The 60,948-nt window shown below is 48.4% G+C and overlaps 2 protein-coding genes and 1 pseudogene across 3 annotated transcripts; 2 read left to right on the top strand and 1 right to left on the bottom strand.

Moving 5' to 3' along the window:
* The first annotated feature begins 2,660 nt into the window (after nucleotides 1–2,660).
* LOC123190342 (high mobility group B protein 6) lies at nucleotides 2,661–5,349 on the top strand. The gene is made up of 7 exons (XM_044602968.1): nucleotides 2,661–3,267; nucleotides 3,591–3,746; nucleotides 3,840–4,235; nucleotides 4,321–4,452; nucleotides 4,531–4,635; nucleotides 4,722–4,813; nucleotides 4,929–5,349. The coding sequence occupies exons 1-7, from the start codon at nucleotides 2,725–2,727 to the stop codon at nucleotides 5,137–5,139; spliced, it is 1,635 nt and encodes a 544-aa protein (XP_044458903.1). The 5' UTR covers nucleotides 2,661–2,724; the 3' UTR covers nucleotides 5,140–5,349.
* A 1,064-nt stretch (nucleotides 5,350–6,413) lies between these two features.
* Nucleotides 6,414–9,666, top strand: LOC123190341 (CO(2)-response secreted protease). 2 transcript variants are annotated; one of them, XM_044602966.1, is made up of 8 exons: nucleotides 6,414–6,681; nucleotides 6,790–7,182; nucleotides 7,253–7,784; nucleotides 7,895–8,001; nucleotides 8,115–8,357; nucleotides 8,445–8,559; nucleotides 8,642–8,849; nucleotides 8,948–9,666. In XM_044602966.1, exons 1-8 carry the CDS (start codon nucleotides 6,506–6,508, stop codon nucleotides 9,502–9,504), a joined length of 2,331 nt encoding a protein of 776 aa, XP_044458901.1. In that variant the 5' UTR covers nucleotides 6,414–6,505; the 3' UTR covers nucleotides 9,505–9,666. The 2 variants fall into 2 exon arrangements, with proteins under 2 accessions (XP_044458901.1, XP_044458900.1); XM_044602965.1 differs by having other exon boundaries at nucleotides 6,784–7,182.
* A 2,046-nt stretch (nucleotides 9,667–11,712) lies between these two features.
* Nucleotides 11,713–13,489, bottom strand: LOC123191869 (uncharacterized; annotated as a pseudogene).
* Between the last annotated feature and the right edge of the window lie 47,459 nt (nucleotides 13,490–60,948).

The raw sequence follows: 60,948 nt of genomic DNA, 5'->3' as shown, positions 1-60,948 counted from the left end.
TCGGAGAGGCAACAGGGGGCCCACGAGGTAGGGGGCGCCCCCCACCCTCGTGGCAAGGTGGTGGCCCCCTGGCCTTCATCTTTGGCAGGTATTTTTCTTATTTTCTGAAAAGTGTCTCCGTGAAGTTTCAGGTCATTCCGAGAACGTTTGTTCCTGCACATAAATAACACCATGGTAATTCTACTGAAAAGAGCGCCCGTTCGGGTTAGTTCCATTCAAATCATGCAAGTTAGAGTCCAAAACAAGATCAAAAGTGTTTGGAAAACTAGATACGTTGGAGACGTATCAGCAGGTCGCGTTCATGATCGTACATTCTTTGAAGTACCTAGCTTTCAGTACACGAGCACACAAAGAAGATGGGCTTTGAAGGATTCGCCAAGCCTGCTTGGCCAACAAAGCTTGATTGAAAGGTTCAAAATTTCTGAACCCCATCCCTCCATCTCTCTTTGCCAGACACATTTTTTCCCAGGCTATCCAATGCACCTTTCTTTCACCTTCAGCTGCTCCCCACTAGAATTTTGAAGAGATCGATGTCAAATTCCCGTACATCTTCTTTGTGAGTTGAAAACAGCTTGTAGTGAACGTTGGTGTTGATTGTAGGCCTAATTTTACAAGCACTTCCCTCGCCGCTTTGGACAATCCTTGTCCCTTCCAACCTGGAACTTTACCCTTTCACCGCTCCCTGACATATTGAAAAGATTCATCCTTCGATCTTCCCACAATGGTTGACAAATCCAGATATCTCTCACTCAAAGCTTCTGATTCAATATTGTTTCAGCGTGCTCTTGATCTCTTCATTACAACCTCCGCCAAACAAAATAGATGACTTTTGGAGATTCACCTTCTATCCAGACGCATTTTCATAATCTTGCAGAATCTCCCTTAGAGCCTGGAGGTTACCTTGTGATCCTTCAAGGAAAACCACACTATCATCTGCAAATAAGAGGTGAGTCACATGTAGGCCAGTGCTCCCAAAGCTTACACCATTAATGAGATTTTCCCTTTGGGCCTGTTGAAGCAGAGCTGAGAAACCTTCAACACAAAAAGAAATAAATAAGGGCAGAGCGGGTCACCCGTAGCCCTCTCGGTGGTAAGAAACTTCTGAAAAAACCGCCATTCAGCTTGACAGTAAAACGAGCACTCTGAACGCATCTCATTATCATGTGAATCCATGTTTGGGCAAAACCGAACCACTCCAGAGTTCTCTCAAGGAAAACCCACTCGACCCTATTGTAGGCCTTCATCATATCCAACTTTATGGCACATAGCAGCTTCTTTCCTTTTCTCTTTCTAATAGCATGCACATACTTGTACGCCACGAGCACGTTGTCCGTTATTAATCGCCCCGGCACAAACGCACTTTGTTCTTCAGAGATGAGCACCGGAAGGATTATTTTCAATCTATTTGCCAACACTTTGCAGCTATTTTATAGAGGATTTTACAAAGACTAATAGGCCAAAATTGCGTCAACAACTCCCGGTGAGTTGATTTTCGGGATCATCACAATGATTGTATCATTAAAGTTTTCTGGTGTTGCTGCTCCATCAAGAAAATCATGAACTACTTTGTGAACGTCGTCCCGCACCAATGTCCAGCGATGTTGATAAAACATTGCCGGAAGCCCATCCAGTCCTGGCGTCTTCATTGGCCCCATCTGAAAAAGAGCAGTCTCAATTTCAGAGCCAGTGAGCGGGGCTGTAAGTTTTCCATTTATATCAGCCGAGACCACAACAGGGAATAAGTTTAGGATCCCGTCCGCATGTTTTGACCCTTCTGATGTAAAAAGTTGTTCGTAAAAGCCGGCTGCCATATCACGCATACCCTCGTCCTCTGTACACCTCTCTCCATTCTCTCTACGTAAGGCTCTGACTGTATTCTTACGCCTTCTGGTACGTGTAAACTCAATGTAGACGCCACATGGGATAATATGGACAAAGCCACCTCTTGGTACGTGTATACCCAACGTAGATGCGACATTCTTCGAGAATGGCTCAGGTGGAGCAAGTGCCATTTTGAAAAACTACCGAGGAGAAACAATGTCAGGTGCATATTGGGAGCTTGATCACCTAATGGATGCAGCCACGATGGAGGCTACTGCTCTTTTAAAGGGGTTGCATCTTATTGAAACTCTGGAATGAACTCCTGCAATTATCGGCATCGACTCTTTGCAAATTAACAAAGCCTGCGGCGGTGAAATTGAGGTCATGGGACCAAATGCAGCAATCATGATGGAAAGCTTTCATATTATTCATACCCATGGCACGATTCGTGGCGTACAATCTAGCTAGATTTGCTGTTGATTCTAGTTTCTATTTTGCTTGGGATGGTGATCCTTCCTTTGTTTTTTTTTTGCAAGACATTTGAACGATGCACGTAGTAATTTTTTTTCTTATGCAATAAAGTGCGTCATGAGGGCTTCCTATCAAAAGAAAAAGTAAAAACACCGTGTAAATTTATGGATTTCCTGTGCAATTGACACCTTTTACGCCAATGGTTCTGATATTTCGAATTGGACCAACGGAGTACAGTAGCTTCGAAACGGCGTCCCTCCGTCACCGCTGAGCCGGACACGTCACCTTCCTAAGTTAACGAGCATTCAAAATTCGAAATTTGTGACCGTTAACCCCTTAATCCCTTATAAAACCACGCGGATCAGATCACCGGCCAATCCATCCCCATCACCGAACGCATCCGCATCTCTCTCCTCGGATCGATCCCATCCCATGGCGACCGTGGCGGCAGGGAGCAGGAGGAGCGGCCGGAGCCGCAAGCCCCTCGCGCCGGTGCTCGACAACGACGCCAACATCTCCGCCGGAAGGGCCGACCTCGCCGGAGCCCTAACTCCGCAGCCGCACAAGGCCAGGAGGACGTCGCCCAAGATGCGCAAGGCGGAGGTGGCCCAGACGTCCCCGGTAGCCGACGAGACGATGGGAACGCCTCCCGCCCAGGACCACGCCGCCGACGTCTCCGTTGGGAAGGCAGATGTCGCCACGGCACCCGCCTCGACACAGAAGGTGAAGAGGGCGACATCCAAGCGCGGCCAGGCCAAGGCGGCGGCACCGTCGATGGCCGACGAGCTGACGGAGCTGCAGGGGATGCTAAAGCGGCTGCGGCTGGAGAAGGAGAGGGCGGAGGAGATGGTGCGGGAGCGGGACGAGGTCATCCGGCAGAAGGAGCAGGAGATCGAGACCAAGGGCAAGCAGCAGGAGCGCCTCCAGGCCGAGCTCAGGAAGATGCAGCGCGTCAAGGTGTTCGAGCCCACCATGGTATGAACGTGCATCCCTCGATCCGCTTCACTTTTTTTTTCGTTTCTGTTATCTGTACATGCGTCCTTTTACCCGGTGCTGTAGATTGCATTCTCTGCGATTATTAGTTTGGATTGAGGACGTGGGCATAGCCCAGTGGTTGGGGGGCGCATGATTGTAAACCTAACGACCAGAGTTCGATCTCTGTCAGAGACGAATTTCTGGAATTCTCATGAGGGATGCTTCTTCTATATCAATAAACCGTGGGTGCTAGTGCCCATGGAGTTTTTTTTTTTTTGATTATTAGTTTGGATTGAATTTTTCTGATCTGAATTGGACTGCAGAACCTTCCTCTCGTCCAGTCTCTTCTCGGCAAGGACCAGGAAGGAGATGACAAGGGCAAGAAGAAGAAGAAGAAGAAGGGGAAAGGCAAGGCCGGCAATGAGAGGAAGAAGCCAGCACCGGCGTACATTCTGTGGTGCAAAGACCAGTGGGCGGAGGTGCGAACCTTGAAAAATTGAAACCAAACATCAAATGTTCTCTCTGTCTCCTTGCCTTTCAGGTGTTTGATGAAATGTCCACGGTCTTTTCAGATCAAGAAGAGCCCCGATGCAGACTTCAAGGAGGTGTCGAACGCCCTGGGCGCCAAATGGAAGACCCTGAGCAGCGAGGAGAAGCAGCCGTACGAGGAGAGGTACCGGCAGGAGAAGGAGGCCTACCTGCAGGTGGTTGGCCAGGAGAAGCGCGAGGCCGAGGCGATGAAGCTGCTGGACGAAGAGCAGATGCGCTGGACGGCGAAAGAATTGCTGGAACAGTACCTCAAGTTCAGGCAGGAGGCCGAGGAGGGAGACGGCAACAGCAAGAAGGCAAAGAACAAGATGAAGAAGGAGAAGGATCCCTCCAAGCCGAAGCAGCCCATGTCGGCCTACTTCCTCTACTCGCAGGAGAGGCGTGCCGCGCTGGCTGCCGAGAAGAAAAGTGTCCCTGAGGTATTGGACTGGCTGTTTCTGGTTTCAGTTCCTCTGAAATTAGTTTGTCCGTTGATCTGATAAAAGAATTATGGTGCCCTCGCAGACTGGCAAGATCACTGGGGAAGAGTGGAAGGGCATGACGGAGGCCCAGAAGGCTCCTTACGAGGAGGCTGCGAGGAAGCAGAAGGAGGAACACCAGAAGCAGATGGAGGTGTACAAGCAGAAGAAGCTTGAGGTGTGGAAATTGTTTGGTTGCAGAGCATTAATATTCTATGAAAGAAATGAAGATGTCTAATGTGGTGTACTTCATCAGGAAAATGCGAGCTTAGAGAAGGAAGAAGAGGAGCAGAAGAAAATCCTCAAGCAGGAGGCTCTGCAGCTTCTCAGGAAGAAGGAGAAGGCAGACAACATCATCAAGGTATCTATCCCCAAGTTCCAGATGGAATATCCATCAGCATGCCCGTCATGTAAACTGCTTCATGTGTCGATTTTGTTTTTGATCAGAAAATCAAAGAGAAGCGTCAGAGGAAGAAGCAGCAGCAGAACGCCGACCCGAACAGGCCCAAGAGGCCCGCGTCTTCCTTCCTGCTCTTCAGGTCTGGAACATTTTCTTCTTCTTGACAACATATATATATATATACAAAGTTGTAAGCAGTTCAATTCAACATTGTGGCACGGCTAAACAAAACTGCTGCATATTTTTGATCGCAGCAAGGAGGCGAGGAAGCAGCTGGTGGAGGAGCGCCCCGGGGTGAACAACACGACGCTGAGCGCGCTCATCTCGGTGAAGTGGAAGGATCTGACCGGCGCAGAGAAGAAGGTGTGGAGCGAGAAAGCGGCCCAAGGGATGGCCGCGTACAAGAGGGAGATGGAGGAGTACACCAAAGCTCACACCTCCGCCTCCTCATCACCTGTTGCTTAGGGTGCTGTGTTGTCGCGGTGCCACTAGGTTCAACTGTTACTTGAGTTGAACTATGAACACTCAAGGATTCTAAGTCTCTGAATCCTGACTGGGGAAGTAGTAGCTATATAGACTTGTACTAGTAGTGAAGTGAGGTTATTTTCTGTGTCCTGCATGCATGGTTGTTGCAGCAAACTGCATAATTCAAAATGCTTGGGAAAATTTCGACAATTTCATTGGAGCCAGTTTACATCAGTTGTACAACTGTACAAGAACAAAAGAAGCGTGAACTTGTGACGCTTTTGCTCCCATCCCATGTACCATACTTTGGTGTCATGTACCTGACTTGGGTACCGGCCTACAACACACATAAATCGCATCAAATACCTTGAACATGATCGTTTTGAGCTTTGCATTTTCCATTTGAAGCAAGTGCAAGTGCCACACTGCATTCTCAACTCGCCACGAGATTACATTACACCAGAGTACCCGCAGTTAGTGGCAGTGGCATTGAAAACTGATTTAGGCTTCATCGTAGTTCTTACATCAGAGACTTAGAATTTCTGACAATTTAGGCAAGCCAGCCGCATTAACCCGCAAAAGTGCTGGGTGGATAGAGCGGTGAAGTGCCGCTGCCCGCCTCCACTACTCATTACCGGGGCGGTGGTGGAGAGCAGAGTGTAAAAACTCAACTAGCTTCGCTTGCCTTGCCTTGCCTTGCTGATCACTTCGTAGGTTCTCAAAATATAGTACATATACTTCTATCAAGGCAAGCACGACTCCACTGGCACGTCACTACGCGTCTAGTCTTCTTCTTGCGAATCACTACCCGTCTGCCTAGCCTAGATGTACCACGATCGATAGGATTGGGCAAATACCACATCCCGTCTGCGCTAGTTTTATCGGCATGCACCGAGAAAGTTGTCCTATCCTGTTCCAGCTCTGGCCTGAACCACGCATTGCCACTTCCTTCCAGTCGAGATAAGGTGACCAGTGAGGATATCACACCCAGCGAGCACTACTAGTCGACCTTCCACTCCGGTTAACGCAGGCAGGCAGGCAGGCAGGCAGGCAGGCAGGCGCGCGTGGGAAATCAGAAATGCATGCGCCCTATCTGTACTATACTACCGCTCGGTAATGCACGCGCCGTCACGGCCCACCATCGACCCATCTCCACCGCGCCGCGCCCTCAGTTGGCACCGCATCGGTCGAGCAACTCATGGCCGCCATCCACCTCGCGTGTCCACGTACCGTACGTGCGCCTTGCCTATAAATGGTGCAGCTCATGGCCGGACAGTGCACATTGCAAGGACGCAAGTAGTAGCTTACACAGCGTTCAACTGACAGAACTAACGAGCAGTAGATACATCATAGATAGGGCACGGCCATGTGGTTCCCGCTCTGCTTCGTCGTCGTCGTCGCTCTTCTGGTCGCCCCGGGAGGGTGCCGGGGCGAGAGCGGGAGCCAGGTGTACGTGGTGTACATGGGCGCCGTGCCGCCACGGACCTCGCCTGACTTCCTCCGCCAGAGCCACCTCCGCCTCGTCGGCACCATTCTCAAGAGGTGCGCATGCATGCAGCTCCGCCTCTACGCGCGCTTACAGATTTATTCAGTTAAAAAATGTCAAATATTCAGAAAGTAAATCGCACGGCGTTTGATATCCATCCGCAGGGGGAAGCTGGCGCAGAGCGTAGTGGTGCAGCAGTACAAGCACGGCTTCTCGGGGTTCGCGGCGCGGCTGTCCAAGGACGAGGCCGCCGCGCTGAGGCGCAAGCCCGGCGTGGTCTCCGTGTTCGCCGACCCCGTGTACCAGCTCCACACCACCAGGTCCTGGGACTTCCTGCAGCAGACGGACGTCAAGATCGACTCGGCTAAGCGGCGCTCGCCCAGACCCACGGCGGCGTCGACGTCGGCGCCCACCACCGAGACCATCATCGGCCTCCTCGACTCCGGCATCTGGCCCGAGTCCCCCAGCTTCGACGACGCCGGCTTCGGGCCCGTCCCGACCAAGTGGAAGGGCGTCTGCATGGCCGGGGACGACTTCAACTCCTCCAACTGCAACAAGTGAGTCACACACTGTCGTAAGTCGCGTACGTGACATGTGTCGTCGCACTTGATTAATTTTGCGGTGCAGGAAGCTGATCGGAGCGAGGTACTACGACCTCGGCGAGGTGGACGGCGGCCGGACCCGGAGCAGCAGCGGCTCGCCGCGGGACGCGGCGGGGCACGGGACGCACACGTCGTCCACGGCGGCTGGGAACGCGGTGACCGGCGCCTCGTACTACGGGCTGGCCCAGGGCACCGCCAAGGGGGGATCGGCCGCGTCGAGGGTGGCCATGTACCGCGTCTGCTCGGACGAAGGCTGCGCCGGGTCGGCCATCCTCGCCGGCTTCGACGACGCCATCGGCGACGGCGTCGACATCATCTCGGTCTCGCTCGGCGCGTCGCCCTACTTCTCCCCGGACTTCTCCGAGGACCCCATCGCCATCGGCTCGTTCCACGCCGTGGCGAAGGGCGTCATGGTGGTGTGCTCGGCCGGCAACGCCGGGCCGGAGGCCTCCACGGTGGTGAACGCGGCGCCGTGGATCATGACGGTGGCGGCCACGACCATCGACCGCGACTTCGAGTCGGACGTCCTGCTAGGTGGAAATAGCACCGCTGTCAAGGTACTATGCGTTGCCTTAATTTGCTGCATCCTGACACTTGTTAGTTTCCTAGTTTTTTTAACTCTTTTTTAGGGTATTTAACTCTATTTTTATTGATCGTGTCAATGCAGGGTGGGGCTATAAACTTTTCCAACCTGGACAAATCCCCGAAGTACCCGTTGATCGCAGGAGCATCAGCAAAGTCTAGTTCAGCTTCTAGTACTTCTGACTCCGCAAGGTAACACATATACGAACCAATTCAATAAGCTACAAAGGACCATATGCAATACCCGTGATGTGATTTCATCGTGCTTCTCATGTATTATGCCCTGCTCGAATGTTTTGGTGCAGTCACTGCGAGCCCGGCACCCTGGATGCCAGCAAGATCAAGGGCAAGATCTTGCTGTGCAACCACTCGCAGAGCGACACGTCTAAGATGGTGAAGGTGGACGAGCTCCAGAGCGCCGGGGCGGCGGGGGCCATCCTGGTGAACGACTTCGGGAGGGCGGTCACCACCGCCTACCTCGACTTCCCCGTCACGGAGATCACCTCCGCCGCCGCGGCCGACCTTCACAAGTACATTGCCTCCACCAGGTACGCACTTGTACAATGCACCAATATCTTCCAGTTAAGCTCATTCCCAGTGCACCTGTCAAGCTCACTCTCAATGCATGAAATCAGTGACCCTGTCGCGACGATCACTCCGACGATCACCGTGACGGAGTACAAGCCGGCGCCCGTCGTGGCCTACTTCTCATCCAGGGGCCCGTCGGCGCAAACCGGCAACATCCTCAAGGTTGAGTTCAGCCTAAACCGGCCCTTAGCCAGGTGTTGTGTCGGTGTGTATGCAAACTAACGCATCCATGTGGTATGTGCAGCCGGACGTGGCTGCCCCGGGGGTGAACATCCTTGCGTCGTGGATCCCAACGACGTCACTTCCGGCCGACCAGAAGCAGCCGTCGCAGTTCAACCTCGTCTCCGGGACGTCCATGGCCTGCCCCCACGTCGCCGGGGCCGCGGCCACCGTCAAGGCCTGGAACCCGACATGGAGCCCGGCCGCCATCCGGTCAGCCATCATGACAACAGGTACGTACATAACAAAACAAGCTGACAGATTAATCGTGTCCATGCATACCAGGGGCTCAAAGTCTGAATTTCGACCGTGTCTACCGCGTGGCATGCAGCAACTCAGCTGAACAACGACAAGGCTCCAATGACGACCGACGCAGGGACGGCGGCGACGCCGTTCGACTACGGCGCAGGGCAGGTGAACCCGACCGGCGCGCTGGACCCCGGGCTGGTGTACGACCTCGCGGCGGACGACTACCTGAGCTTCCTCTGCAACTACGGCTACGGCGCGTCCCAGATCAAGCTCATCACCTCCCCTCCGGCCGCCTTCAGCTGCGCCGGCAACGCCAGCAAGGACCTCATCTCCGACCTCAACTACCCGTCGATCGCCGTCACGGGGCTCGGCGCCGGCGCCAGCAGGACAGTGACCCGTGAGGTCACCAACGTCGGAGCGCAGGAAGAAGCCACATATACCGTCGCCGTCAGCGCGCCGGCCGGTCTGGATGTGAAGGTCGCGCCCAGCAAGCTCCAGTTCACCGGCAGCGTGAAGAAGCTGGCTTTCCAGGTCACCTTCTCTGGCAAGAACACAGCGGCCAAGGCCGCCCTCATAGGCTCCATAACATGGTCAGATGGAAAACATACAGTCCATAGCCCATTCGCGGTCAGCAGCTGATGAAATGTGAAATCTATGTACGTACAAGATGGGACTCGTATGTCTCTCGTCTAGGTATACGTACAATGTAGTAGCACCAAGTTGCTGGCATTTTGGTCATGTAGTTTCATCATCAAATCAAATTATAATGGATAAAGCACACTCGGAAGTCGGAACAACAAATCACAATTGTGTAGCATAATCCATAAATGTTTGACAATTTTATACTATTGTGTAACATCTTTATCAAAAAATACAGTTGTGTAACATAACCCATAAATGTGTAACATTGTTTTTTGTTAAAAACAATTAAAATTTCACCAAACACAATGTTAATAAATGCATCATCATGTGATACACATTTATAATGTATATTTGGTGACGATAGTTTCTGCTTTTGTTGCCTTGGCATCATCATGTGATTTGTGGTGCTACAGTCCTTGGCGGCACAGTCAAGCAACTTGCATGGTTGGCTGGTGTGGATTGGGAGCTATCCGGGGCGAGCGGGGGCTGCCCTGAGCAGGCTATCTCTTGTGCGGGTCGTGTTGTAGAGCGCTCCTGTGTCATCTCCTCTTCGTGATGCCAGTGTTGTCCCACAGAGGACATTGAAATGGAGCCATATGATGTTTTAATCCCCCGTGCTAGGGCTAATTTGCCGTCGCTGCCTACCCTGCCCTCTATGTAGTCACTCTCTAATGGTGAAGCCAACTCCATGGTCTTGGCTCCGGTGCTGCAGATTATGCCCGGGATTCAGGTGCTATGTGGGACCCCTTCTTCGCATCTATCCGTGGAGGATCTGGAGGTGGACTCCTTTGTGACCTCGGCTGTGTTTATGGTACCTACACCACCCCCTAGCCAGCACCCGCTTACGAGGAGTGTGATGCTTATGATGCTTTTAGTAACTAATTACCAGATTCCATCAGGCATGTGGCTTCTATGGTTGATGCTGCTGCCACGGCTTGTGTGTTGCCACCTGTTCTCGGGGCCGCTTCATATCTAAGATTTACAATTTTCCTCGTCGGCTTGGATTTTGCTAACCCTGGATCCTTTGGTGCCTCTTGAAGAAGAAAGCAAATCAGGGCACAGTAAGATGGGTGCCACTACCACCCGATCCAACCACATGAAGGAGAAATAAAACAAGAGCAAAATCATGAAGGATAGGAGCGTGGATATTTTCCCGTGCATGGGAGGTCCTGAGCATGGATTAGGCCACTAATTATTTTAGGTTGCCCCTTCAAGCAACTTTTGGCAGAGACGGCATGTGTCATTCATCTAACCTCCCATGCTTGTTCATTTTATCTTAAAAATTTATATCTATTATATCTTTTGAACGAAAGTCCAAATTAAGGCTCACTTGCATATTCGTGTACGTTGCAACGAGTACTTTCAAATAAGGCTAATTTTGAATACATTTAGACACCTTTTAATTTTTTTACCAAGTTTCAGATATTCTTGATAGTCGCAATATTAAGTTTTACAGAGTTTCTCCAAGTTTTACCAAGTTTCATTTGTTTTTTATAAGCTTACTGATTTTAAAACTTGCTAAAGTTTTTAAGACTTGTCAAAAATGTTGGAGTTCCATGTGGTTTTAAGTTTCAGTTCTGAAACTTACTGAGTTTATCGTTCATTTCTATTAAGTTTCAGCGGTTAGGAAAATTTAATAACGTGTCATAACATATTCAAAATTGGTCTTATTTCAAAGCCCTCGTCAAAAGGAACACAAATATTCAAAAATGGTCTTATTTCAAAGCCCTCGTCAAAAGGAACACAAATATTTGAACAAAAAAGATGAAATGAGAAAGTATGGGAGATAGAGGGGGGGGGGGGGGGGGGGGGGGTTGAAGCATGCATGGGAATCTCCAAAGGATAGTTGAGACATCCACAGGATATCCCCTGCACGGGAGAAGTGCTAAATGGAAGGCGTGTTTGGTTACTTGATGAATGTCTCTCAGCCCTTCTAGGTGGTCTACGTGGATTTGGTCTCTTTGTTGATTTGGTTGTGTTGTATGTATATATCTAGCCTGATGTACCAATTAACTATGGTCCTGAATATAATGTTTGTGGGCCTGCTTTTTGAAAAAAATGGTGCCCATCACAGTAATGGAGCGTCTTTACAGTAGCATTAACATAACTCCAAACTCAAATTCAACAAGGGTGTTGGGATATAAAATTAGTAGTAGGAAAATATTTCTTGTTCTTATTCTGCAATGCTAGAGCAACGTAGTGGCTTCAATATAGACCGAAGCTCTGGTGATGCAGCTTCTTCATATTCTTGGGAGCAGGCTCTTTGGGAGGCAGAAGCGCACAGCTGAGAGCTTTGCGAGTCACCAAGGCAGCTTTCAGTAGCTCCATAATCTGTAGCAAAATCAGCAAAGTTAGCGGATCAGAGGCTGGCAAATTTTATGATCGTCGGGCGAAATGGATATATTGATAGAAATACCAACCTGGGGTTTTGTGAGAGCGAGCTCTTTCTCCACAAGGTCCTTTCTCTGAATCTTGGCTTCACTAATGACCCGTAGAGTGCTTGCTAAGGACAGAGGAAGGACATGTAGATCGTTACTAACCATGAAGCTCTGAGGCCCCTGCTTGACATATGGTTCTCCAGTGCCACTTTCTTCTCCCTTTGGTAGTTTTGGGTCCCACTCAAAAAGGCTTGATTTCTTTACATCAGCACGGCAATTCTTATATGTATATACATTTTCTAAACCGTTGTAAACATAATGCTTCTCCCAGCAACGTGCAAGATCCCTGAAACCGCCGATCTTGAAGCACTTGATGCGGCCATCGATATCTTGCTTATAAGGAGATAGTTCTTCAACCTGAAGCATCTTACTAGTGCCGCAACCGAAGAAGGGTGGCAGGTTTGGGGACAGTAGCAAGATCTGGCACCCTGGCCTCAAGAATTCTTCAGCAAATCCACCTATGCTACTGTAAAGATTGTCCACACATCCTTTTGATGTGCACTTCCCATACCTTTTCACTATGGATCCCCAGTGGTATGCTTAGCAATCCCAAGAGAAGATCCACAAAATCGGCACCAGCTTCAGCGTACAACACCGATGAATTGTCCTTGGTCTGAAGAACCTTAATCTTAACATTGTTTAGGGTGTGATCATCATCGTTTTCATGTTGAGGATGCAAGTTCTCAGGGAGCATATATGTGACTGAGTCATCAGGCGCGATGGGAAGATCAAAATAGTGACCGGTTAAAGGGTTCTTCGACGTTAATGATCTCTTGAGCAGGCTAATCATCTGTAGTAATTTCAGAAAAAGTGCAGTAAATTATAAGTTACAGAGTACTGCTAAAAAAATTGTTCGTCAAAAAGAGTAGTGCTCAAAAACAGAGTTGAGATAGACAAACCTTGTCTGAACTAAGCTGGAGAGTCCTCTGCTCAAGACAGGAGAGATCCTGAACTTCAAACTTCTCCAAAATGGATAACATGAGAGACGTTGAGGCCGGTGCCACATGAAAATCATCGGTGACGATGAACTTCACGTCCTCTTTAACAAAAACACCGACATCAGAATCGCCAGCACCAGCAGCTCTAGTGCTACCATCGTTCTCCAGCCTCTCCCCGGCGAGCTGGAACATGGCCTTGCCGCATTTGCAGACAGCGCCGCGGACGGAGCTGAAGGCGCCTTCAGCATGCGCGCAGCAGCTCGTGTCAGCGCAGACATAGACCTCCCTGTGCTTGGTGTCGTCCACTCTGACCTTGAGCTGACAGCACTGCTTCGCCGCTGCGTTGATGGGACTGAGAAGCATCATCTTGCAGGCCTCAGTTCTGAAGAGGCGCGTGGGGAGCCCCTCCACGCTCTTGTAGAGCTCGTCCAGGCACCCGGCCTGGGCCTCCTTGCCGAGGAGGCGAACGATGGTGCCGAGAGGCAGCGTGAGGAAGCCGAAGAGCACGTCGACGAACTCCCTGCCGGACTCCGCGAAGACCACCCTGCTGTTCTCCTCGTCCACGAAAACCTTCACCTCGACCTTCGGTTCTGCTCTCGTCGCCATGGTGGAGGACTGGAGGGTGGTCCGGTGAGGTGCGTGTGTTGCAGAATGTCGTGTTGGGGATATGTTTGTGCGGCCCAAGCGGCAGGAGGTTGCTGAAACCTGAAGCGGCAGATGGATCGCTTGGGCTTCGTGTGCAGAATTGAATTGGTCCTGCAGTTTTCCCACCCCTTCATTTTCCACATTAAGTTAGGGTGTTTAAGATTTGTCCACTACTAGGAGTGGAGTGGATCAGTTACCTTATCAGAGGTTTACTTAATGACTGCTGTAATATGTCAACTTGCAAATTAGCAACACTAAAGGGGCAGCCCGGTGCAAATTAGCAACACTGCCTCGAAAAAAAAACTTGAGGGTCATTTGATTTTTCTTTTCTCAAGGTACTCACAATGCGAGGTTCCTCTCTCCTCACAATGGTACATGAGCTTATTGATCCGGCTACTGGACATTGGGACGAGACATTAATTAGAGATATTTTTTGGGGAGTGGATGCAGATAGAATCCTTCAAATCCCATTGTCAAGTGGAGATATGGAAGATTTCGTTGCTTGGCAATATACAAAGTCACATAATTTTACTGTACGATCAGCCTGCTACATTGAGTGGAACCGTAGGTATGGCAGAAAGTTTGAAGGAAGTAACATACAAGGTGGTTCGGCTGCTAACCCAGTTTGTAGAATAATATGGAAATTGAAAATCCCAGGGAAAGTCAAGGTTCATATGTGGCGAACGCTACATGGTGCTATTCCATGTAAATCTATTCTTGCTAACAAGCATATGAAAATTCATACTGCATGTCCTGTGTGCCAGGTGTATACTGAAGACATTCGGCATGCTTTATTTGAATGTGGCCGAGCGCAGATGATTTGAGAAAATCTAGGTTTATTGGAAAAAGTTGAGAGATCTCTGAATGTTGATAGGGCCGGTTCGGCTGTACTGGAGGAGTTGATTTGTACTTTGATTGATGACCCACTATATCTTGCTCAAATCCCTGCATCGTGTTTGATTGCGGTGGCTACTTGGTTCCTTTGGTGGGAAAGGAGACAGTGTGCAAAAGGAGAAAAGATACCTGAACCTGAATCCGCCCTATCAATACAAGCTCTTACTCTTAACTTTTATCGGGCGGGCACTGTTCAACATCCGGCAAGAGAGGTAATGTGGGCTAAACCACCGCAGGGTACAGTCAAGTTGAATATAGATGCATCATTTGAGTATGAAGGGAGTACTGCTTCCATTGGCGCGATCTTGAGAGATGATGTTGGCCATTTTATTGCAGCTGAGGTCTTCTATATGGGTAAAACAATTGATGCATATACATCAGAAGCTATGACTATGAAGAAGGGTCTGCAACTTGCAGATTCTCTGAGTATTCATAAACTGCTCGTTCACACTGATTATGCAGAATTGGTCAAGGAGATTAATCAAGGAGCAGTTAATTCAGTAGCAGACCCCTATTCTTAATGACTGCTTTGAGATTTGTAATAATTTTGGCCATGTTAGTTTTGAGCATTGTGCGCGTGAATCGAATCGCGTGGCACATGAGCTAGCTAGAAGGGCTAGGGTTGATCCTCCGGGTGTGTGGACGGACAATCCTCCCTCCTTTATCTGTAGCCTTATTTTGGATGATTTGTCGTTATTTGAGATGAAATAAACAAAAAATACTCACAATGCATTGTCACTTAACTCGTTATCTTAAAGCATCTTTATGATCCCCTAAAAGGCGTTAAAGGAATAAAATTTCGGTTTTCCTTCTTTAAACGACACCTAATTGGTCCCACTATCACCGTTAGAGTAGTACTTTTTTTACTCCGGAGCCATCCCGACTGTCAAATATACTCAGCCACCCGCTCGTAGAGTAAAAGTTTTGCCCTCCCACCTATGCCCTCCCCACCTCGTGTTGCATCGTCGACGGCGTTGCCTCCAGCAACGACCCTTTGCCTGCATCGACACCCTGCTGCCTCCGCCGACCTCCTGTCCCACACTGAGACGCTCGCCGGTCATTGTCGTGTCGGAATTAAGCTCTACCGTCACTGCAACCATCGCGTCGATACCGTCGATGGAAGCACACACCAAATCTTCTTTCTCCCAGCGCCTCCATCGATTGCGGACCATCTTGAAGCCCGACCGACCAGTAGCAGCGTGAGCATCAGTTCAACTTTGCCGGACGGCCATGGCACCTCTGCCGTCCTGCAAGTGTTTGGCGGTTTTCCTATGTGAGTTTTTTGTGCTTTTCCATCTCGTTTTTCCTTTTGCCAATTGAATTGTAGCTAGTCTTTCTAGTGTAGACTACAAAGAAGCAGGCTCCCCCCTCCCCCCCGCGTCGCCTCCTCTGAGGTGACTCGGGGGCCAACCCTAGCGTCGCCGCCACGTTTCCCCTTTTCCTCCCCTCCCTCCGCCGCCGCCTGAGGGCCTCCGAGGTGCGGGTGCTCGGCCCCAATGATGGTGGCGGCGGGATCTGGCGCCTCCTCTCCAGTGGAGGGCCTTGGGCTCTGGTGGGCATCGTCCCACGGCTGCGCGGGCGGCGTAGGGGCTGCGGACGCTGGCACAGTGGCGGATCCTCGCAATCCATCATGGCTCCATGTAGAAGATCCGCCCCTGCTCCGATCTGTCCCGATCCGTGCTGGCACCGGTCCTTGGCGGCTGTTTTCGGCGTCCCCTATTGCCGGCCTGGCGGATCTGGCATGCGGGTGAGGTTCCAAGGAAACCACTGGCTGGCGCGGCGGCCTCCCCAAAGTCGACGCCTTTGGTGCCGATCCCCTTCCTGGAGGCTTTGGGGTGGATCCTCTCCCTTCCGCCTCCTCCTTGAGCTACGACGAAAGCTTTTGTTCCCCTGTTCTGGGCGTCGACGGCACCCTGGTGTCGTGTTCCTTCTTGAAGGCGACGGCTGTAAGGGCATTTTATCCCTTAGTTGGTTTTGGTGATTGATGACAATACTTTTGCGGACTAATCATGTGCATCGAATATTTCAGATATATATTGACTAAGGCACAAGATGATTTGGTTCCCCTTGAAGGCTATGGAAGACGATGTTTCTCTTTGTTTCTTTTCGGTGGTATTGAGTCGTAGGGAAGCTGTACTATTAAGAGGGGGTCCGCGTTGGAAAGGGTGGGTGGATACATCACGTACACATCTTCCTTTGTACCTCCTTTTCTTCTAGCCTTTGGAGCATCCTATGTTTTCCTTGTCTATGCAAATATTGCTCGTGCTTGCTGAACTAGGGTGTGCGGTAGTACTGCTCCTTAGAGCGGTAGTACCGCAGGCCCTTGTGGTAGTACCGTCCGCTGGTGCGGTAGTACCGCAAGTGCCCACGGTAGTACCGCTTCATGGCAAGCGGTAGTACTGTGGTCGGAGTCCAGATATTGTCACCCTCTCCCTAGTGGGTGACACCCATCACGGTAGTACCGCGCACTAGGCACGGTAGTACCATGGTATCTGGCTTAGTTCCGCAAGTATGCGGCAGTAAGGGGTGGATGAAAATTTTTTCATCCGCACCTAGCGCGGTAGTACCGTTGCTGGCTTACGGTACTACCATGTCGGGTTTTTGCATCGACTCCAACTCAGCGGAAGTAGCCACGGATGTAATTTATTATATCCGTGCCTTCCCATTTCTGGTTAGTTCCTGCCTTGCGGTAGTACCGCAAGGGGGCGCGGTAGTACCGCGCCAGCAGTACTGTGCCCTCTGCCTTAGTGCATTTTGGGCTGGTCTGGTCTCTGCTGCATGGGCGGTAGTACCGCGGGGCCCTGTGGTAGTTCCGCGTGTCCCTGCGGTAGTACCGCGCCTCTGGTACGGTAGTACCGCGCTGCGCAGGCTGAGTTGGGGGATAACGGTTGGATTTGTTCTTCTACTATATAAGGGGTGTCTTCTTCCTCTAGTTGACTACCTCTTCCATCTCCAAGCTCCATTAATGCTCTAAGCTCCATTTTTGCCCGATCTCTCTCCCTAGCCAATCAAACTTGTTGATTTGCTCGAGATTGGTTGAGAAGGCCTCGATCTACACTTCCACCAAGAGAAATTTGAATCCCCCACCAATCCCTAGCGGATCTTGTTACTCTTGGGTGTTTGAGCACCCTAGACGGTTGAGGTCACCACGGAGCCATAGTCCATTGTGGTGAAGCTTCGTGGTGTTGTTGGGAGCCTCCGATTAAGTTGTGGAGATAGCCCCAACCTTGTTTGTAAAGGTCCGGTCGCCGCCTCCAAGGGCACCAATAGTGGAATCACGACATCTCGCATTGTGTGAGGGCGTGAGGAGAATACGGTCGCCCTAGTGGCTTTTTGGGGAGCATTGTACCTCCACACCGCTCTAATGGAGACGTACTTCCCCTCAAAAGGAAGGAACTCCGGTAACACATCCTCGTCTTCACCGGGTCCACTCTTGGTTATCTCTTACCTTTACTTATGCAAGCTTGTTAGCGTTACTTCTCTTGCTTGCTTGTGTGTTCGTTGTTGTTGCATCATATAGGTTGCTCACCTAGTTGAACATCTAGACACTACTTTGATGCAAAGTTTAATTTGGTAAAGAAAAGCTAAAAATTGTTGGTTGCCTATTCACCCCCCCCTCTACTCAACCATACCGATTCTTTCAATTGGTATCAGAGCCTCGTCTCTTTACTAAGGACTTTACCGTCCGAAGATTATGGTTGATATTATAGACGGTGTGGAGGAACACTCCGGTGTGAATCCGATCTCGTCTACGGGCGATGGGGGAACCTCGGTTTCTCGTGAGGAATTCAATGTGGCCTTGGAGACATTGAAAACCTCCATGACGACCGAGGTTGAAAGCATGTTTACTAAATTCATTGAAGGGCTTAAACTATCCACCGCACCGTTGAAAGTGGGTGATCCCACCGACAAGGTTACGGATGCTAACTCCGACAAGGGGGAAGCTAGTAGTGAAAAGGCTCCTTCTTCTAGTGGTAAAAATGGCACCGACATCTTTGCCCATGTGGAACCACCACTTGTTTATGGTGGACCGATTCCTTCCACTCATTTGAATCATGCCAGTCCTCCCCCTAAGATTGTGAAAAATGAGGACTTTGATGGGTTTATCGCTTTAAGCATCATTTAAATCATGTGAATACTAATCTTTGGAGAATCATTGAAGAAGGTTTCTATCCGCATGACCCAAGAAACTTCACTCCTTGAGAAGCCGCGGATAATCAATTCAATGAGAATGCTCTCTTCATCATCCAAGATGCAATTCCACCCGAAGATCTACCTCATCTTCGGCCATTCGCCTTGGCTAAAGATGCATGGCTTTGTGTTGTCTCTCTCTACCGGGGAAGCGCAAGCATTCAACGCTCCAACTATGAAGTAGTGCAAGATGAAGCCGATGAGTTTGCTATGAAAGAAGATGAAGAACCTCGTGAGCTTTATCGGAGAGTAACCAAACTCGCGGTCTCACTCCGAGATCATGGGAGCAAGGACACGGATGACAATTGGATCAAGCGCAAATTCCTCAAAGCAATGATGCCTTACCACAAGGCCATGTCCTCTGTCATTCGTCAATGGCCCGACTTCCACACCTTGACCTCAAGTGAAGTGTTGGATGAGTTTGTGGCTATGAACATCTTGGAAAAGCCCGCCGACAATGCGGTGCTTCGTTCTCAAAGGGCAAAGAAGCCCAACCTTGCATTGAAGGCCAAGGTTTGTGTTGAAGAAGAAGAATAAGAAGAGGAAGAAGAGGAAAGCAACCCCGAAGATACAAAGTATGCCTATCATGAACACATGGCACTTGCTTCAAGGCAATTTTGGAGCAAGAAGAACTCAAGGCCAAACTTCAACAAGAACAACTCAAGTGGCACGAAGAGCAAGCAACATGTGAGGACTTGCTACAATTGTGGCAATGTGAGCCATTTTGTTGCGGAATGTCCGTATGAGAAGAGGGAAGACAATGGTGGAAAGCTCATCCGAAAGGACAAAGCCAAGTCTTTCCCCAACAAGAGCAACTTCCCCAAGAAGATCCCTCACAAGGCGTTGGTGGTTCAAGAAGAGTACCATGAGGATGATGAAGAAGATGGTGAGTCAGTTGCCATGGCCTCCGTTGCCATTGCAAAAACTCCACGAGTGTCTCTCTTCAAATCACCCAATGAGAACATCGCCGCCAAGTGCCTCATGGCTAAAGCCACCAACAAGGCATTTGCTTCCGGTGGGGGATCATGGTTGCTCGATAGTGGAGCTACTAATCATATGACCGGAAGCAAGGACTTGGTGGTGGACGTGCAAAAGATTCCATCCATGCCCACCAACGTCGAGTGGGGTGACGCCTCGTCCTCTAAGGTATTGGGACTCGGTAAAGTTGTCATTTCTCATGATCTTACGATCGAGAAGGTCATGCTTGTTGAGTCCCTTGCATACAATTTACTTTCCGTTCGTCAACTAGAACTCATGGGCTTTGCCACTTTCTTTGATATTGATACCGTGGCCCTCTTGTGGAGCAAGACTCTTAAAGTAGCCTTTGTTGGGCATGTCGAGAACGGTCTCTATGTGATTAACTTTTCGGAGCGACCCACTAAGACCGCGACATGCCTAATGGCTAAAATTGACGTGGGATGGCTTTGGCATCTCCGTTTAGCCCACATCAATATGAGATCTTTGCAAAGTCTTCTCAAGGGGGACCATGTCCGTGGACTAACAAATGTTAGTTTTGCCAAAGATCCTGCGTGTAGTGCTTGCATCGAAGGAAAGCTACATGAGAAGGCTCACCCTCCCACGACTATCATCTACTCGAAGAGGCCTTTGGAGCTCCTTCATTTGGATCTCTTCGAGCCTCCATCCGTTGATAGTCTTGGCCGTAGAAAGTATTGCTTGGTGATTGTGGATGACTATTCAAGATACACTTGGGTATATTTCTTCAAGAGGAAGAGCGAGACCCAACAAACCGTCATCGACTTTGCAAATGAAGCTCAACGACAACACAATACAAAGATCTTGACTATAAGAAGTGACAACGGCTCCGAGTTCAAGAACTACACCTTGGATGAGTTTTTGAGTGATGAGGGAATCAAGCATCAATATTCCACACCTTATACTCCTCAACAAAATGGTGTAGCGGAAAGGAAGAACCGGACGTTGATGGATGCAGCAAGGACCATGATGGCGGAGTTCAAGTCTCCCTACAACTTTTGGGCCGAAGCCATCAACACCACGTGTCATGCATCTAATCGGCTCTACCTCCGCAAAGGCTTGAACAAGACTCCATATGAGATACTCATCGGTAACAAGCCCAACCTCAAGTACTTCCGGGTGTTCGGGTGTAAGTGTTTCATTCTCAAGAAAGGTGTCCGTTTGTCTAAATTTGAGGCTAGAGCTTATGAGGGAATATTTGTTGGTTATGCTACAAACTCTCATGCTTACAGTGTTCTCAATAAGTCCACAGGACTTATTGAGGAAACATGTAACGTGGAGTTTGATGAGAATAACGGCTCCCAAGTGGAGCAAAGTGGTACTTGTGATGTAGGTGATGAAATTCCTCCCCAAGCCATAAGAAGAATGGGTGTTGGTCATATCCTACCCATTAAGGAACCCCTTGTGGCCGAAGGAGAAGGACAACGTTCCACTCAAGTGGAACCTTCACCAACCCAAGACCCACACGCTTCCGAAGAACAAAGTGAAGGCCCTCAACCTCAATAACAAGACCAAGGGCAAGGTCAATCTCAAGATGGTGTTGTAACATCAAGTGATGCCCAAGGCCAAGTTCTCTCCTCCGAGCAAGTTCAAGATCAAGAGCTTCCTCGAGATCAAGAACAAGCTCAAGACGGCACTCAAATGATCAAGTGACCACTCCTCGTCTCACCCCCGAGGAGGAATTGGAGCGTCATGCCACCAAGATTGCTTCCAAGCTCTCCACCAAGGATCATCTCATGACAAATGTGCTTGGAAGCTTAAGAAAGGGGGTAAGCACTCGTAGAAAATTAGCAAACTATTGTGAACATCACACGTTTGTCTCTTGTGTTGAACCCCAAAAGATCTATGAGGCGCTCGAGGATCTGGATTGGCTCAATGCCATGCATGAAGAACTCAACAACTTCGAGCGCAACAAAGTGTGGAGATTGGTGCCAAGGCCAACGGAGAACCACAATGTCATTGGAACCAAGTGGATATTCAAGAACAAGCAAGATGCTCATGGGATTATCATTCGCAACAAGGCTCGTTTGGTAGCACAAGGCTACTCCCAAGTCGAGGGTATCGACTACGGTGAAACCTTTGCCCCTGTTGCTCGTCTTGAATCCATTCACATGTTGATTGCATATGCTTCTCATCATAACTTTAAGTTACAACAAATGGATGTGAAGAGTGCTTTCCTTAATGGTCCGATTAATGAATTGGTATATGTCAAGCAACCCCCCGGGTTCAAGGATCCCTACTTTCCCGATCATGTGTATCAACTCGATAAGGCACTCTATGTCCTTAAACAAGCCCCACGTGCATGGTATGACCACCTTACCGAGTTGTTACAAGATCGTGGTTTTGAAGTTGGGCTAATCGACCCCACTCTTTTTACTAAGGTCAAAGGGGAGTTGTTTGTGTGCCAATTATATGTTGATGATATTATCTTTGGTTCCCCTAACAAAGCTTTCAATGAGGAATTTTCCACTCTCATGACCTCAGAGTTCGAGATGTCTTCCATGGGAGAGTTGAAATTCTTTCTCGGGTTCGAAGTGAAGCAAAGGAGAGAAGGAACCTTCATCAACCAAGCCAAATACACTCAAGACATGCTCAAGAGATTCAAGCTAAGTGATGTCAAGTCGGCTTCCACTCCCATGCCAACCAAGTGCCAACTTGACATTAATCCCAATGGTAAAGCGGTGGATCAAAAGGTATATCGCTCCATGATTGGCTCCTTGCTTTACCTTTGTGCATCTAGACCGGATATCATGTTGAGTGTGGAAATTTGTGCACGGTTTCAAGCCGCACCTAAGGAAAGTCACTTTGTGGCGGTCAAGCGAATCTTTCGATATTTGGCTCATACCCCAAACTTTGGCTTATGGTACCCAAGGGGAGCAAACTTCAAGCTTGTAGGTTATTCGGACTCGGATTGGGCGGGAGACAAAGTCGATAGGAAGTCCACTTCCAGAGGGTGCCAATTTCTTGGTTTCTCTTTGGTGAGTTGGTCTTCCAAGAAGCAAAGTTGCGTATCTCTCTCGTCCATGGAAGTAGAGTATGTGGATGCCAGTAGTTGTTGTGCACAACTCTTATGGATGAGGCAAACTTTAAAGGATTACGATGTCATTTCTAACAAAGTGCCTCTTTGGTGTGACAATGAAAGTGCCATCAAGATTTCTCTCAACCCGGTGCAACACTTCAAGACGAAGCATATTGAGATTCGGTATCACTTCATCCGGGATCACATTAGGCGAGGGGAGATCAAGCTCAACTACGTCAAAACCCATGATAACCTCACAGATATTTTCACGAAGCCTTTGGATGAAGCAAGATTTCGCGAGCTAAGGCATGAGCTAAATATCATTGATTCGAGCAATGTTGCTTGAACCCTTGCACACCCCACCTCACTCAACTTGTTGTCTAATCTAGGTGTAGGCATGGACATAGGGGGAATGTTGTTCTCTCAATGAACTCTCCCTCCCCCATTATGCATAAAGCGATCAACTCTTTCACATTAGCCATTTTTGATGGTACTTGTGCTTCAAAGACGAGTTTTGGTCATGGGCCCAAGGATAATTCTTCGCGGTGCCATACCAATTGACTCAAACATAGGTGGCTCCAGCCACCGCACTCTCTTTGGAGAGTTTGTGTCTCGTTTTTGGTCTGCGTTGTCTCTTGCTTCTCCTCCTTTGTGCTGAGCTTGTGCTTGTGGTGTCCTGTGTGTTAGCTCGTTGGTGTGGTCTTTCGCCTGAAGGTTTAGTGCTTCGGTGTTCTCTCGGTTGGTTGAAACTGCTTTTTCTTGAGCTCACGGTACTACCGCGGCCTGCCACGGTACTACCACGAGGGGAGCGCGCGGTACTTCCGCACCCAGCGTGGCAGAATTTTTTTTTCTGCCGCCTGGGGGAGCGGTACTACGGCCTCGGTGCGGTACTTCCGCCCGGGCGGTACTACCGCAATGATGTGCGGTACTACCGCGTGAGGAGTGCACGGTACTTCCGCACCCAGCGCGGCAAAAATTTTTTACTGCCGCCTGGGGGAGCGGTACCAAAGCCACGGTGCGGTACTTCTGCCCGGGGCGGTACTACCGCAATGACATGCGGTACTACCATGCGGTCGAAGGGCGTGGGGGGTTAAACACGGGCAGGGGGAGTTCTAACTCCCCCATACCCATTCGTCTCTCTCCCCACTCCGTCTCTCTCTCTCTCTCTCGCTCAAGAACGGCGCCGGAGGTCCTCGCCGGATCTCCGTCTCCGGCCGCTCTCCTCGGATTCTAACCGGTGGGATTGTTCCCCACCACTCCCTCTTGCCATGGATCAAGGTTTCTCCCCAATCCCTTCCTTTTTCTTGTTCGCCTTATTATTTTTAGGTCTTGGGGAGATGCAAGTTGTTCGTGAGATTTTAGGCCAAATCTTTGCAAGAGTCGGATATAGGAGAGTGGTTTTGTGTAGTGATGGTACTTGCTTTAGTTGTCCCATGATGGATTTGATCGACCATAGTACCACATGTTGACACGGTTGTGCTCAGATCTCCATGGCCATTACGGATCTACAACCGTGCGGTACTACCGCCCTTCAGGTGCGGTACTACCGTGCGTCCGGTACTACCGCCCTGCTAGTGCGGTAATACCGCGTCGCCGGTACTACCGCTCCTCGGAGCGGTACTACCGCACGTGGCGCAACACACTCTACTACTGTTGTCTCAAATCCCTCTTGTGGCACTTCTCACGTACTATGTCTACTTGTTTCACCCGTTTTTTGTGGTCTTTGCATTGATCCTTCTCGTGTTTTGTGCGTGTTTGTTTTGTGGTGTGTGTTTTAGGTGGTGGCTCAGGTGCTCCGGCTCGCCGCTCCAATCCAATCCGTAACACGGGATCCAAGCGTATGCGCAACTCAGAGGCAGCAGAGGGCTCCAATGCCCCCCAACACAGAACCAAGACCACCGCCACCAAAGAGAAGGAACCCACCATGGGTATGGATGAGATACCGCTTGCTGAGTTCATCGCTCGGAGGAAGATCAATCCATATGGAAACCCTCATGCCAACTTTCAAGGGAATGAGCTATTCTGGACCAAGCAGCAGAATTTCATCTATCTAGATGTCATCAAGGCCAAGCAAAACACCTATGTGGAGGTGAAGTGGATCAACATGCATCACATGAGGCAAGAGAAGCATCGGAAATACTTTGGTGAGGCTTTAGACCTCGTGGAGCAATTTGGCATTGAGCATATCATCTCATTCTACAAAGACTTTGATCCCGAGATCATTGCTCAGTTCTTTGCCTTAGTGCATTTTCATCCCAATGAGGACATGACCATGACTTGGATGACCAATGTTAGGCATCTGACTGCTACTTGGAAGGAATTCATGACTTTGCTTGGGGTTCCGGATGAGGGGCTCGCCACACCCCAAGGTGTTCGCCCTCATGCCAATTCCGAGTCTGCAAAAAAGAACAAGCTTTTGCCCTTCTATGTGGAGAAGAAGCTCTCCAATAACAAGACAACTTGGGTACTCAACTCCTTTCTCGACATCATGCACCGGATCTTCCGCAACACTCTCTTCCCACGCATTGGGGACAAGGACAAGGTGCATGCCTATCTTGTGGATACGATGCTCCTGTGTGCAGACGCTCGCAACTCTTAGACACTACCACTTGATTTCTCACATATCATGTGGAATGAGCTTCGGTTTGCGGTCTACAACCGCAAGGTCCCCATCTATGGACCTTATCTGTTTCAGTTGATCTCAGCAACTTGGGAGCAGCTCTACCCTCAGGATGATTTTGAGGCCCCTACTTGGATCCGGCATGAGCCCATCAACCTCCGTATCAAGACTCAGTGGGCCAACACTACCTCTCGTGCTGATGCCGCGGCTGACATGGACGTGGGTGCAGATGAGCATGAGGAGGAGGCATCAGACAAGGACAACTTTGAGGGTTACACCCCTCCCACTTCTGAGCCATCTTGGGCTAAGCGACTGAAGAACAAGATGAAGATGTTGTTCTGTATGCAGGCAAAGGGGCAGTACAAGACCCATGTGCCTTCCAAGGAGACTCGCCGCCGCGACAAGCGGATTTTCAGGACCTTCGGTGAGAACATCTCCAGCGGGTCAGAGGAGGACGTCACCCCAGAGGCAGAATGGATCGCCAAGCAGGGTTATCATTGGACAGAGTCTCAGGAAGAGTCCGTCCCAGCTGTCGAGTCTGACGGGGAGATTGCGAGTGACTACTCAGCTTGAGCCACCCCTTCTGTTGTAGGTGTCCTCTCTGACTTTTTGGCGTCTCGATGCCAAAGGGGGAGAGAATGTAGGATTTGCGAGTTGTGTCGTGTTTGGGTCAGTTGAACTTCGTTTATGTCGTTTGCTTTGGTTTGCTTTGGTTTGTGCTTGTGAGTCCTTCTATCATATGGTGTAATATATATGCACTCTATCATACCGTAGTGAGCTTATTCTATCTTATGCTTATTTCTTTATGCTCTTTCATATCTTGCTTAGTTTTAGCCCTATTGCAAGATATGCCATGTCTATAAAATATAGGGGGAGTGTTGATCCTATATGTGTGCCATGCAGTCCAAAGCACTCATCAAGATAGCACACATCTAGGGGGAGCCCGTCTATATTTTAGAGACTTGGGGTTTGCCCTTGATCTTTGCATTATACTCTTGTGCAAATCCCGTGTTGTCATGAATCCACCAAAAAGGGGGAGATTGTAAGGGCATTTTATCCCTTAGTTGGTTTTGGTGATTGATGACAATACTTTTGCGGACTAATCATGTGCATCGAATATTTCAGATATATATTGACTAAGGCACAAGATGATTTGGTTCCCCTCGAAGGCTATGTAAGACGACGTTTCTCTTTGTTTCTTTTCGGTGGTATTGAGTCATAGGGAAGCTGTACTATTAAGAGGGGGTCTGCGTTGGAAAGGGTGGGTGGATTCATCACGTACACATCTTCCTTTGTACCTCCTTTTCTTCTAGCCTTTGGAGCATCCTATGTTTTACTTGTCTATGCAAATATTGCTCGTGCTTGCTGAACTAGGGCGTGCGGCAGTACTGCTCCTTAGAGCAGTAGTACCGCAGGCCCTTGCGGTAGTACCGTCCGCCGGTGCGGTAGTACCGCAAGTGCCCACGGTAGTACCGCTTCCTGGCAAGAGGTAGTACTGTGGCCGGAGTCCAGATATTGTCACCCTCTCCCTAGTGGGTGACACCCATCACGGTAGTACCGCGCACTAGGCACGGTAGTACCGTGGTATCCGTCTTAGTTCCGCAAGTATGCGGCAATAAGGGGCGGATGAATTTTTTTCATCCGCGCCTAGCGAGGTACTACCGCTGCTGGCTTACGGTACTACCGTGTTGGCTTTTTGCATCGACTCCAACTCAGCGGAAGTAGCCACAAATGTAATTTATATATCCATGCCTTCCCATTTCTGGCCAGTTCTTGCCTTGCGGTAGTACCGCGCCAGCAGTACTGCCGCCCTCTGCCTTAGTGCATTTTGGGCTGGTTTGGTCTCTGCTGCATGGGCGCTAGTACCGCGGGGCCCTGCGGTAGTTCCGCGTGCCCCTGCGGTAGTACCGCGCCTCTGGTACGGTAGTACCACACTGCGCAGGCTGAGTTGGTGGATAACGGTTGGATTTGTTCTTCTACTATATAAGGGGTGTCTTCTTCCTCTAGTTGACTACCTCTTCCATCTCCAAGCTCCATTTTCGCTCGATCTCTCTCCCTAGCCAATCAAACTTGTTGATTTGCTCGGTATTGGTTGAGAAGGCCCCGATCTACTTCCACCAAGAGAAATTTGAATCCCCCACCAATCCCTAGCGGATCTTGTTACTCTTGGGTGTTTGAGCACCCTAGACGGTTGAGGTCACCACGGAGCCATAGTCCATTGTGGTGAAGCTTCGTGGTGTTGTTGGGAGCCTCCGATTAAGTTGTGGAGATAGCCCCAACCTTGTTTGTAAAGGTCTGGTCGCCGTCTCCAAGGGCACCAATAGTGGAATCACGACATCTCGCATTGTGTGAGCGCGTGAGGAGAATACGGTGGCCCTAGTGGCTTTTTGGGGAGCATTGTGCCTCCACACAGCTCTAACGGAGACGTACTTCCCCTCAAAAGGAAGGAACTTCGGTAACACATCCTCGTCTTCACCGGGTCCACTCTTGGTTATCTCTTACCTTTACTTATGCAAGCTTGTTAGCGTTACTTCTCTTGCTTGCTTGTGTGTTCATTGTTGTTGCATCATATAGGTTGCTCACCTAGTTGCACATCTAGACAACCTACTTTGATGCAAAGTTTAATTTGGTAAAGAAAAGCTAAAAATTGTTAGTTGACTATTCACCCCCCTCTAGTCAACCATATTGATCCTTTCAACAGCTGGGAATAGCTCTTGGTGGTGGGGCTGCTAGTGGCGTGGTGGCGGTGCGCTTCAGCCTTCTACTTTGTGCCGCGCCTTGCTTCGCGGGACCAGCGGACGGTTTCTTTGGTGGAGCGGTGCTTCATCCATACATTGATGGCGACGGATCTTGACGGTGTGGCGTGGTGCAGATTCGGAGTTCGATGTGGGAGGATGGACTCGTGCAGGAGGACGACGTTGTCTGGCGTCCTGGTGGTGTCGATGGCAGAGAGACCTGGCACGGTAGATGCAACAGTACAACTCTGAAGATGGACTCGTGGCAGGTGGCTGCTGCGGCCTCATACTCGGCAGGCGTCCTGGTTGAGAAGTGCGCCGGACTGGTAGGTGCCCCATACCAGGCAGGCGTCCTGGTTGGGACTGATGAAGCTATGTACCTAGGGTAGGGTCATGGATCTGTCCAACATACCCTCCCCAAGGACATCTCTACAAAAATTAGAAGTAGTCGAAGAGAAACCATCATCCACTCGACCGTGAAGATGTACTCACTCGACCACCTTGAAGACACTCGACCACCAAAAGATGAGAAACCCTCCACTCTGCAACGGTCAGGACTTAAACCATAGCTTTATGGGCATTTACTACACTTTACTGCAGACGTTACCAGTAACGCTCCTCCTTTATGAACATTGAACCCTGTGTAACGGAGGGGAGCAGGGGTCCTGGCACACTCTATATAAGCCACCCCCTCCTCTGGGACAAGGGTTCGCACTTTCTGTAATTCACACACATATATTCAGTCGACCGCCTCCGGGCTCCGAGATGTAGGGCTGTTACTTCCTCCGAGAAGGGCCTGAACTCGTAAAACTCGTGTGTACAACTCCTCCATAGCTAGGATCTTGCCTCTACATTCCTACCCCCTATTCTACTATCAGTCTTAGAACCACGACAGTTGGCGCACACCATGGGGCCGGTGTCTTAGTGACTTGTTGGAGAAGTTGCAATTTTTCCGATCCCCTTCATCATGGTTTCGGGCGGAGGTTTGGCTGAGGGCCGCGAGATCCGTCTCGGCGCGCTCGTGTTTGTCGCCGACGACTCCGCTTGGCTTCAGGAGGCTCCACTCGACGTCGACGCGCTCCCTGCTCACGGGGCGACGCACTTTCGCGCGTGCGTCCGCGGCGTCCTCCTGTGGCAACCGTCGACCCAGCATCAGTCGACTCCATCAGCTTTCCCCCTCCCTGCGGCTCGCCGGAGCAAATGCTCCGGTCGGTCGAGGCTTCAGCGGTGGGTGAGGCATGCGGTGGCCCACCAGTCAGCCACCCCTCAAGTCGCGGCGATCGAGCCTGACGAAACTCTCTATGGCTTGTTCGATCTGTCGACTAGCTCCGTAGAGACCGCATCCGAGTGCGATAGCAGTGACCCAACGGCTGAAGTTCTAATGGTCAATGGACCACGCAGCCCTCCTGGCTTCAACCGTGAAGACGGAGGCGACTGGAACGGCGATCCGTCGTGCGTTCACAAGGAGTACCGCCCCGAACCCCTCTCCTCGCAGTAGAGGGAGGAACTTCGCCGCCGGAACATGGATGCATTGCATACTCCTATAGTTGGAGAAACCCCTGAGGCCCAGGCCTTGGAGCAGGCGCGCTTGGCCAACCTGGCTGAGCGCACTCGACTGGAGAACCTCCAGCGTGCACTCGACGATCGCGCTCGGCAGCACGCTCCCGAATCCAGTCGACGCCAGCTTTTTCCTCCTCCGACTCAGGTATACCGAACCCCGATCCAAAATCTGGCTGCCGCTGCCCGGATAGCGGAGTCGATCCAACTCTCCCAGTCAGAAGCTGGTCGAGGTCTGGTGCAGATCCGAGCCTTGCTCCGGGCGGCGGGAGAACAAAATACGGTTGTATCTCAGTCGCGGGATAGGATCCACAGCAGATCAGTGATGGCAGACACAGTTCAGTCGGCCATAGCCCAAGATCGCCTCCGAGGCGTGAGGGACATGGGGATCGACGAGATCAGTACAGAAACCGAGAGTAGTATGATCGCCGAGTCGATCTTGATGATCACCGTCGAGTGCCCACGCCTCCCCCAAGGAGCGGGTCGTACGTGCCTCGGCAGCATGAAGACAGACGCCCTCACAGTGTTGGGCGAGGTATTCCAATCGATCCCAGGGAGCCATGCTTTGATGCGAGATCTATTCTCGTGCAGGGCTTGGTCGACAGAAACAGAGCTCACCGAGAGGGCCATGATAGAGATCCACAAACCAGCAACAGGGTGCATGTCTCTGGTCCAGAGTGCTTTAGCAGAGCTATCAGAGCTGCGGTGATTCTCCCCAACTTCAGGTTGGCGTCTGGAGTTAGTAAGTTCACCGGAGAGTCCAAGCCTGACACTTGGCTTGAAGACTACCGAGTGTTTATCCAGATTGGTGGCGACAATGATGAAGTGGCCATGAAACACCTTCCTCTGATGTTGGAGGGCTCAGCTAGAGCATGGCTGAATCAGTTAGCGCTTGATAGCATCTATACTTGGGAAGATCTCGCCCGAGTGTTTGTCAGAACATTCGAGGGCACTGGCAAACGGTCGGCAGGTTTGACAGAGTTACAATGTTGTGTTCAGAAGCCGAATGAAACTTTGAGGGATTATATCCAGAGATGGATCACCCTACACCACACGGTAGAAGATGTGTCGGATCATCAGGCAATTTGTGCCTTTAAGGAAGGCGTCAGGTATCGAGAGTTGAATATGAAGTTCGGCCGGACAGGAAATATGACTCTGGCTCGGATGATGGAAATTGGCACCAAGTATGCCAATGGTGAAGAAGAAGAGCGACTCCGGAGCGGCAAGCACAAAGCAGCCGCCCACGAAGCCGGAGGAGGAAACTCCGGTCGGAAACAGAAGCGCAAGGCCGAGCTAGCTGCTCCGGGTGAAGCCTTGGCTGTGGTTCAAGGAAAGTTCAAGGGGAAGCCCAAAGGGCCATGGAACCCCAAGAAAGTAAAAGATCAAGATGGGAATGACGTGTTGGATCTGCCATGCCATATCCACACCAAAAAAGATGAAGAAGGTAATTTCATTTACCCGAAGCACACCACTCGGCAGTGTCGGCTCCTAATCCAGCAGTTCCGAGAGAAACAACCCAAGGAAAAGGAGAAAGAAGCAGACAAGGCTGAGGATGAGGAAGAGGACGATGATGGTTATCCCCATGTGAATTCCACTCTGATGATTTTTGCTGACGTTGAGAGCAAAAGTCGATTGAAAGTCATCAATAGGGAACTGAACATGGTCGCTCCGGTGACACCCGGTTACTTGAAGTGGTCACAGGCTGCCATTACATTCGACCAGTCTGACCATCCAGCGCACATAGCCACCCCTGGGAGGCAAGCACTGGTGGTCGACCCGGTGGTCGAAGGAACTCGACTGACAAAGGTCCTATGGACGGTGGCAGTGTCCTGAACATACTGTATGCAGAGACGTTGAAGGGCATGGGCATTCCGATGTCCAGACTCAGCGAAAGCCATATGAGTCCCCATGGGGTCATTCCAGGCAAGAAGGCTGCATCCCTCGGTCAGATTGCACTCGACGTGGTTTTTGGTGATTCCAAAAATTACCGCAAAGAAAAGTTGACATTTGAAGTTGTGGATTTCCAGAGTGCTTATCATGCAATTCTGGGCAGGCCAGCTTATGCACGGTTTATGGCTCGACCATGTTACGTGTACCTCAAACTGAAGATGCCTGGTCCCAGAGGGGTGATCACTATCTCTGTTAATCGGAAGAAGGCAGAAGAGTGCTTCCAGAAGGGCTCAAAGATCGCCGATGCCCAGATGGCCGTGGTAGAATTGCAAGAATACCAGAAAAATGCAGATCCGAGTGACTTGCTGTGAGCCAGGAAGCTAGCCACAGATTCAGCATTCCAGTCCTCTGGTGAAATGAAGTCGATTCACATTCACACGACAGATCCCAACGCAGCTCCGACTCACATTTCAACTACACTCGACTCCAAATAGGAAGAAGCGCTCATCCAGTTCCTCCGTGAGAACTGGGACATCTTTGCATGGAAGCCTTCTGACATGCCAGGTGTTCCGAGGGGACTGGCTGAGCATCGATTGCGAGTCGACCCGAAGGTGAAACTAGTCAAAGAGCATCTTCGACGATCCGCCGTCTAGAAAAGAAAGGCAATCGGCGAAGAGGTGGCTCGGCTTTTGGCAGCTAAGTTTGTTCGAGAGATTTACCACTCCGAGTGGTTAGCCAATGTTGTCATGGTCCCAAAGAAAGACGACTCACTTCGCATGTGTATTGATTTCAAGCATATCAATCGGGCCTGACCGAAAGATCACTTCCCTCTCCCTCGCATCAATCAGATAGTCGACTCGACTGCAGGGTGCGAGCATTTGTCCTTTTTGGACGCCTACTCCGGGTACCACCAGATCCGTCTGTACGGACCCGACGAAATAAAAACAGCTTTTATCACCCCGTTTGGGTGCTTCTGTTATGTCACAATGCTATTCGGTTTGAAGAACGCCGGAGCCAAATTCATGCGGATGATTCAGAAGTGCCTGCTCACTCAGATCAGTCGGAATGTGGAAGCATACATGGATGACATTGTGGTCAAGTCACATAAAGGTTCCGACCTACTGACTGACCTTGCTGAAACCTTTGCCACCCTCAGAAGGTATGATATCAAGCTCAATCCGTCAAAGTGCATGTTTGGAGTTCCAGGCAGAAAGTTACTCGGTTTTCTTGTTTCCGAATGAGGACTCGATGCTAACCCAAAGAAAGTAGGTGCTATACTCCGAATGAAATGCCCTGTGTGTGTGCATGATGTCCAGAAGCTTACTGGTTGCTTGGCCTCCCTAAGTCGATTCATTTCTTGACTCGGTGAAAAGGTGCTGCCTCTTTACCAACTGATGAATAAATCAGACAAGTTCGAGTGGACCCCAGAAGCTGATGCAGCGTTTGCAGAGCTAAAAGCCCCGCTTTCCACCCAGCCGGTGCTTGCTGCTCCAATCAGCAAAGAGCCTCTACTGCTTTATATAGCAGCAACTGGACAAGTCGTCAGTACAGTACTTACAGTCGAGCGGGAAGAAGAAGGAAAAGCTTATAAGGTTCAACGCCCAGTTTATTATATTTCTGAAGTTCTGACCCCGTCAAAGCAGAGATATCCTCATTATCAGAAGCTTGTCTATGGGATTTACATGACCACGAAGAAGGTTGCACACTATTTCTCGGATCACTCTGTTACAGTCGTCAGCGACGCTCCATTGTCAGAGATTCTGCACAACAGAGATGCAACTGGTCGAGTGGCCAAATGGGTGATTGAACTCCTTCCCTTGGATATCAAGTTTGAGGCAAAGAAAGCTATCAAGTCCCAAGCAATAGCAGATTTCCTCGCCGAGTGGATCGAACAGCAACTGCCGACTCACGTTCACTCTGAGCACTGGACCATGTTCTTTGATGGATCCAAGAGGCTGAACGGTTCTAGTGCTGGAGTAGTTCTGGTATCCCCTCGAGGAGACAGGCTCAGATATGTCCTCCAGATTCACTTTGATTCCTCCAGCAATGAAGCAGAATATGAAGCACTCCTGTATGGGTTGCACATGGCCATCTCACTCGTCATCCGTCGCCTCATGGTCTATGGCGACTCAGATTTGGTAGTTAATCAAGTGATGAAGGAGTGGGACGTCAGAAGCCCAGCCATGACTGGTTACTGCAACGCGGTGAGAAAGCTTGAGAAGAAGTTTGAGGGGTTAGAACTCCACCACATACCCCGACTGGAAAATCAAGCAGCCGGCGATTTGGCAAAGATAGGTTCCAAGAGAGAAGCCATTCCCAGCAATGTGTTTTTGGAGCATATTCACTCGCCGACAGTTCAGGAAGATCCTTTTACTGAAGAGCCCCCACAACCCAAGAGCGCCACAGATCCGACTGAAGTCGAGGTCCCCGCCGTGGTCGACCTGATCATGGAGGTCCTGTCCATTACTCCTAACTGTACGGTGCCCTATATTGCGTACATCCTTAGGAAAGAACTCCCAGAGGATGAAGAAGAGGCTCGATAGATCGTCCGTCGATCCAAGGCCTTTACTGTGATAAGAGGGCAGCTGTTCAGAGAAAGCGTGACTAGAGTCGGTCAGAAATGCATAACACCAGAAGAAGGTCGAATGATCCTCAATGACATCCACTCGGGGACCTGTGGTCATCATGCGTCCTCTCGGGGCATCGTGGCTAAAGCATACCGAGCTGGATTCTATTGGCCACGCGCAAATGAAATGGCGAAAGATATAGTTGACAGATGTGAAGGTTGCCAGTTTTACTCCGACATGTCTGACAAGCCAGCATTATCCCTGAAGACCACCCCCCTCATCTAGCCCTTTGCTGTTTGGGGACTGGATATGGTTGGGCCACTAAGAACTGGCAGGAGCGGCTTCACTCATGTGCTCGTTGCAGTCGACAAGTTTACCAAATGGATCGAAGCTAAACCTATCAAGAACCTTGATGCTAGCACCGCTGTCAGTTTTATCAGAGAATTGACATTCAGATATGGAGTCCCACACAGCATCATCACGGACAACGGATCGAACTTCGATTCCGATGAGTTCAGAGCTTTCTGCGCCTCTCAGGGCACTCAAGTCGACTATGCTTCTGTCGCTCACACGCAGTCGAACGGACAAGCAGAAAGAGCCAATGGCCTAATTCTCAAAGGACTGAAACCCCGACTGATGCGTGATCTCAAACACGCAGCAGGCACTTGGGTTGATGAACTTCCGTCAGTTCTATGGGGTTTGAGGACAACTCCTAATCGGTCGACCGGATGAACTCCTTTCTTCTTAGTCTATGGAGCCGAAGCTGTTCTGCCAAGTGATCTGCTCCACAATGCACCCTGAGTTGAGCTCTTCTCCAAGAGGAAGCAGAGCAGGCCCGTCAAGATTCAGTCGATCTCTTAGAGGAGGAAAGAGAGATGGCCTTGATCCGCTCGACCATTTATCAGCAAGACCTGCGTCGATTCCACGCCAGAAATGTGAGGGGTCGAGCCTTTCAAGAAGGAGACCTGGTTCTTCGAGTGGATCAACAGAAACCACACAAGCTTGCCTCGACTTGGGAGGGCCCCTTCATCATCACCAAATTTCTCCACAACGGAGCATACCATCTTTACAGTATTGAGCATCAGAAAGACGAGCCACGAGCTTGGAACGCGGAGCTGCTCCGCCCCTTTTATACTTAAGCACTCGTTCGAATAAAATGTAATAAGAAACACCTTTGTAATGTTTATCAAAGACAAGAGCTTATGGTCCTATCATTTGATTGTTGTGTTCTTATTTACTTCTGAAATCCCCCAGTGGGTGGGCTTAGTCGCGAATCCGTTTCGCCTAAGTTCGAAAGAAAATCCTACCGAGTGGAGAGCAATCCTCCCACTCAGGGGCTTAGCTGCAGTCCAGTACTCACCTAAGTTCTCTCACTAGGAGACTTAGCTGCAGTCCAGTACTCGCCTAAGTTCGAAAAAATCCTAACGAGTGGAGAGCAATCCTCCCACTCGGGGGCTTAGCTGCAGTCCAGTAGTCACCTAAGTTCTCTCACTAGGAGACTTAGCTGCAGTCCAGTACTCGCCTAAGTTTGAAAAAATCCTACCGAGTGGAGAGCAATCCTCCCACTCGGGGGCTTAGCTGCAGTCCAGTACTCGCCTAAGTTCTCTCACTAGGAGGCTAGCTGCAGTCCAGTACTCGCCTAAGTTTGAAAAAATCCTACCGAGTGAAGAGCAATCCTCCCACTCGGGGGCTTAGCTGCAGTCCAGTACTCGCCTAAGTTCTCTCACTAGGAGACTTAGCTGCAGTCCAGTACTCGCCTAAGTTTGAAAAAATCCTACCGAGTGGAGAGCAATCCTCCCACTCAGGGGCTTAGCTGCAGTCTAGTACTCGCCTAAGTTCTCTCACTAGGATACTTAGTTGCAGTCCAGTACTTACCTAAGTTTGAAAAAATCCTACCGAGTGGAGAGCAATCCTCCCACTCGGGGGCTTAGCTGCAGTCCAGTACTCGCCTAAGTTCTCTCACTAGGAGACTTAGCTGCAGTCCAGTACTCGCCTAAGTTTGAAAAAATCCTACCGAGTGGAGAGCAATCCTCCCACTCAGGGGCTTAGCTGCAGTCCGGTACTTGCCTAAGTTCTCTCATTAGGAGACTTAGCTGCAGTCCAGTACTCGCCTAAGTTTGAGAAAATCCTACCGAGTGGAGAGCAATCCTCCCACTCGGGGGCTTAGCTGCAGTCCAGTACTCGCCTAAGTTTGAAAAAATCCTACCGAGTGGAGAGCAATCCTCCCACTCGGGGGCTTAGCTGCAGTCCAGTACTCGCCTAAGTTCTCTCACTAGGAGGCTTAGCTGCAGTCCAGTACTCGCCTAAGTTTGAAAAAATCCTACTGAGTGGAGAGCAATCCTCCCACTCGAGGGGTTAGCTGCAGTCTAATACTCGCCTAAGTTCTCTCACTAGGAGGCTTAGCTGCAGTCCAGTACTCGCCTAAGTTTGAAAAAATCCTACCCGGTGGAGAGCAATCCTCCCACTCAAGGCTTAGCTGCAGTCCAGTACTCGCCTAAGTTCTCTCACTAGGAGGCTTAGCTGCAGTCCAGTACTCGCCTAAGTTCTCTCACTAGGAGGCTTAGCTGCAGTCCAGTACTCGCCTAAGTTTGAAAATCCCTACCGAGTGGAGAGCAATCCTCCCACTCGGGGGCTTAGCTGCAGTTCAGTACTCGCCTAAGTTCTCCCACTAGGAGGCTTAGCTGCAGTCCAGTACTCGCCTAAGTTTGAAAAATCCTACCGAGTGGAGAGCAATCCTCCCACTCGGGGGGTTAGCTGCAGTCCAGTACTCGCCTAAGTCCGAAACATATCCCTATCCACGAGGATGACAAAGTGCAGGTCGACTGCAACCTTCTCCTTCGGAGCTACGTCACAAGTACAACGTCCGTTCCATCCCTATCCGCAAGGACGACGAGGTGCAGGTCGACTGCAACCTTCCCCTTCGGAGCTACGGCACAAGTACAACGTCCACTCCATCCCTATCCGCAAGGACGACGAGGTGCAGGTCGACTGCAACCTTCTCCTTCGGAGCTACGGTACAAGTACAACGTCCGCTCCATCCCTATCCGCAAGGACGACGAGGTGCAGGTCGACTGCAACCTTCAACTTTGGAGCTACGACACAAGTACAACGTCCGCTCCATCCCTATCCGCAAGGACGACGAGGTGCATGTCGACTGCAACCTTCTCCTTCGGAGCTACGACACAAGTAAAACATCCGTTCCATCCCTATCCACAAGGACGACGAGGTGTAGGTCGACTGCAACCTTCTCCTTCGGAGCTACGGCACAAGTACAACGTCCGCTCCATCCCTATCCGCGAGGAGGACGAAGCGCGGGTCGACTGGAGCTGCCCCCTCAGAGCTGCGTCTCCAGCACAAAGACTATTCCAAGCAGCAAATCAAAAGTGCTCGGGCATCAAGCCCGAAGGAGTTCAACGGTTACAGCAATCACTCGGCATTCCGAGGCAAATTTAAAGCAGATTCAAGTTTCATAAGTTTGTTCACTCGACCGGGGGAGGGCTGGCAGGCTCCACAAATGAGTCCAGGTCGATCCCATCCGCGATCCGAGTGGCGGCAGCAATGAAAGTCTCCATGAAGGACTAGAAGTCATGCCTTTTGGTGTTAGCAACTTTGATCGCAGCCAGCTTGTCTTCACGAGCTTCCTTGCAATGGACTCGCACTAAGGACATCGCCACATCACCACCACACCGGGCGGAGGATTTCTTCCATTCTTGCACTCGGTCAGGGATCTCGTTCAGTCGAGTCATCAGGGATTCCAGGTCATTCTGAAGCATCGCCCCCGGCCAAAGCAATGAGTCAATTCGGGAGACTACCTCCTTCAGGCACGCAAGGTAGCTTGTGGTGCTGGCGATACGGGACTCCAGTCGGAGCACCTTCATTGCAGTTTCGTCGCAGACTGGAGAAGCGATAGGGTCCAGACCCGTCTTGACCCTTCCAGTTTCCTCGTCGAAGTCTTGACAGAATTCTGCAGCCAAAAATTAGTCAATTGACCGAGCAAGATCCGATCGCAAGCATCAGCACAGTCGGATTAAAAGAAATACCTTCCAGCGTGAGATAAAGCTTCTTGGCAAGAGTCCTTAGATAAGCTTCCGTGTAATTCCTCTTGCGGATCGTAGACTCCAACTTTTCATTCAGGACGACCTTGTCCTTCTTCAGACTGGTCACCTCGCGGTTAGCTTCATTAAGACAAGATTTCAGTTTGGTCACCTCTCCTTCCAGCGTTCCGATTGAGGCAAGCTTCTGGTTTGCGAGAGCAATTTTTTCTTGGGCTGCTTTTTGCACGGCGCGAGGTCCGAGTCCTTCTTCTCCAGAGCCAACTTCATTTTCTCTGCAAAAGAAACAATCGAATCAAAGAAGAGATCAAAGAAATATATTGAAAGTCAGTCGACAGTCAGTTACCTTCCATACCAGCAGCTTCGTCTTGAGCTTTCTTCAGATTCTCCTGAGCTAATTCCAAGTCGAGGTTGAGTTGCCTCTGCTTCTCCTCAAGTTCAGCAAACTTAGAAATAAGAGTACAAGACTTCTGCAGAAGGCAAAAGACGGATCAGACGATAAGATCAAAGGTTGTTTACTTCCGAGTGAATAAAACCTAAAGAAGTTCGCTTAGACCCCAGCCGACTGCACACAGTCGACTGCGGTCTCAGGGGCTACACCCAGCGGGTGCACATGGTGTGCCCCTGCTGACTAAAAAAAAGCTGTTCAGACCCCAGTCGACTGCCAGCAGTTGACTGCGGTCTCGGGGACTACACGCAGTGGGTGCACTTGGCGTGGCCCCACCGGTTCAGCTCCCACTCGACCGGCCCGCCTGAGTTGAGTGTAAGGAGTAAAAAAGAAAGAAAGGAGAACTCAGACCCCAGTCGACTACCAGCAGTTGACCGTGGTCTCGGGGACTACACCTAGTGGGTGCACTTAGTGTGCCCCCATCGGTTCAGATCCCACTCGCCCAGACCGAGTGGAAAATCGAAACTACCAAAAACAACAAAACACCTAGTGGGTGCTCTAATTAAACGCAAACAACAGCAGATTATGTAGAAGAAGATTTTTTCGAGTAACACTTCCTCATAGAGCAAAAACAGTCAGAAAGTCTTCTCACCTGGACATTGGCCCGAAGGGCAGCACTGGCGTCATAGGCAGCCTAGCTATTCTCATGCACCGTCTTCACCGGCTCCATCATCATGTCAGCCTGTCGGATGGCTTCCGCAGCCGCTTCCATCTGGTTGTCCGGGACGGGGTAGCTGGTGAAAAAGTGAGCAGTCGACCCAGGTGCGGCGGCTTGGAGCTTCGTGGTGTGGAGTTGGACGACTGAGGGAATCACAGGTGCAGTCGGCGGCGTGGGGTGCTCACTCGACAAAGGTGCAGCGAAGGTCACAGAAGCCCTGCCCGCGTCTTTAGGTTGATGGACGGGAGGTGTCGTAGTGGGTTCTTGCCGAGACATCCTACCAGCGGCTACCTTCTTGCTCTTCCTGGGCTTAAGAGCCACATCTTCATTGTCATCTGGAAGATCGATGATGTTGGGTCGAGATGCAAGGCAGATCATTCGACCCCAAGTGAGCCACTCGAACGCAATCGACCAAATAATCAAGAACAAAATCGCAAGAGTTTATACCTGGGTTGGAGGTTACCGCATCTTCCATTTCCTCGTCCCGGTATTGGAGAGAAGAGGTTCGTGACGTAGCAGCACTGCAAAGACCCGCATTCAATCGGTTACGTCCGGTTAATCGAGTCGACGAAAAAAGACAAGTCAGATGGTTACCCGGAGATAGTAGGAACAGTCACTTTGATCCTGAGCAAAGCTTTTGGCAGTTTGGAGGAGGTGGCTTTCGGTGCTGGAGGCAGCGCAACTTTCGACTACTTTGGAGCCTTCTCAGTCGGCGTTAGGGAAGACGTCCTGGGACGCTTCGAAAACTGTCCAGTCGGTGCAGCCACCAAGTTCGGAGCGCTTGCCGGGTCGTGAGCGTGTTTGGATCTCCTCTCCCTGCGAGGAGGCGAGTCGACTTCTTCGTCATCAGTCGATTCGTCGCTCTCCTCGTCCTCCTCGGCATCCGAGTGCTCCTCGCCGCTCTCGCCCCCGCTCGCTTCTTCCTCGGCGTCTTGGTCCTGTACTTCGTTGGGCATTGAGTACATGTCGATGAGGGCCTGAAAAGACAACGATCAAAGGAAATTCAGTCGAGCATAAACAAGATATCACACGGTGAATCGGAAAGATACTTGATAAAACAGAATTATACCTGCTCTGGCTGGTGCGAGTTGTCGAATGGAATCACCCTCCTAGACCCCCGAGGGTTGTCTTTGTTGTTGGTGATCCCCATCAACCACTTCTCCAAGGTATCCTCACTGACATCCTCCGGGTGGATCCGAGTGGAATCCTCGAGCCCAGAGTACATCCACATCGGATGATCATGCGCCTGAAGCGGTTGGATGCGTCGACCGAGGAAGACCTCCAGCAGGTCCATCCCGGTCACCCCGTCGCGGACGAGTTGGACGACCCGCTCGACCAACACCTTGACCTGCACCTTCTCTTCTGGAACTACCTTCAGGGGGCAGGCTTCTCTACTCGAGCCAAGGAAAAGGGAGGAAGTCCAGTCGACTGACCCGGGGTTGGCTGATCCTTGCAGTAGAACCAAGTCGACTGCCAGCCCTAGACCGAGTCAGGAAGAATCATGGCTGGGAAAGTACTCTTGCTCCTCATCTGGATCCCCAGACCCCCGCACATCTGGATCACTTGTGTCTTCTCGTCACTCGACTTGGCCTTTTTGACCGACTGGGAGCGACATGTGAAGATGTGTTTGAAAATACCCAAGTGCGGTCGACAGCCCAAGAAGTTTTCACACATCGACACGAAAGCGGCCAGATAGACTATGGTGTTTGGAGTGAAATGGTGGAGTTGAGCCCCAAAGAAGTTCAAAAAACCCCGGAAGAAAGGATGGGGAGGCAGTGAGAATCCGCGATCTACGTGGGTGGCGAGGAGAACACACTCACCCTCCCTTGGTTGCGGCTCGGTTTCGTTCCCCTGGAGCCGTGCCGACTTGTGGGGGATCAGACCCCCCTCCACCAGGTCGTAGAGGTCGTCCTGGGTGATTGTCGAGCGGATCCAGTCGCCCTGGATCCAGCCCGACGGCAGGCCGGATCTCGACGAGGACCCGCCCCGGCTAGTCCGCGTGCCCTTCGCCTTCGCGGTCGCCTTCTTCACGCGCTCTGGCGCCACCGTCTTCTCTTTCCCCATGGCGACGTATCGGGCCCGAGCGAGAGTCCGGCGGCGAGAGCAGAAGCGAGCGCGGCGGAGAGATTGGGAGAAGAAGAAGAGAGAATGGGAGCGCATGGGGCAGAGTCCTGGTCCGGGGCCTTTTATAAGGTCGTCACCCGAGTGACTGACTGGTGGACCCAGGCGATCTAAACAAATCCCGCAACAGTCGCACGCGCAGTACGTGGTGAAAAAGGTGGCACGGGGATTGAGGAGACTTGCCTAATTCGTCCCGATAACCTCGGTTCCGTCCGTCTAGCGCACTTCCCAAAATTCGAATCCCACGAGATCCACGGAGAGCAGAACAACCTATCAGACTGAAGACAAACATCCTCTACATCATCATTTGGAATTCTACCATGAAAATTCACTCGACAAAAACCGAGAATGGACCAAGGCGACTAAGAAAGGAGTCGACGTCGTCACCTCAACTCATTGTTCCAGAACAAGATATACTCATAACACAAAGAATGGGTCGGAAGTGTTCCCAACTCCTTCCCCACTCAAACCCTGATCCATTCGGGGGCTAATGATGAAGCTATGTACCTAGGGTAGGGTCATGGATCTGTCCAACATACCCTCACCAAGGACATCTCTACAAAGAATCAGAAGCTGTCGAAGAGAAACCATCATCCACTCGACCGTGAAGATGTACTCACTCGACCACCTTGAAGACACTCGACCACCAGAAGATGAGAAACCCTCCACTCTGCAACGGTCACGACTTAAACCATAGCTTTATGGGCATTTACTACACTTTACTGCAGACGTTACCAGTAACGCTCCTCCTTTATGAACATTGAACCCTGTGTAACGGAGGGGAGCAGGGGTCCTGGCGCACTCTATATAAGCCACCCCCCCTCCTCTGGGACAAGGGTTCGCACTTTCTGTAATTCACACACATATATTCAGTCGACCGCCTCCGGGCTCCGAGACGTAGGGCTGTTACTTCCTTCGAGAAGGGCCTGAACTCGTAAAACTCATGTGTACAACTCCTCCATAGCTAGGATCTTGCCTCTACATTCCTACCCCCCTATTCTACTGTCAGTCCTAGAACCACGACAGGGATATCAGGTCTTAGATGTTTAGGTTTGGCTGCGATGTCTGTTTAGTATTAGGCCCAAGCTATCAGCGCCCCTTCATCAATTGGATATGTATATTGACAGTTGTTGCTTAGACGGTGGCTTTAGTTTTGCTGTTGTATGACTTTGTAAGGTCTTGTGAGAATAATTAATAAAGTGGCCGTATGCATTGCCTAGATGCAGAGGCCGGGGGTTATCCTCCTTTTCTAAAAAAAGATAGCTATGATGGGCTTCCTTGGAAAAAAGTGCAACACCAGCACATCCCACTCCAATGCATACCACAACACCGTATGGAGAAAATTGACCTTAATCAACTTAACAAAAAGGTCTAGTACAAAATAGATCCTAATCAGTCTTAAAACATGCATATGTCTCGATGTATTGTAAACTTCATCTCAGCACTTAAGGATGCACATGTCATGATAGAAACATAAAAAAAGACATCACGGTAAATGAATATGAAATGGGAGAAATGACATGTAGAGAATTATTTTATTTAACACACTACAAACATTTAAATATCTAACATAAAAATTGGCATATCCAATTGTTCCTCAGGTTGCAATACAAGAATAATATTCTTTCAATGTGCATCAATCAAGATTTAGAATAGTTTCTTGTCAAGCAACATGTGCTCTATTACCAGTAGCCCTCAAAACTTCTTAAAAAATAACTTCGCCTAGATTGACTTCATAGTATTTTAAGTGTGATTCTTTTGATCTGGTCTACAAAAACATGGACGGATAATTATCTCTCAGGTTACTTAATGGATATGCAATAAATGTATGATAAATGTGCATACTCCTATTTTGCGAATGATTGTAGCACATACCTATATATTTTGATTTGCGTGATGACATACAAACAATATTGTGTATAATTAGTAGAATAGAAGCTTTTGAAGAGTCATCAGTTGAGAGCAATTAAAAACAAAAATTAAACATTAAAGAGTTCCCCTGAGGCTGGTCATAGTGAGGAGTAACTTATACCAGTGTCATGCATATTACACTAGTCTAAGTTACTACCTCTATAGTGCAAAGTAACATAGTACTAGTATCATAGATTGCTTCATTTATTAGCTCATAGACTCATTTTGCCTCGGGAAGTGCTATGTTACAGTAACATATTATGTTATCACAAACACCTTTTTCATCATTAAATAGTCGCCACATAAGTAAAATTGTCTTGGGACGTGTTAAGTTACTACCTAAGTTACCCCCACTATGGCTAGCCTAACAATCGCCAAACCATTCTTAAAATATTTATTCATACCTTAATATTTGTGCACTCTTTTATTCTTGGGTCAATAGTATCATAAACTCCATCTGGTGGTAGTCATGCCATAAGTCTTACATTAAGGTTGCATAGAGAGCCTTGTCACACAAGCATAAAAAAGGATTTCAATATGTAGGGAACATCAAATTTTTAGGGGTGGCAAATCAATCATTTTTAGGGCAAATTATGTTGTCCCAAGGATGACAATTTCCTTTAGCAAACATGACAAGATCCGCCATGTTCAGTTTTTTGCCTGGATTTGTTGTTCTTGCCAAAAGAAATTTCCATCCTTGATACAACATAAATTGCCAAAAGAATATTAAAATTTGCCACCCCTAAAAATCTGACGTCCAATTTTTAATATTATCGATAAAAAATCTTGAACGACCACCGCGATTCATTGAGTGCCATCCCAGCCCCTGCAGAATCAACAACTACATCAGACATACGGAACACGTGAAATGCAATCTAACAGACTTCCTGGCACTAACTGAAAGTACGTGTAGTCTCCATGTGTGGTTTTGGTAATTAATGACAATCCTAACGGACTAATGTTTGTATTGAGATATTCATTTCAAGAAAAGTTCCATTTGCAATGCATGAAGATTGGGTGAATTGAAAATGTTTGTTCCATGGTGATGCAAGGAGATCGAATGGATTCGGAATGAATGCCATAAACATATAGTTGGGCATCAAGATTGAGCTCAATGATTGGATCAAATATGATCAAGATGAATTACATATGTTGAACATGTGATCTATATGGAGTTCATTGAGGATCTCAGAGGTTCTCATGATTAGGCTTATGAGCTAAACCATGATGGATCAAGATCTTGGGAGAATAATTAATGAGAAGAATTCAGCATATGGCTAGAAGATAGGATCATGATAAGCTCATATGTTGAGTCATGGATTATTATGTCTTGAAGTAAGTAATTCAAGTGAAAAATTCATCGTGCCTCTCAAGAGACTAAGTTGGAGCATGAAAACGAATAAGTAATGGCCAATATGATATTCTTGGAGAAACTTAATATGGTCATGGTGAATTGAGATATTGGTGATCATGTCTTGAAGCAATCAAGCATAGTGAAGAGATCAATAGGGCCTTCAAGATAGCACGATTAATCATGGAGCAAAGATAAATTTTGACCAAGATGAAGATCAAAGACTGAACTCAGGGATGGTCATCACACAAGCGCAAATAATGTACCACATGCGATCTTGTGGTATGGTAAGTAATTGTCAATTACACTTTATGTACTAACCCATACTATGTGTTTCCTATATCTAAATGGGTAAGGTGATTCCCTTGGGCTTGGCTCAAGAGAAAGATTCCAAGTGTCCATGAGAGTATGACATCAAGTGATGATGATCACGGTTGACAAGGGCAAGCTCAAGATAAGCATCTCAAAGGATTGCATGCTTGAAGCTTGTGGATGATCACATGATGGACATGTGAAGATAGAATGCAATGAAATGATCCCCGCATGGCTTATGGGGGAGCTATTTGAAGTCTTCACCAAATCTCATGATGAAGGTTATGCATCCATCTTGAGCCAAGAATAAATGTCAACATCAAGCTCAAGTGGAATGCTCAAGTCAAAGGTATTAGTACGTTTGGTTGTCGTTACATGGATCAACAACAATTGGAAAAGATATATGCCCAAGAATGGATTTTCGAAGGCTATCTAGTGTAGCTATTTTATGATTCTTGAGTTATAGGGATCCCGCAATGTTAAGAGGGGATCAAAGGGTTTCATGATGGACTTGCTCAAGTTAGTGTCTCCTACACACAATTCCACTCCGATCGTATACATATATATCTTTATCCAAAGCCAAAAGGGTTCCCAAAATTCGATGTTCAAACCTCTACATACAGTGCACCCTGGTTGATCTTTGATGGTTATCTATGTGAGGACCTGGATTTTTTCAATAGCTTAAAAACAAGCCCAAGATCATTAAAACTGGAGTCAGTATGAGAAAGTTATGCATGTTTTACTATCGGGGCATCTGCAATTTTGTTGTTGGCCGGATGTCCGGGCTCCGGGGATGCCTCGGATGTCCGGGATCCTCCTGGAAATCTGGCCGCCTATGTCTAGAACCCATGTTTAAATGTTGGTTGCGCCCGTCGGATGCTTGACACTCCGGATGTCTGGGACCTCGTGGCAGGCCAGATGTTGGGGCGCTGTACATTGACCCTGTTTTTCTGTGTGTTCGTGTCCACACTTCACAGCCTCCAGATGTCCCTCCTCCGCCCGAATGTCTGGCCTGACACAACCACTTACTCACAAACGACTAGTTTTCTAGCCTTGATATTTATACCCCTCTATCAATCTGGTAGAGGGTTAACCACTCAAACAAAAAGAACCCTAGAACACCCAAGTGTCTCCCTCTCATTTCTCCTACACCAAATCTTAGATCGCGAAGAGATTCATGAGAGTTCTTGAGAGATTTTCCAATCAAGCGATAGATCCACTCCTGCTCCCTCTTGTGACCAAAGGAACTCATGATTTGAGCAAGTCTCAAGCATGTCTCCCTTGATCTTATTACTCTTGGAGGTTGGAGACTCCTAGACGATACAAATGCTCCAGTGAGGAATCAACTTGTGATTTGCCCCCAGAAAGTTTTTGAAGGTTTGGAAGCCGCCTCAAGGTCTACCACTAGTGGTTGAGAAACGTCTGGTGTTGTTTCAAAGGGAGAATAGGGTGAGCCTTCATGGCGTTGGTGTGCCTTTGTGGTCACATCCACCTCTCTAACGGTGACTAGCTTCCCTCCAAGGAAGTGAACATTGTGATACAAGAACAACTTGTGGTTTACTTTGGTCTCTTGACTTTGCATTCACTATATATTGTTGTGCTCATTATATTGTGTTGGCTAGTTCACTCATAGAGATTATTTAGGCCTACACTTTATATTCCGCAATTCATACTTGCTCCTATTGATATATCTTGTGATTAGTGTGAATTGCTAACTTGTGTCATACACTTCCATATCTTGTGATATTGCTCAAGTAAGTTTCTGTAACTTACTTGTGATTGCTAGTATATTTAGGATTTGTGCTTGAAAAGTATCCTCTTAGTTTATTTCCGCATCAGGATAAAGCCAAATTCATAGAAGTTTTTAAAATGCCTATTCACCCCCCTTTAGGCGACATAGTGGTCCTTTCAATTGGTATCAGAGCAATGTCTCTCTTTATTAGGCATCACCGCCTAGAGAGTATTGATGTCGACTGGTGATTTAGTGCACAACAACACTTTTGATTTTGATGGCGCAAATTATCACCTATGGAGAATTTTCATGCTTTGTCACTTTTGGGCCATGGGCCCAAATGCTTTGTGAATTGTTCTTGTAGGAATTTCTATTGTAAAGGACGGTCCTTCTCCGTCTATTGGGGATAAGTATCTTGATTGTGATGCTTCTGTTATCATTCATCAAGCTATATCCTTCGAAGTGTTTAAGGTAGTCACAAGTTGCAAATCGACTCATGAGACTTGGACCAAACTTGAAGATATATATGGTGGATCCAATCTTGATGAACATAATATTCTTTGGGAGAGTTAATGGAGGAATGCTCCACAATTTTAAATCATGAAGAGCTTTCTACAATTTCCACCTCCAATTACTTGGACACTTCATCATCTTTCTCTTCGCTAGAAATATCTTGTGATGATGGTGTTAAGCTCATTATTGATAATCATGCAGAGAAACTGCCTTTAATGACGGCTGTTTCCGAGCGGCTTTATGACTATATGAGCCATCGAGGCAAACCGGGTGGAAAAAGCTTCCTCTGTGAGTTTAAACATGTCATTAATTAAAGCTAATTTGGCGGATATTATCAGCACCTTTGACATTCTGAATAAGGGAGTGAATCGCGTAGTTTAGATGTTTAATATTAATCGTGCCAAGGCAAAAACCCATGATAATCTTGTATACTAGAGGTTGTACCTTAGAAATTCTTAATGACGACACCGAAAAGCCGTCTGGGCTTCAGAGCCAAATTGGAGGAGGAGACCAACCGGCTAGTTGGTAATAGTAGTAATTTGCAGATCTAGGTTCAACGGATTTAGATCGCTGCAACCTCCTCCCGTGTTGCATGTCTGACCCTCGCCCCCTCCCCCCACTCGAGGTACACGGGTGGTGCTCCAACCCTAGCCACCGCCGCCGGGGCCGACCCCCTCCATCCCTTCGTCGCCGGAGGACGCCACCGGCCTATACCCGGTGGCCGATGGCGGTGGCGGGGGTTCTCCTCGCTCCCGTGACTCAGGGGTGGTGCGGACCCCCTATGCGCGTGGAGGCGCGACCGATCTAGCGAAGCGGCGGCGACGATTGCGGCGACGACGACGATGACTGCGGCGGTGTCAGCCGATCTAGCGCAGTGGCGGCAATGGCTGCGGCGACGGTGGCGGAGGCCATTCCTGCCTCGCGGCGGGTGATCTATGCTGCGGCGGCACGTCATCCGGCCTTGGATCGGCGGCGGCATCGAGGACCTGGTGGACTGCTTGGCGGCACCTCCGGTTAGATCTAATCTGGCCGGTGCATCCGGCGATGGTGTCATCTTCTCCGTCGGAGGTGGCCGGCCAAAGGCTGGGTGGTCGGATCTCAAGATTCGTCATCTAGTCATGGCTGCGAGTTGGGAGACAGAATTGCCGGTGAAAATCGAGCCGACGGCAGGCAATGGCAGCATTCTGCGCCGTTATCTTGATGAAGACATCGTAGTGTAACTACTGTCGACCCACTCGTGCTGCTCCGGGGGAAACCCTAGGTTCTGGTTTTCCAGATCGGACGATAGCAGCACTTCGGTGTCGTTTCTCTCTTGGGAGCATCATTTGTGGAGTGGCGCTGGAAGTCAGAGGTAGGAGGTGGAGTGGCTTCGTCTTGCACGGAGCTTCAGTGGAGATGTCAAGTCATGCCTGGCCGACAGGTGCTACGCTTTGTCATGCCTAGTCGGCAGGTGCTACGCACGACAAATCTTCCAAAGACGTCAGGCTGTGTCGGCTGGTGGTACTTGACGGCATGGTGCTGAGGTGTACCAGCGGCGACCGCGACGTGCTCAGCAGTTCGCGCGTAGGGAGGTGGTGACGTCGATGGCAGCTAGACCGGGCAATGATGATGCGTCCATACAGCTCTGAAGTGGAGTGGTGGCAGTTGGTGGCGGCGGCCTCCGAGAGCGCGCCGGACCGGTGTGTGCCCCGTACCCGGCAAGTGGCTTGGTTGGAGCCTCAGGTCTTAGATGTTAGGTTTGGTTGCGAGGTCTGTTGTATTAGGCCTGGACTATCAGCATCCCTTCATCAATTGGATAGAAGTAGCGACGGATGTTGTCTAGACGATGGATTCAGACTTACTGTTGTATTTCTTTGTAAAGTTTTGTGTGAATAATTAATAAAGTGGCTGCATACATCGTCGAGATGCAGAGGCGGAGGTCTTACTCCTAAAAAAAAGGTTCAACGGATTTATGATATGCGTACGATTTAGCATACGAGCATCCATAGTCTACGGTTTCTCTACCAAAAGAGAACATTCATGGTCCACGTTCAACAAGGGGCTAAAATGACTTCGGCAAGCGTAGAATTTTTCTTCCTCTTATTCATCTGATGAACTGCAAGAGTAGGTCTCGTAGCCATAGCTCTGGCGACGCAGCTTCTTATTCTCGAGGAAGAAACACAGAGGTGAGAGCTTTGCGAGTTACCAAGGCAGCTTTCAGCAGCTCCAGAACCTGAAGGTTCAGCAACACATTCACAGTTAGCGAACCTGGGGTTTTATGGTCCGAGAGAGTTTTATGATTTGTAGCCTAATGTGTATATACTGAGAGAGAATCACAACCTGGGGTTTTGTGAGAGCGATTTGTTTCTCCACGAGGTCCTTTCGCTGAGTCTTGGCTACGCTGACAACCTGCAGAGTGCTTGCCAAGGACAGAGGAAGAACTTGCAGATCATCGGTCACCATAAATTTCCGAGCCTCCTGCTTCACATATCCTTCTCCATTGTCACGTTCTCCACTTGGTGACTTTGGATCGCACCCAGGATTGTCTGTCGTTCTTGCATTTTCTGGGAAATGTTGACGAGGACGATTAGGATGCCGAAATTCCCGGTGAAAATAATCAGTATATATGCAGTTAGCTTCCTTACCTGGATCCTGTTCTTCAACTTGTAGCAACTTACTAGTACTGCAACCAAAGAAGGGTGCCAACTTTGGGGACAGTAGCGAGATCCGGCATTCTGATCTCATGCATTCCTGAGCATTGCCATCTATGCTGCCGTACAGATTGTCAACACATCCTTTTGATGCGCACTTACCATATGTCTTCATGATGGATCCTAGTGGTATGCATAGTAGGCCAAAAAGAAGGTCCACAAAATTGGCACCAACTTCTGCATACAGCACCGATGAGTTGTTCTTCGTCTGAAGAACCTTTATCTTGACATCGTTCAGGCTGGGATCGGCATCATTTCCTCGTTCAAGATACACGTTCTCGGTGAGAATATCAATGGCGGAATCATCGGCCGCGATAGCAGAATCGAAGTAGTGAGCAGTTAAAGCGTTCTTGGACGTTAATGATCTCTTAAGCAGGCTAATCATCTGTAACAGATAGATCACACATAAGTCACGTACGCGAAGACAGTATATTGCAAGCGTCTGAAAAAACAGAGGTCAGATATGCAAACCTTGTCTGAACTAAGGTGGAGAGTCCTCTGCTCTAGACTGGAGGGATCCTGCACGTCAAACCTGTCGAAAAGGGTCAACATGAGAGACGTCGATGCCGGTGCCACAAGGAAATCATCGGTGACGATGAACTTCACGTCGCCTTTGACAAAAACCCCGGCGTCGGAACCAGCAGCAGCTGCAGCAGAGCTCTCCGGCCTCTCCCCGTCGCGCTTGGTGCCGTCGACTCTGACACTGAGTTGGCAGCATTGCTGCGCCGCAGCGTTGATGGGCTTGAGCAGCATCGCCTTGCAGGCTTCAGTTCTGAAGAAATCGGCGGGGAGTCCCTTCACGCTCTTGTAGATCTCGTCGAGGCATCCGACCTGGGACTGCTTGCCGAGGAGGCGAACGACGGTGCCGAGAGGCAGCGTGAGGAAGCCCAACAGCACGTCGACGAACTCCTTGCCGGACTCCGCGAAGATCACCCTGCTCCTCTCCCTGTCCACGAATACCTTCACCTCGATCGTCGGATCTACTCTCGCCGCCATGGTGGAGGTGATCCGGTGAAGTGCGTGTGTTGCGGAGCGTCGTCTTGGGGATTAAATGTGGAGAATGTGTTGTGCAGCCCAAACGGCAAGCATTACGAGTAGTGAAGTCGGAGCAGTTCTTTGTCGGAATTAGACTTGATGATTTTTTTTTTGAAACTGACTTGATGATTTTGATGGGACTCATTCTTCGAATTATTTTCAACGGGGGAGTGGAAAGGGTTCATCCATCTAGCGTTACGAATTTTAACGGTTTTGCTAATGAACAGGTGCCTGATTTTTTTCTTTCGTCTCAGTCACTTTTGTATGTGCATATGTGCGCGCGCGTGTGCGTATGTGTGTGTGCATGTGCCTGCGTCTATGCACGTGTGCCCATGTTTGTGTCTATGCGCGCGGAACCACGTCAACGTTGACGATTAGTCTTGAACTTAAATGTAGGTTTCTAGGTATAATGTGTCGGCGGCTTGTTCTGGCGACGGCAATGATCGTTCGGTTGTTCATGAATCTCGATGTAATTTTATTATAATTGGGATGCTTTGTATTTTTGATGAATTTTTATAATAGATCTAATAATTTCACAAAAAAGGTATAATACAGATATATACAGTAAAAATTTCATTATGTGGACAGTGCACCGAAGACGACTCTTTCTGTTGGTTGAGAGGAGTGGAGAGAAATGCAGAGTGTTGTCATGATGTAGCCAACCATCATCTGGAATGGTTTCGACCTTACATAGATGCAAACAATTGGTCGAAATTGCCCACAGGAAAAGTAGATTGTACTCCTTCTGTAAATTAATATAAGAGTGTTTAGATAACTAAAATAGTAATCTAAACGCTCTTATATTAGTTTACGGAGGGAGTACTACATTAGTGAACTTACAAATCTTAGCTCAAAATTTTGTGGACGGAAAGGTGAATCGATTCCATCTAGATATAATTCTAGAATGGTCCTTCACAGATTTCTTTTGAAGGGTTTATTTTAAAGCAGCAGATGCTTCTCTTGTTTTTTTTTTTTCAAACAGAGGGGACAAGATACATGCCATTTGCGCTACTACACTTCAGGTTTTAAAGAAAATCAATTATATATATAAGACAATGGCAGACATATGTTACATTCAGATGAAAATTTAATCTGCCAATGGATTGAAATTTGAAACCTTAAGTCATGTGATCTTAGTAGCTTATGCCTGGATTAGTCTACTTTTGTAAAGTGTCTGCTAATTGAAATTTAAATATTTAAAGAAATGAGATATTCATTCATTGGATAATCTATGGATCAATTGGAGCAAACACTAATGAAAGGGAGTAGGGGACTAAGGGATCTGGACCATTCCAATGGTAGAGAATTCCATTGAGCTTTGATGGCGGTGAAGCGAGGTATAGATAAAATAGTCGGTATTTTATAATACGTGAATGGAAACCATATTCTTGAAAGAAGTTTTTGCCCAACCAAATAAAATACACAGCCAAATGATACAAGATGGTGAGGAAGCCCGTATACCATGTCGAACCCAAGATAGCCTGATCACGGAGGATCCTGGGAAAAAGTACATGAAGGACTGCTTACAACTCCGCGCTACACCCCGTAACACCTAAGCTTCTCGACAACGCCCCCAGGAGGGAGAACGGCGCAAAGAATCACCGATGTTGAGTCCACAACAGACAAAGGTTTTCACCTGAAACCCAACCACAGAGAGGAGCACCATGACAACATCTTCAAAAAGAGATCAGCGCCCTCGAGTGTCGCCGTCATCGGCGACAAAGCGCGAATCTTTCGCTCGGTAGCTCCCTGTGCCGCCACAAGGCCTACAGGACAAGCATGACAAGATCAGAACTTCAGATCTGATTGGGGCACGCTGCCATAGACAGAGAGCGTCCGAGCCATCCGTCGCTTCACCTCCTGCCGCCCACGCAAGCATGAGGGAAAGCCACCACCTCCGTCATGGTACCCGCCAGAGAGCCAACCATGTGGACCACTATCCGAGGTTGTCGCCTCCCCATCCATGTCTAAAACACCACAACCTGCCCACACCATGGTAGGAGTAAAATGTTTCTCCTTTCAATCCAAGCCTGTTTAAACGTCTCAAACGTATCTATAATTTTTGATTGTTTCATACAATTATAATAACACTTTTGAATAATTTTTATTACAATTTTATTATTTTTTCCTGGATTACCTATTAACTCAGTGCACATAGTCCGTTGTTGTTATTTTTTTTTGCATGTTTCCGATTTTTCAAGAAATCAATATCTACGAAGCTCAAAATACCATGGTGATTTACGATGATTTTTCCAAGTATGGAAGATTCCAGAAAGTACTGAGAGGAGCCAGGGACTATAGCCCCTGCCCCCACGCGACGAAGCCAGGTGGCCAGGGGCCTACTCACATGAGGTGGCCATGTGGGCCCCCTAGCCCCGCCTTATGTTGATTCCTTTGCCATTAATCCAATTTTCTCGAAACCCTCCATACCATTTTTTTTGATATTTTTTCGGTGCCGCATGTTCCTATTCCGTGTAGATCCAATCTGCAGGCTTGTTCGGAGTCATCTTCATCACTTTGCAGCCACCATGAACATGTATGAGTAGTTTCCTTATGACCTTAGGGTCCATACCAGTAGCTACAGAGCATCCTCTCTCCCTTGTGATTCAATACAAAGTTCACATGAGCTGCCTCAAATGACCGGGGTTAGTATGATTTAATCGATGGTTATGTTTGTTGGGATATGATGAGTTGTCACTTTATGATTGATTGTTTGTTGAATTATATTGAATATTTTGAATTTTCTTTGCTGCATAATTAAGTAGCCATGTATGTTCCTATCTATTTATCGTCTCTGGCCAAGATTGATAGCTAGTTCTTCAAAGGAAGTTGTGCATGATAGTGGGTACAATCTTGGGGTGAATTTGACCCCAGTAACAATAAGGGATTGAACACGTATTGTATTGTTGTCACTAAGGATAAATGATGGTTTCTTTATTACACTTACATGATAGTTTTATTCTCTACATTATGTCATCATACTTATTGCAATGCTTTGTTTAATATAAACTTAATACTTCGATATGCATGCTCGATAGCGGTCTTGGGGTGAAGTATAAGTTATTGTATTGTTGTCACTAAGGATAAATGATGGTTTCTTTATTACACTTACATGATAGTTTTATTCTCTACATTATGTCATCATACTTATTGCAATGCTTTGTTTAATATAAACTTAATACTTCGATATGCATGCTCGATAGCGGTCTTGGGGTGAAGTATAAGTTATAGATTGATACATCTCAAATGTATCTGTAATTTTTTATTATGTCATACTATTATAACTAGATGATACCCCACGCGTTGTGGCGGGACATTTGTTTGCGATAACATTAGTGCGTTAACTTGTACCTTATTCTTTTTCTAAGCGTGGAAGCATGAAACATGTCAAATGGAGAGCAAGTACTGACTAATACTTTTCAGTAACTATAATTATTATTATTATACAACAACAAATTTTGTAGTTTTTCCAAGTCTGACAAACATGTGGAACTACATCCATAATTTGGCCAATAGAGAGCAATCAATCAATATATCATCAGATATCACTATATACAAAAATGGACATCTGAAGATTCTGCTAGCCTTAAAGACTACATCTTGCAAAAAATACATGTTTGGTAGGTCTACATGCATCCTTGCTTCAAGCTTTCTCTCAAAGTTCCGCACTTCTGCTAGCCTCAAAGACTATGTACATCGTGCAAAAAATACATGGATGACAGGTCATTGCTTCAAGCTTTCTCTAACAGTGTGAATTATTCATAGGCTTTATGGCTTATTGTAAATAAGTGGACAGATAAAAATTGGAAGATAGGCGGAGGAGGGAAAAAGAGATATAACGACAAATTTAGCAGAGGAAATCCTGAGCTCAACTCATTTGGTATGTATTCAGCAGACTTAAAAAATGAAACAAAAAAAATCTTCTCCATTGCAAGATATATATGTTTTCCTAATAGGCAAGAAATGATGGCTGACAATATTAGTATTGAAGAAGAAACATGTATTAGTAACAACAGTAAATTGACAGAGAATGACAACCGCATGATCTTGGCACAAAAGGGTTCAACATGTTATTGGACAATGTCACGGATTTAAACATCGAGAATATTTACCCTGCACAAATACATTACTTACCAGTTTGTTTAAGTCATCATATCATGCATTTCCTAGGCGTTCGATTAATCCAAATATCGAACAATAGAGTTGTTGCTGCTAGATCAAAGTAGTTTCTTACCAAGGAAGACATAAAGTTATGCACCAATATAATGAAAGAAATAATGTACGACAATATATATTTATGCTCATAAGGAAACATATAGAAATTTAAATGTTTTAGTTTCTGTCAAAGAAAGAGATAGAAGAAGCAGGATCAAGCATAGACCTACCAGATCGTATGACGGCCATCGGATGTTCAGTCCTGTCATTCTTCACAACCACGCCACTTCATGGGCTGAGACTCATTAAGATTGCTTCCACGACATGCACACGATGTATGAGAACTCAGATCCTAGAATATATTTATTTCATCCGAGACAGAGGCTACTTGGGCACAAATTCTGCGTAATAAGTATCTTCAGTCAAAAACTTTAGCTCAGGTGACGGTGCGCCCAACTGATTCACCGTTTTGGAAAGGGTTGATCAGAGTCAAGCCCCTCTTCTTTAACAGGATAAAAATCTTAGTTGGTGATGGAGCTACTACGAGGTTCTGGGAGGATACGTGGCTAGGAGAAACACCTCTGGCACGTCAATATCCCACACTGTATAACATTGTTCAACGTCGAGAAGTATACGTTGCAAATGTCTTACAGTCAACGCCTCTCAATATTAGCTTCCGGAGGACACTAGTGGGTGAACGATGGGAGGCATGGCTTCATCTTGTACGACGGCTGATGGATGTCCAACTGTCTCAGGATCCAGATAGGTTGTTATGGAAATTGACAAAGGACGGTAGGTTCTCGGTTAAATCCATGTATCTGGATGTCATTAATACTAGTGTCATTCCTTGCTCCAGACATGTCTGGAAAGTTAAGGTACCTTTGCGAATTAAAGTGTTTATGTGGTTTGTGCATAAAAAAGTAATTTTGACAAAGGATAATCTGGCAAAACGCAATTGGGTGGGTTCTGCTAGATGTAGTTTCTGCGACTGTAATGAAACTATCAGGCACCTCTTTCTGGATTGTTCACTGGCTAAGCTTCTTTGGCATTTGATTCATATTGCTTTCAATATTATTCCACCTACTTCTATCAATATGTTGTTTGGAACATGGCTTGATGGGGTAGACTTGGTTTTAGCAAGACTCATTCGTGTTGGCGCGTGTGCCTTGTTATGGGCAGTATGGAACTGCAGAAATGATTTGGTTTTTAACAGAGCAACGAACTTTCATTTTTTGCAGGTTATCTTCAGGGCCACAGCGTTGATCCGTATGTGGTCGCTACTCACTCCGATGGAGGACAGGGGGCATTTGGCTACTGCGTCTACCCGATGGGAGATGGTAGCTCGGGTTATTTTCAACCGGTTTGGATGGCGGTCATGTAATAGGATAGGCATGTAGTGCTCCTATTTTTTGCCAGCCGGTTGTGGCTTTATGTTTACGCTCGTCTGAGCGGCTTGTCGTCTTTTTTACTTTAAACCTGCTGAAGACTTTGTGACACTCTCTATTTTAATATTATGAGCCGTATGCATCTTATTGATGCAGAGGCTGGGGTTGCACCCCTTTTCAAAAAAAAATATTTTCTTGATTTACAACATTGTTGATGGAGGTGAAATTTGGTGGTCATTAGCATATATTGTGAATGTCCCATGAGTATGTTCTTGACTCTTGGATACGAAGAAAAGAACAGGGGGACAACATTAGTGATAAAGATATCGGTGGATTCAAAAGATATAAATTGTGAGGGGAATAAGTTATTACATACAAATTTTCAGATTTGGGTACCAGATCGACACGGAGCGTATGTACCAAATCTAGCGGAATAGTTCTAGAGACCACAATTCAAGCATAAGGAATCCTATATATAGCAACAAAGTATGAAACTGTTGTTCGGCCAACATGTGACAACCATAAAAGCCACAAACAGTAAATTAAAACGGATGACAAAAATCTAATCAGTGTGTCCATTTTAAGATAATTATCTATGACAAAAGAGGAACATTGTTCATATACATAAACTGTCCACCTTATAATTCCATGTGTAGATATATCTAGCAATCAAATTACTTGCCTCTATAGTCTTGGCTGAAATGATACAATATATTTAATTTACCGCTAACAAACAATCATGTGAAAAACTTTCGCCCACTTTAGTATGAAAATTTGGCAAATAATTGATTTGCATGCCAGCAAGTAAGGACCCTGAAAAATCAAAAAAGAAACTCATTCATATCTAATCTACCAGATGCTTATGCTGAACCCTAAAACAAAGGACAATAAGGTTGTAACCTACGTTGCACGGATACTTGGATACATATCGGATACGCGATACGGGGATACACCCGATACGCCAATTTTCTAAAAACATGAATACGGGGATATGTTTTTATACACATATTACATATATTAATTATTAAAAATATGAAAGAAAAAAGGATCTTCTAGGTCAAAGCATGACTCAATAGGATTACCCCCTTTCTTTTCTTACACTTGGTCCACTTCCATTAATTGATAGTGGGATTTCCCTAGGTTTCCTATTTCACTCAGTGCATCGACTCTCTCTTGCTCACCTTTCAATTGAACTAGAACATTGACAAACATGTTTTGACATGAACTCACACTCATGTTGGGAATCTTCAAAAAGCGTGCCTTTACCACTGAGGGGATTTCACATCAAGCGAGGGGTTTCAGGTATCCAAAACGTATCGCAAAAGTATCCTAGGAGTATCACACATTATTTTAATTTTTTTAAATCAAAAAAATCAAGGGATACTTATGGGATACGTATCGGGCCGTATCGGGGCGGTATTCGAGTATCGGGGCAGTATCTGGCTGGATACGTGCACTTTCTGAAGTATCCGCGCAACGTAGGTTGTAACCATTGGATCTGAAGATAATACAGCAATAATTAAATTGTACCACAGAGGGAACTGTTACATGGAGAATCATAAGAATTATCCATCTCAAGTCTAAATGAGATATACAGGAATCTTAAGAACTGCATGTTTTCACTGAATCCAACCAGAATTCAGATTTGGGTGCATGCAGCTACTCGAGTAAATGGGAATTCAGAGTTTTCGCTAGATGCAAGGGAATGCAACAAATTTATATACACGGTTCCATAGCAGTGAATGTATTCACCCTTGTATGAACAAAGCAACCAGTGGCGGAGCCAGGGGTACGAGCAGGGGCGCCCCCCCCCCCCCCCCCTAACGATCGACGGAACATTTGTACGCAGCCGTTAATTAGTGATAGGATTTGTAGGTACAACGTGCTTGGGCCCCCCTATCTTTACGTGAATTCTAGAGAAAGGAAAAAGGCCCACATACAAGCCCATTAGTTTGTTGTTTTCTAAGTCCATGCCAAGCAGATTAGACGATTTTGTCTCAAAAAAAAAAAGCAGATTAGACGATTCGTCTAAAAAAGAGAGCAGATTAGACGATTGGCCTCCGCCAAGTCTCCTGGCGCTACGCATTATCTCCGTGATTAGGGTGAGCGTGGATTAGCGATGCGCCGTTGCCGTCCTGTATGCCTTCGCCGCCGGCCTGCCTCTAATAAGATTTGATCCATACGATGACGACAACACAGGCTGCTTCACTCATAATTTTTCTGGCTCTAGCCAACGAACCAGACAAGGTAAACACATCACACCATCTACTAATCTCTCTCAATTCTCATCTTGTATCATGTTGAACTTCTACATGGGATTTTAGTTATTTTGATTGTGTAATTTCTGCATCGCTGCGCTAGGGTATAGGCACCTGCAGTCGCTAGAAAGCTTGGATCCGTGAATGCTTCGCCGAGCATTCGTAAATAGTGATGGTTGTCACGTGCCTGCGAACGACGACCAGCCGATCTGCTTCGACCTAGCTGTATGCCTGTATAGGGAATAAGGAGGGGCTGGATTTAATTCTCTAGGTATGTATTCTGGCTATGTTGATCAATTTTTGCTAACTAAACAAGAAAATTTCCTAACAAAATCAGTGATGATATATGCCGTTCAAACCTATATAAAGGCAAACTAAAAGCCAACCATTTGATAATACAAGATTATTCTAGCTAGTTCATATATATCAAATTTTCACATGACAATGTTTTCTAGCATTGGCATTTCATATTTTATTTCACAATAGCTTGATTATCAACTTTGTCTTCTTGGTGCGTATGCGGAATTGTTGACCATTGTTAGCCATGCTCCAGCTGCAAGATTTTTTGTGTGTGTCTAGGCAAACCTAAATGCGAATGATACTTCAATATAAAACTATTAGGTAATATATGAGGCACAAAATATTTTCTGGCTTCATCACCATCCGGCCCCTGTATGCCTAAATCCTGGCTCCGCCCAACAAACGTATGAGAATATGGCATCGTATCCAAAATTAGTGGTATAGCAGCAAGACAATAGATAAGGATTGGAGGGGGCGGAGGGTGTTCTGGACAAACCTGATACATTAGAGATTTGTCCCATCTAGCTTCATTGCCTCTGCCACACTACGCCATGACCCCCTGCTTCTCTATCCTTCATAGCCGCCACATGCCTTATCCTTCTCACCCCCCTCGAATTCGTCGAGCGGCGGCAGGCGGAAGGAGCCGAGCAGTGGCTGCTGGGCGCAGTGCTAGCAGCCGCCGATCTAGCGTGGATGGCAATCTTGGAGCCGGCTTCTTGTACCAGTGTCAGATATGTGAACCAAGAAGAAGAAGCGGAGGAGGCTGGACTGGTTGGGGATTAAAAAGTGGAAGTGGAAGGGGAACACGAACGGGCGGCTGCGTTGGTGCTACCGTTTTTGGAAGGTGAGAGCATCTTCAACAGTCGCGCCAAAAGACGCGCGCGGGGTAAATTGGCTTTATAGCGCGCGCGGGATGTTTACGCGCGCTCCAACGATGGCGCGAAACTAGCGCGCGCGGGAAAAGGCGGCCGCTCGCGCGCTACATTTGGCGCGCCGCGTCTGGCGCGCTTATAAATTGCAGCTCCTCCGCTGCTCTCTCCATCGCCCTTTGCTGCTCTCTCCGTCTCTTCATCGCCCCCTGCCGCGCTCTGCCGCCGACACGCCGCCACCGCGCCACGATGCCGCCTCGGCGCCCGGGAGATACGGGCTACCGCGACGTCCGCGTGCGTCCATCCGGCACCTACTCCGCCGAGATTCGGTCGGGCGGCGGCATGCGGCTCCGTCTCGAAACTTTCGACACCGCCCAGGAGGGCGCCCGCGCGTACGACGCTGCGGCGTGGGGCCTCCTAAGGTCCCGTCAGGACATGAATTTCGTCAACGTGGCGACGCGGGAGCGCGCACAGGAGTTGGCGCCTTTCCCGTGGTTTCTCACTGACGAGGATCATCGCAAGCACCGGAGGCGGGAGCATCATCTCAGGCTGGCCGGGATGGACGAGCAAGCCATGGCGCTGTGGAGTCATCGCTTACCAGAAGACACCAACGAGGAACAGTTCTTCGCCCAGAGGAGGGCGAGGAGGGTGAAGAGGAAAGAGGAGCGAGCCGATTATCGCGAGGACAAGCGAACGCGGAAGGCGGTCGCTAAATACAACCAAGCGCTAGGAGATGCGTCCTCCTGGAACTCCGGCGACGAGCGGTTCCTTGACGCCTACGCTCCGACGTCGGAGGAGGACATCACTGAGACAGAGTCCGAGTCGGACGAGTAGTAGTAGGAGAACTATCTACAAAACCAAATATGTAGTAGGAGAACTATCTACGAAACCAAATATGTAATAGAAAAAACTCAAATATAGCGTGCCTGCTGGAGCGGCGTGGGCGCGCTTTAATTTGCGGCGGCCGCTGGAGTCAGCGCACCGCTGCGCGCAAAAGTTGGCTAACCCAGCGCTGTATCGCGACTTTTAGCGCGCGGCGCGTTGTGCGGATGTTGGAGATGCTCTGAGTTGAGGAAGGTGGAGCGAGTGCAATGCGGGATGCGCGGCTGCGGGTGAGGGAAAAAACAGGGTTTTTTTTCACCGCCGTGACAGTAGGGAAGTAAG

Source organism: Triticum aestivum, chromosome 2A, assembly GCF_018294505.1.
Source record: "Triticum aestivum cultivar Chinese Spring chromosome 2A, IWGSC CS RefSeq v2.1, whole genome shotgun sequence".
Lineage (NCBI taxonomy): Eukaryota > Viridiplantae > Streptophyta > Magnoliopsida > Poales > Poaceae > Triticum > Triticum aestivum.
This window is presented reverse-complemented; position numbering and strand designations above follow the sequence as displayed.

Coding starts and splice junctions, on each gene's coding strand:
- LOC123190342 (XM_044602968.1), top strand. CDS start 2,725: ATGGCGACCGTGGCGGCAGGGAGCAGGAGGAGCGGCCGGAGCCGCAAG. Junction 3,268..3,590: donor AGGTGTTCGAGCCCACCATG/GTATGAACGTGC, acceptor ATTGGACTGCAG/AACCTTCCTCTCGTCCAGTC. Junction 4,236..4,320: donor AGAAGAAAAGTGTCCCTGAG/GTATTGGACTGG, acceptor GTGCCCTCGCAG/ACTGGCAAGATCACTGGGGA.
- LOC123190341 (XM_044602965.1), top strand. CDS start 6,506: ATGTGGTTCCCGCTCTGCTTCGTCGTCGTCGTCGCTCTTCTGGTCGCC. Junction 7,183..7,252: donor AACTCCTCCAACTGCAACAA/GTGAGTCACACA, acceptor TTTGCGGTGCAG/GAAGCTGATCGGAGCGAGGT. Junction 8,358..8,444: donor AAGTACATTGCCTCCACCAG/GTACGCACTTGT, acceptor GCATGAAATCAG/TGACCCTGTCGCGACGATCA.